The following is a 72,089-nucleotide window of genomic DNA, read 5'->3' as shown; positions in this document are numbered from 1 at the left end:
TGCACCACAGATAAGCAGATTTATTATTGTCACCTCTTCCTAGTGTTTCTGTGACTATTATAATTATTTTTCTGCTGTCAGAAATTCACAAACTGCAAAAAACAGCTTAAAACATCGAGGTTTCCAGCACAGAATGAACCTGTTTGGCCTTTGTGGCTGGTCCAGCTTTTTGCTAGAGCAATCCAAAATTAATCCCACTGCCCTGTCTCCCACACCCCCCAACACCCATCAACATCCCTTCGCCTGCTTCAAGTATTTATCCACTTTTTCCTTAAAAGATGCAATGGTCTCTGTCTCAACCGTTCCCTGTGGCAAAACATTCCTTGCTCCAACAACCCTCTGTACAAAGGAATTTTCACAAATCTCTTTCCTCACTCTCTCAGTGACACTTTTAAATTGATGACCCCTCGTCACTGACCCCCTGACCAGAGGAAGTGGGCTTCCCCTATTTATTTTTTGTTATTCATTCTCTGGATGTGGGCTTTGCTGACAAGCTGGCATTTAGTGCCCAATCCCAGTTGCCCTGGGATATAACTGAGTAGCTTGCTAGGCAAGTTCAGAGGGCAGTTAAGACTCAACCACGTCGGTGAGGGACTGGAGTCACATATAGGCCCAGACCGGGTAAGGACGGCAGGTTTCCTTCCCCAAAGGACTTTAGTGAACCAGTTGGATTTTTACGACAATCCGACTGCTTCACAGTCACTTTTACTGATTCCAGTTTTTTTATTTCTGGATTTTTAAAATTGAATTCAAATTCTTCACCCTGTCAAAATCCGTCATAGTTTTAAATGCTTCGATTAAATCTCCTCTTAGCCTTCTCTACACTAGTGCAAACAGTCCCAATATCTCAAGTCTCTCGTCCTCCTCGGTATCACCACACTGAAAACTCTCTTTGGTTTTAATGACCTTTCTATAATGAGGTGCCCAAAACTGCACACCGTACTTTAACCACTGCAATGTACAAATTCATCAATACCTCTTTACTCTACATCTCTATTTATAAAACCCAAAATGCTATTGGACTTTATTTTATAGCTTTATTTATCTGTACACGCACTTACAGGGAATGATTCAAACATCTTAGTACGTGTTTCAAATGTGTTAGTATGTGTTTCAAACATGTTAGTATGTTTTAAACATGTTTATGTGTTATTTAAACATGTTAGTATGTGATTTAAATGTGTTGGTATGCATTTTAAGTATCTTAGTATGCATTTTAAGCACGTTAGTTTGCGTTTTAAGTGTGTTAGCACATGTTTTAAACATGTTGGTACATGTTTTAAAATGTGTTAATATGTGTTCATATGCATTTAAACATGTTAGGTGTTTAAACATGTTAGTAGGTGTTTAAAACATGTTAGTATGTGTTTTAAACATGTTAGTTTGTGTTTTAAACATGTTAATATGTGATTTAAGGATGTTAGTATGTGTTTTAAACATACATACTGTAAGAGTTTTGATTTGAAACATCATCATAAACAAAGAAGTCCACAGTATGATTAAGCCAAATGACTGTAAATAATCCGTTTAATGCTATTTGTGAAATATCATTCGACGACGGGAGAACTGTAAGTTATTTGCCACGATGAGGAAGGTCACAGCCCATATTGTCCGTATTTAATGTGTTTTGGAAGCTGGCAATGGAACAAATGTAATGACACGTCCTGTCCTGGAAATGAGGCAATTTTTAGAAAATGCAAAGACTCATTATCTCTCTCAAGTCAAGGGATTAAATCAATTTATCACCTCTACGTTGGTGTATTAAGCGATGACACTCAGCACAGTCTGCTATTGGACTGTACCCATCAATTTCACACAATAGCTGTCTGTACCGATCTGTGACCTTGATTGTGGAGAACACTCTATTAACAAATCAAATAATGATTTTTTTTAAACACCCGTTTTGCTACATGTTGAAGGGTCCTCCAATTCCTTTTGTCACTGCTTGTCTCCTCAAATACTACCGACATTACAACACAATTAATCATTGATGCCAGCCTTGCATCTGTACTAGGGCCTGACATGAGCTTGTGGGATCTAGGCTGCTATTCTACTGCCTTAATGACAACAGTGACTCCAATACCAACAAAAACAAGTTAATTGCTCATTCATCTAATTGCTGCTGCAGAATCGCTGTTGTTTCTACCTTCAAAAGAACAGTCTTTTGTAGGACCCTCCGAGATCTCTGCGCTCCTCCAATTCTAGCCTCTTGTGCATCCCTGATTTCCTTCGTTCCACCATTGGCGGCAGTGCCTTCAGCTGCCTAGGCCCTAAGCTCTGGAATTCCCTCCCTAAACCTCTCCGCCTCTCTACCTCTCTCTCTCCTCCTTTAAGACTCTCGTGAATACCTGCCTCTTTGACCAAGTTTTTGGTCACCTGTCCTTATGTGGCTCGGTGGCAAATTTTGTTTGATAATCGGTCCTGTGAAGCGCCTTGGGACGTTTTCATACATTGAAGGCGCTATATAAATGCATGTTGTTGTTGTGAAGCCATGTCACCAGGCCCATCGCCAGCTGCAAACACTCCTGAGATGTTTCCCTCGGCATTTTATTGGTCTCTACTTTTGATTGAAAATAATTTGAATTTTTACCATGTAATCCCAGATAAGTCTGTAGGAAATGTGAATAACAAATCTTAAACAATCTGACAATATGCAAGAAATGTTGAATTAGACAAGTGGCTGTTATGTAGGAATTCACATTCCAAGTATACGACCTATATTAGTTGAGGGATATAAGGCATTTTTCTGCCTTCCACCAACATCTATATTGGAAAATTAGATTTATTGCTAGGGATACATGTATAATCCCTAACTGTGCTCACTAGGGACCATTCTACTTAACCCAGTCTGAAAAATCTTTGATTTTTTTTATTAAGTCAAGTTTTTCAAGAGCAGGAAACAGTCGAATTTAACTGTTATTTACCAGCGGCATCAAGGACTCAACTGGACCCAGAGTCGACTGGAAACAGGAGCGCAGAGATCTCGGAGTGTCCTGCGGCATCAAGGGCTCAGCTGGACCCAGAGTCACATCACTAACACCATTTTGTTTAACTTTTTAAAAAAAATTCATTCTTGGGATGTGGGCATCGCTGGCAAGGCCGGCATTTATTGCCCATCTCTAGTTGCCCCTTGAGAAGGTGGTGGTGGGTCTCCTTCTTGCACCACCGCAGTCCGTGTGGTGAAGCTGCTCCCACAGTGCTGTCAGGTCGGGAGTTCCAGAATGTCTGACTCAGCTTCCATTATACAACGGTTCGAAGTTCCAGAAGGCTGAGTGTCGGCAAGTCCAGGAAAAGTAACCGATACTTAACATAAATCAAGAGTCTGAATCATTATAAGAGAAAATACTTGCATTTATATAATGTCCGCGGGACATTCCAAGCAGCTTCACAGTCAATGAGTTACTTCTGAAACGCAGTCGCTCTTGTGTGAGCAAACATCGCGGCCAATATGCGCACAGCAAGGTCCCACAAACAGCAAATGAGGTGAATCAGCAGTTGATATTTTTGGTGGTGTTGGTTTGTTTGGATGGATATTGTTGACCAGGACACTGGGGAGAACTCCCCTGCTCTTATTGTAAGTATCGCAATATCTCATTCTCAAATGGCCAAAGTTCCCTCTGGGCTTTGATCATAATTTCTGTACATCATCTACAGTCGATGATCAGCAATCATTTCATTGCCTTCCTTGAAAATCAAAAGTAATAAAATGCAACCAATGGAATGATTTCCCATTCCCAGACATTTGGTTGCACAACTATTTGATTAAATCTGAACTTACGAGATTTCAAACTAGGGATACACACACGCAGATACACACAAGATACAAGCTGACACACGACACATACAGGATACACGCGGACACACGTGACACATACAGGACACACGCAGACACGCAGATGCACACAAACATAGGAGACACGCAGACACACAGCCATACGCAGACATACACGCGCACAGGATACACGCAGACACGATACACACAGACGCAAACATGACACACAGACGCATGCAGACACAAACAGAAGCACACAGGACACATACGCAGACACGCACACAGGCATACACAGACACACACGCGCATTGACACGTACACAGATGCACGCAGACACACACAGATACATTTCACACAGACACACGCAGACATACACAGGACACACAGTTGCATGCAGACACACACAGGACACATGCAGACACACATGGGACACATGCAGACACAAACAGGATCCACACAAATGCACAGACACACACACATACACGGACACACGCGGCCACACACAGACATACGCAGACACACTCCACGCAGACACACACGCACAGACACACACAGATGCACAAAAAAAAGTACAATAAAATGAAAAGCTGATTCCAGAGCTTTCCAGCTCTGTTTATAGATTTCCAACAAAACAAAACATACAAAGGCAGCAGATGGTGCCTCATGGTCCCTTCTCACATTTAGAAGCGCTGTCTAATTTATCAGTGACGGCACCTCTGAACTCCATCACTTCACCTGCTGACTTGTTGGTTCATGAGAAACGAGCGGGTCACTGGGCTGACAGGCAGGACACTAGACGACATCAGGGGGCAGCCGGTGTCGAGGGACCGGACTGTCCCCACGGACAGTCATAAAATGGCAGACGGCATCTGCAGAGAAGATTGCAGCTGAAGTGGTTTCCATCCGAGCCCCGTGATTGGATCCCCTCGATGGCCCCATCAACCACGCAAATCTTGAACACTTGCAAAAAGGGGAAGAACAGCTTTCAAGAAAAAGCTGAAAACTCAAAAAGAAATAATAACCAAACACCTCTAAACACCTCTGAATGTCCAGGGTTATTGTTGTACAGTGACTGAAAATTCCATTTTTATCATCTAGGACTCCACGATTTTTACCAATGTTCATAGAATCTTACAGCACAGAAGGTGGCCGTTCGGCCCATTGTGCCTGTGCCGGCTCTTTGTAAGAGCTATCCAATTAGTCCCACTCCCCCTGCTCTTTCCCCATAGCCCTGCAAATTTTTCCCCTTCAAGTATTTATCAAATTTCCTTTTGAAAGTTACTATTGAATCTGCTTCCACCGCCCTTTCAGGCAGAACATTCCAGATCGTAACAACTCGCTGCATAAAAAAAATTCTCCTCATCACCCCCCTGGTTCTTCTGCCAATTATCTTAAATCTGTGTCCTCTGGTTATCGACCCCCCTGCCACTGGAAACGGTTTCTCCTTCTTTACCCTATTAAAACCCCTTCATAATTTTGAACACCTCTTTTAATTCTCCCCTTACCCTTCTCTGCTCTTAGGAGAACAATCCCAATGTGTTTTGGTGAACACATTCCCTGAGAAAACCAAAGCCCGGTAATCTTGCCTGTAACATTTGAAAAGAAATAGCAAAGAAAGAACGGACTTTCATGTTATAAAAAAAGGCTGTAGAGGCATTGGAGAAGGTGCAAAAAAAGATTCACAAGGATGATACCAGAACTGAGGGGATTTCCTTATCAGGAAAGGCTGAACAGGCTGGGGCTCTTTTCTCTAGAAAAGAGAAGGCTGAGGGGTGACCTGATAGGGGTCTTTAAGATTATGAAAGGGTTTGATAGGGTAGACGTAGAGAAAATGTTTCCACTTGTGGGGGAGACCAGAACTAGGGGTCATAAATATAAGATAGTCACCAATAAATCCAATAGGGAATTCAGGAGAAACTTCTTTACCCAGAGAGTGGTTAGAATGTGGAACTCGCTACCACAAGGAGTAGTTGAGGCGAATAGCATAGATACATTTAAGGAGAAGCCAGATAAACACATGAGGGAGAAAGGAATAGAAGGATATGGTGATAGGGTGAGATGAAGAGGGGAGGGAGGAGGCTCGTGTGGAGCACAAACACCATTTTTTTAAATGTCCCTATGATTTTTCTCCGGGGGTGTTTGCCGGCAGCAGTGTCTTGGAGGTTAACGTCTAATTCCTGAAGACTCCAGGCCAATCCTGGAGGGTTGGCAACCCTAATGGAAAATGATATAATAATACAAATAATAATGGGCTGTAGGCTTACTTATAATAAAATTATGAGAAAGATGTGTAAATAATATGAGTTCTTAATGCAAACAACTTATTGATGTAAAGAAATTACAAACGTGCATTTCTTAGCCAGTTGTCTCATTTGCCCTACAGATCTTGGAGCTGAACTGTGCAACCCAAATTTGGTTTGAATGCAAAAAGCTTTCAGCTTCTACACAAGGCACTAGGTCAAAAGCCTTGAAAAAAAATCGATGATAGGAGTTTCCCATGGGCATTACATCATCAATCTCAAATAACAATCACAAACAACCTGCCCGGCTCATTTCTCGTGGTTCTTTTCCTGAACGCTACGCGAGACTCTACTAAGCTGGGACCTCCATTTGGTGACTGGAGATCACATGTACTCTGGAATACCAAGGGTACCTTGTGCGCCTTAAACAGAATCCCATTCACCTGCTTCAGAAGAGGCAGCTCCAAGACCATTACTGTTCTTGCACAGAGCATGGATTGTTGACAATCACTATGTGTGGTATTAATAATTAATCTGTTCTGACTCAGTCTGAATTCTTATTGAACCTGAGGTATATTTCTGCCCCATAAAGGACCTGAAGGTCTAATCTTTTTTTCGGTAGTGTGACCACAGCTTGTGTTTGGCCGATGTCAATAAGGGGCAATTGTCATCAAACCTTTAATGGACTAGATTTGAACTTGGCAGACCAGAGTCCTTTTAGCTGAAAATGGAAGGTAGTTTATTCTGTATTTCATGATTATTGGGGAAATAACTGAATGGGGATTAGACAATAGCATCTCCATGAAGAAATTCATCGCAAAGTTTCTGTACCTGCATTTAGAACCTGAACTGGGGATATCTTTTCATCATTTACAGCCTGGATACTAGATAATGTAGACCATGACAAGCTACTTCACCTTGTCCAGAACAACAGGACCAGAGAACACGTCCTGCGCTTGAAGGGGGGGGGGGGGGGGGGGGGAGGGGAGGGATAAATTCAAAATTAATCTGCGGAAACAGTGAGCGAGTGATCAATCTCTGGAACAGGCTCCCTGGGGAGACGGTGGGAGCAGTTAGTACCGGTTCATTCCAATTAGATAGATTTCTTCCAGAAAATAATATTTTGGGATACAGTATATGAATGATTTGGGACATGGCAATGTGGTGAGTGTAACTTGCTTGGGAGGAACAGGTGACTTTGGACCTATGGTTCCCAAATCTCTCCCCCACTGGGGGTTTTCCTCACCTCATGTCTGGGTCTGTTATAGATTAATCGATCGAGATTGATTGCTCTGAACAGTCAACAACTCCATTATCGTCGTATCATGTGACTACCGGGATGGTAGAAGGCGAACTAGATTGACCTTGGTCATTTTTTGTCTAGCGATCCCTATGTTTCGATGCCTGTCAGTTGTACGTTGATGTACGATGAGCTTCAGCGTGTAAAGCAGCGTGATACGGGTTTACCGGCCGTGAACACGGGCCTGTGCGGGACAAGTGGCTACAAAAGAAGTTTCTAATGTCGACTCAGAGGAGTGGCCTGGCAGTGTGGGAACTTTAAATGCCGCACTGATCCTTGTCAGCATGAAACGCAAATGAACGCTATGTTTGTACCATTTACTTAATACACAAGGCAGCTTTTTATAAAGCTGCTGTGGGAGCCGGTGTCTTTGATGCAAAGCTGTCTGCCGTTGGGTTGAATCAGCAAGACAAAGAGTATTGTCCAACCTTCTGATGTTCTTGGTTCCTGTGAGAGGACATGCTGAAATCACCAGTTGCTACTCCGTGAAAGGAGGGAGCCTTTGGCTTAGTATTAGCTCTCCTGTCTCTGAGGCGGGAGGTTGAGGGGTGCGAGCCCAGGTCTAGGCAGCCCCAGTGAGTGGAGGCTGGAATCTGGTCTCTAAACACTAGCTTGACATCCAGCGAGGGGCTCGCTGCCTGGACGGAGTGATCACTGGCTCAGGGGTAGTATTCCCGCCTCCGAGTCAGAATGGGCTGGGTTCGGGCCCCACTCCAGTCAGCCCCAGTGAGCAGAGACCAGCTCTAAATACAGGATTGACGTCCAGAGGGGGGACTGTTGACCGATGAGGTGGGTTGGTGCTGGTTTGCCTCGATTGCAGGCCACCTAGGAGAAGGTACTCTGGAGATAAAAACCGTGAGGAAGGCAATGGGAGACCACCTCAGCTACTCTTCCCTAGTAAGTGGCTCAAGAATCTCATGTATGAGCCTTGATCATAGGAACAGGAGGAGGCCATTCAGCCCCACGAGCCTGTTCCACCATTCAATTAGATCATGGCTGATTTGTATCTTAACTCCATCTACCCACCTTGGTTCTGTAACCCTTAATACCCTCGCCTAACAAAAATCTATCAACCTCAGTTTTGAAATTTTCATTTGATCCCTGGCCTCAACAGCTTTTTGGGGGAAGAGTTTTCCAGATTTCCACTCCCCTCTGTGTTAGGACCTGCCCCTAGGGGCAGAACACAATGGGCGGACTCCATGGACATTCAGCACCTGATTCATATTTAGAAAGGGATCAGCAGCAGGGTTTGGACTAACAGTGCAAGAAAAAATACTGTTGGATGACTTGCAGCAAAACTAAAGTTAATAGAAGGCCAGAATCATCTGCGGGTGAGACCTAATGAGCTCTGAATTTTAAATTAAATGTGTCTCAACCAGTTTTACACACAAGCCGTTCACGAGAGCAATCAGGAAAATAATGGAAGTGCAATAATTGTTTGTCAGCCCCAGTTTAATGAATTCCTGCTGCAGCTTCACACTTCAACAATAGTGTCAGTTCTGCATGAGGGCTAATAGACTCGTACGTTTAAGATCCTCTCAGGCTACGAGTTCATAAAATTCAATCATCAGTAATGCTGTGAAATAACACGCCACCATTTTAATTGAGTGTTCTATTAACTTTCAGTTTGAGGAGAATCCCACTGACTTGCCAGCAGGATCTTTCCCCCCTTGCTCCTTACAACACGATCAGAACGAGGCACCTTTTCTTTTCTTTCAGTACATTCTCGGATCAGGCCGTGCACAGCATGGGCCCACTCTCTCTCTCAGATCTCTGCGCCATTCCCCTGCTCTTTCCCCATAGCCCTGCAAATTGTTCCTCTTCGAGTATTTATCCAATTGCCTTTTGCAAGTTATTATTGAATCTGCTTCCACCGCCCTTTCAGGCAGTGTGTTCCAGATCATAACAGTTGCGTAAAATAATTTCTTCTCATCCCCCCCTGGTTCTTTTGCCAATTACCTTAAATCTGTTAGCGACCCTCCTGCCAGTGGAAACAAGTTTACTCTATCAAAACCCCTCATAATTTTTGAACACCTCTATTAAATCTCCCCTTAACCTTCTCTGCTCTAGGGGGAAAAAACATCCAAATTCCTTTCATGTTAACAGGAAAGAACTTCCATTTATCACATCTCTCGTCATGTCCCAAAACACTGCACAATGAGTTATTTTGAAGCGTAGCCAGGGAGTGTTACTGTGTAGGTGAACACAGGAGCCATACTGCACACAGCAAATTCTGCTACCTGTATCCTAACTCATACTAAGTCACATTCACCCATCATCCCTGTGCTCAGTGACCTACATTGGCTCTCGGTCTGACAATGACTCGATTTTAAAATTCTCATCCTTGTTTTCAAATCCCTCCGCAGCCTCTCCCCTCCCTATCTCTGTAACCTCCTCCAACCCTACAACCCTCCGAGATCCCTGCGCTCCTCCAATTCTGGCCTCTTGCACATCCCCAATTTTAATCGCTCCACCATTGGCAGCCGTGCCTTCAGCTGTCTAGGCCCTAAGCTCTGGAATTCCCTCCCTAAACCTCTCCGCCTCTCTCTCCACCTTTAAGACCCTCCTTAAAATCCACCTCTTTGACGAAGCTTTTGGTCACCTGTCCTAATATCCCCTTATGTGGCTCGGTGTCAAATTTTGTCTGATTACGCTCCTGTGAAGCGCCTTGGGACATTTTACTACGTTAAAGGCACTATATAAATGCAAATTGTTGTCCCACAAACAGCAACGAGAACAACCAGTTAGTATATTTCTGAAGGTGTTAGTTAAGGGAAAAATGTTGGTCACGACACTTCCCTGCTCTTTGAATATTTTAATATCTTCAGTTTAACACACACCCCTGGAAGTGTAGCACTCCCCCAATAGTATATTGATGCATCTATTGGCCTACATTATTTGCTCAAGTTCTTTTGTGGGGTTTGAACCCACATCCTTTATGACTCAGAGACCAGAGTGCTCATAACTAAGCCAAGCTGCCAATTAAGCAATTCACATTTTCCACGCACTCGTCAGATAGAGAGAAACGTGTCAGAGAGCTTCACAAGGTGGAAGACATAGGAGGGGGAAGCAAAAGCAAAGGGTACGGTAATGTAGTGGGTATGTTACTGGACTAATAATCCAGAGAACGTGAGTTCAAATCCCAGCAGTTGAACAATTTGAATTCAGTTTAAAAAAGCAATTGAGACAAAAAGCTGGTATCAGTAAAAGTGACCATGAAGCTCCCAGATGGTCATTAAAACCCAACTGGTCCTTTAGAGAAGGGAACTTGCTGTCCTTACCTGGTCTGGGCCTATATGTGACTCCAGTCCCACACCAATGTGGTTGACTCTTAACTGCCCTTTGAAGTGGTTGAGCAAACCACTCAGTTGAATCAAACATGGGCAACCAGAGATGGGCAATAAATGCCGGCCTTGCCAGTGACACCCATGAATGAGAACAAGTATGTTTTTTTTTTAAAAAGAGGCCAATGAAGGCAGAGGGATCTAAGGAGGGAGTTCTAGAGAGCAGGAAGCAGAGTTGTCAGTCCTGGATCTGAACCTGAAGTGAAAGGAGAATCTTAAACCTTCAACTCATCATAAATACGTCAACACTAACACAGGCTGGAAGCTTGAGGCACTCATTTTTATCCAGTGTACCATGTTTGACCCTGCCAGTGGTTGACTGATGTAATGCTTGGCTGAGGTTTATATTAATATGAATGGTGCACAAATACAGCATCGTTTGTAAAAGGTTTCAGACATTCTGCCAGTTTTGATTGACCCATAATTGCAACTGGATATGATCGACCCAATTTTTTCGCTGTACTGAATCCTAATTAAACCGCCACTATCGCAATCTTCACTCTGTTGTGCGGCCTTTTAAAAATATTTTACAATGCTACAGTCCAGATGCCGGGGATTAAAATATGTATTGCAGTTTCTCACCCCTTCGGTGCCCAATGATACTCAGCTCGTTGAGACAGCCTGGTTCAGCTCTGGCACCTCATAAATTACTAACAAGAATGTCATGCGATGAAACAGGCAGTCATAGTACCAGTAAATCAGGAAAGACTGCACCGCAGGTTCCTTCAGATAATGAAATGTCAGGCAATGCTCCAACCTCTCCTTAAAATTATGAATATTTAACAAGGTTGAAGCAGTAAATGTGAACTTAACAGTTAAAATAACAATCGAAAAGCCGCCTCTGCCTTGAATCCAGGTGGCTGGTCCTTGTATCAGTGGGTAAACAGGGAAAGGCTATTTCCTCTGGTTGGGGAGTTCTCATTAATTTAAAATTGTCACTAACTGAGCAAGGAGAAAGGTGAGAAGGTTTTGCACTCGGAGGGTTGTTGGAGCATGGAATCCTTTGCCACGGGGAATGGTTGGGGCAGATAGCGTTGCATCTTTTAAGGGAAAGTTGTAATAAATACTTGAAGCAGAGGAAGATTCGGGGTTAAGGGGAGAGGGCGGGTAGTTTCGATTAATTTTGGATTGCTCCAGCAAAGAGCCGGCACAGGCAGGACGGGTCGAATGGCCTCCTTCTGTGCTGTAAACTTCTATGGAAAAGCTTGTTCACTCTACTACCCACAGCAGAGGTTTCTGTGGCAGTTCGTGATCATTTATGTAAAGAATGACGTCCTTCATTGTATAACCACTATAAATCCGTTTGGATTTCTACAAGCAGCAGAAAGATCACATTATTCTCGAATTTATCATTTCACAACACAATTAATTGAGACCATCACAAGCACTGTGAACACAAAGCTCATGAACAGAAACTGCCAGCATCAAATTGAGAGAAACTAAATAAACTCCCACTCAATATAGACTGATTTCAAGAACATAATCAAATCTCAGGCTCAGATAGTTAGAAACTGCCTTCATTGTTTAAGATATCATCTGAACAGCTCAATTAGATTACAGTCTGTAATCACTCCCTGATGCCCAATATTCTATTCAAAAATAGACAGGTAGCAGTGACTGTAATGGAGTTAGGAAATTGTTATGTTACTACACTAAATACATCATGCCTTTATAACCTTTAAAAAAAAATTTGCATGTATATAGCGCCTTTTATGTCCTCAGGACGTCCTAAAGCATTGCATAGACAATGAGGAGTTACATTTGTATTCATTGTTGTTATGTAGACAAACACAGCAGCCAATTTGCACACAGCAACGTCCTGCAAACAGCAATGAGATAAATAACCAGTTATAGTGTTTTGGTGATGTTGACTGAGGGATAAATGTTGGCCAGGACAACAAGAGAACTCCCAAATAGTGTCATGGGATCTATCACATCCATCTGAACAGACAGAACGGGGCCTCAGTTTAATGCCCCTTTTGAAAGACAGCACCTCCGACAGTGCAGCACTCCCTCAGTATTGCAATGGGAGCGCTTATGCTCTGGAGTGGGGTTGGAACCCACGACATGACTTTCTGTCTCAGAGGTGAGTGTGTAACTACTAAGCCAAGCTAACACTTAAAATCCAAAGATAGACCTCTCCTCACCAAGCAGATATTTTTACAATCACAGAATTATTTTTTAATACTATTGATATTACAGAAAGATATTGCAGGCGGGATTTAACTCACTAGAAATATCTGCACCGTCTAAATGGCAATGTTAAATATATTTAAATGAATAGTGGATGGCTCATAAATTACCAAAACCAGCTCGGAGCCATTACTCTGTTGCCTAAGTGTGCATGGAATTCAAAAACATAAAAACTTTAACGACAATTATACTTGTTATCCATTTAGTGAACCGAAAGTGAATGAAGAAATAATGATTTTAAAAACGCTGCATTAATTAAAGAATCTTGGGACTTTACATCGATGCAAAGAGGGATTGCAGATGGGGTGGGGGGGAGACAGGGGAGAAAAAAAATGCTCTTAAATTGTACTTGGAATTAAAATTCACCCAATTGAAGAATTACATGTGTAGCAGGCACCTCCCCAGTAATAAGACAATTTGAAATTCTAATTACACAGTCATCAATTAAGATGCAGCAATTTACAATGTTTAAAGTCTCCCATTCTCACAGCCCCATTGGTTAATGGCTGCTGGTTAATTCAGTGAGCTAGCGAATCAAACATCTGTGGAACAGCCACCAAGTTGCAATCACCATGGAGATACAATCCCAAGAGAACCTAAATTTAAATTTTAATAACTGTGATAACCCTAAGAGAGAGCGGCAAACACTCTCAAAAAGTGACTTTTTATTTTGCTTGAGTTAGAAGTTGTCACTTTAAGATCAGAGATTGAAATTTACCAAGGAACTGTGTAAGAGGCAGTGATATATAGTAACAGCAGGTCATTGTTAAATTAGACACTGTACCTCAGTGTCAGCCATGTCTGTTACAGACCTGCATTTCTACAGCACCTTTCACAACCTCAGGACGTCCAAAAGTGCTTTACAGCCAATGAAGTACTTTTTGAAGTGGAGTCACTGTTGTAATGTGGGAAACGCAGCAGCCAATTTGCGCACAGCAAGGTGCCACAAACAGCAATATGATAATGACCAGATGTTTTATAGTGACTGTTCGTTGAGAGATAAACATTGGCCAGGAGATCTCCCCTGCTCTCCTTCAAATAGTGGCTGTGGGATCTTTTCCATCCACCCGAGATGGCAGATGGGGCCTCAGTTTAACGTCTCATCCGAAAAGCGGCACCTCCGACAGTGCAGCACTCCCTCAATACTTCACTGCAGTGTCAGCCTGGAGTTTGTGCTTAAGAGAGTGAGTATTTGAGTGTGAGGATCTCCCAACGTTCTCATCAGAGGTCCATACTCCTGGACTTTTGAGCAGGAGCACTGCACAGGCCTGGCAAAGGGTCTCTGCCATCTGAAATCCCACCCGCTGCGAGTTTGAGAGGAGCACTGGTGCTTGGAGCACAAAGGAAGAACCGGCATGGGGAGTGAGATAAACGGAGCTGAGGTGCGTCCTCGGAGGGAAGGAAGCCACAGCTGTTCTGGGAGAGTCGAGGCGAATGAACCAGCTGATGGGGATACAGAGGAGAGAGAGTGAACACTGACAGAGAGCTCCATTCTCCAGCAGTGCCATCAACATCTGGAGAACAAATTTTGAAAATAAACGCCTCGTATTTGCAGTTGAAATGGCATATAGAATCATACAGCACAGAAGAAGGCCATTCCGCCCATTGTGCCTGTGCTGGCTCTCTGAAAGAGCTATCCAATTAGTCCTGCTCCCACTGCTCTTTCCCCATAGCCCTGCAAATCTTTCCTTTTCAAGTATTTATCCAATTCCCTTTTAAAAGTTACAGTTGAATCTGCTTCCACCACCCTTTAAATTACTTTTGTAACTTTTTTTTTTGATTTCTGAGGAATCGTTTTCATAAAATCATAGAAAGGTTACAGCCCGGAAGGAGGCCATTCGGCCCATCGAGTCCGTGCCAGCTCTATGCAAGAGCAATCCGGCTAGTCCCACTCCCTGTCCTTTCCCTGTAGCCCTGCAAATTTTTTCCTTTCAAAAACACTAACAAAAACACTTTCCTTTCTAAAACACTAAAAAAAAATTCCAGAAACATGACAGGCTTTTGAAAAACATTTCACTTGTAACCAATCATTATTACAAGAGCCATTTCTCCACTGTGTCTTTATTCACCTACATTTTTGCCAAGTTCTAGGAGAACTGCTATCGTGAAATGGTTGTTAATGGTCACATCACTGAAAGCATCTGGGATTTAATGACCAGCTATTAACATCCCAGTCTCAATGCAATGCCAGAATATTGTGTGGTATCAATCTGCTCTCACTCGATGTCTTAAAATGTCATTTACTGAAAGCATCACAGTCGATAAATTAGTACCATAATATTTTTATGGGAAAAATTAAACAAAAAGCAGAACAATCACATCCCTCAACACGAGGTCCAAATCCGCACATAGATTCTTACAGCACAGGAGGCCAATCGACACATCGTGCCTGTGCCGGCTGTCTGAATCAGCTATCCAATTAGTCCCACTCCCCCTGCTCTTTCCTCACAGTCCTGCAAATCTTTCCTTATCAAATTCCCTTTTGAAAGTTACTATTGAATCTGCTTCTACCGTCCTTTCAGGCAGCACATTCCAGATCGTAACAGCTCGCTGCATAAAACAAATCCTCATCTCCTCTCTGGTTCTTTTGCCAATTATCTTAAATCTGTGTCCTCTGGTTACCGACCCTCCTGCCTGTGGAAATAGTTTCTCCTACTCTACGAAAACCCCTCATGATTTTGAACACCTCTATTAAATCTCCCCTTAACCTTCTCTGCTCTAAGAACAATCCCAGCTTCTCTAGTCTCTCCACATAACTGTATGTATGAGTACGTGTTTGGAACAACTCTTTTGCCTGTTAAATGCAGAATACATGTAGGGCAATGGCTGGAGACGGCACCAACAGCAAGCAGGGCAGGGTAGGGCTTATATACAAGACATTCTGGCACGCTCCGTGCCAGTTTTGATGTCAATTATTTTATTCCTTTTCCCTAAAATGTGTTTCTCCCTTAACAAAAAAAAAGTTTGGAGGAGTTTGTGAATCAAGTCACACACACAGCGCTGTTAAATATTTTATCTAAACTTCAAGTGAAAATGAAGATAACTGTGGGGTTTGTAAGTGGAACCCGAGAAATCACGCGTTCTGTCTCTGAAGCTGAACTTGTGGGAGGGGGAAAGTGAGCTAAGCACATCTAAAGAGACGTGAGAAAAGAAATCAGAAAGCGGGCCCCGCACGCTCTGATTTTTGCTGCTTACATTACATTTACCTACAAAACAGACAGCCTGGTGACAAAATAAAACTGGTGACAACCAAAGCACACAGTCTGGCTCTCTGTAATTTAAGGTTCAAATTTGCAATTTTTAAGAAAATAAATATATGCAGTTTTTTCCCAGGATCCAGGGCAACTCATGAACAATCCTTGACAAAACCTCTTAACAGAATAAGGATACCAGTGATCGATACGACAGATTGAAATCAAACTACTTTTTGATTTGCTCGGCAGTTTATTATGTTTAACAGGATCACTTAACCCAAACTCTTTTGTGCATTTAGCGTCACCCGCCTACTTAAAGACATCGCACAGTGACAGCTGCGTGTGACAACACGCAGCAACATGGTCGTCAAGTTGGCACTTGAAGCATGGGCCGGTAACGTGACAATAAAGCTCTTGGGCTGCAGTTCAGAATTTCATTAGTTCAGTTCGTTAACTCTGCCCGTTGCTGAAGGCAGGCCAGCTCAGCTGAAGCTGCTGCTCTTCATATAGGAACGCACTCGAGCAAGCAGCTATGTTATGCAGTCCGTAAAATGGTCATTTAACCAAAAGAAGCGAAGGCCACCGGATTCCACAGGTTGAGATCTATGCTTGAAGTTTCTTACAACCAAACTTGTTTTAAGGTGGGAAGGGGAGGGGGGGAAATCACATGAACAGGTCATCGTATCCCGGAGGAGGAAGATGGTCTGGATCGGGGCTGAAAAAGAGAAACATTTTGTAACCACTGAGAAATCCAAACGTTAAGCACACAACACCCGCCCCCTACCCCAGTAGTGCATAGGGTCGCCAGCCCTCCAGGACTGTCCCAGAGTCTCCAGGAATTAAAGATTAATCTCCTGGAAACCGCTACATGCAAACCGTAAGAAAAATAGGGGGCACTTAAAAACTGTATCTTTGAACGCTTCTGTTTATTAGCTAAAAAATATTGGAGATGGGGAAAAACAGCCGTTTGACTGGGTGGGACGGATGGCCGTGTGATGAAACATCCAGGAATACGGTCAATCGAGTGGTGCAGCTAACAGAGTTCGACCCTACGTGGAAAACTAATCCATCCGAGCTGGACAGCCAACAACAGGTCTCACCGGGAGCAACACCAACGGCAGCTGAAAGGGCAAAGCTTTCTGTTTCTGGCACTTCCGCCACAGCAACTGACACCATCATTGGAGCAGGTGGCACAGGGGGAACAGCGGGGGGTGGGGGCGAAAGAGCTACACCAGCGTCTTGATTCTGCCGGTAGACGGTAATGGAGGCCAGGAATCACCGGGCCCCAGGTGAAAGAGCGGGTCGTGCGCAATCCCTGCAAATATTTCCACTTGGACTCCCGCAGATTGTGCAAAGTGAGAGCTGCCAGATTAGGGGACGCTACTGGTTACACAGAATCAGAGAATGGTTACAGCACGGAAGGAGGCCTTTTGGCCCATCGAGTCCGTGCCGGCTCTATGCAAGAGCGATCCAGCTAGTCCCACTCCCCCGCCCTATACCTGTAGCCCTGCAATTTTTTTTCCTTTTAAGTACTTATCCAGTTCCCTTTTACACAGTGAGTGGTTAGGATCTGGAATGCACTGCATTCCAGATCCTAACCACTCACTGTGTAAAAAGTTTTTCCTCATGTCACTTTGGTTCTTTTGCCAATCACCGAAATCTATATCCTCTGGTTCTCGACCCTTCTGCCAATGGGAACAGTTTCTCTCTATCTACTCTGTCCAGACCCTTCATGATTTTGAATACCTATCAAATCTCCTCGTAACCTTCACTGTTCCAAGACGAACAACCCCAGCTTCTCCAGTCTATCCACGTAACTAAAGTCCCTCATCCCTGCAATCATTCTAGTAAATCTTTTCTGCACCCTCTCTAAGGCCTTCACATTTTTCCTGAAGTGCGGTGCCCAGAACTGGACACAATACTCCAGTTGTGGCCGAACCAGTGATTTATAAAGGTTCATCATGACTTCCATACTTTTGTACTCTATGCCTCTATTTATAAAGCCCAGGATCCTGTATGCTTTTTTAACCACTTTCTCAACCTGCCCTGCCACCTTCAATGATTTGTGCCCATATACCCCCAGGTCTCCCTGTTCCTGTACCCCTTTTAGAGTTGTGCCCTCTTGTTTATATTGCCTCTCCTCGTTCTTCCTACTGAAATGTATCACTTCGCATTTCTCTGTGTTGAATTTCATCTGCCACGTGTCCGCCCATGCCACCAGCCCTGTCTATATGTTCTTGAAGTCTATCACTATCCTCCTCACTGTTTACTACCCTTCCAAGTTTTGTGTCATCTGCAAATTTTGAAATTGTGCCCTGTACACCCAAGTCCAAGTCATTAATATATATCAAGAAAAGCAGCGGTCCCAGCACCGACCCCAGGGGAACACCACTGTACCCCTCCCTCCAGTCCGAAAAACAACCGTTCACCACTGCTCTCTGTTTCCTGACACTGAGCCAATTCTGTATCCGTGTTGCCATTGCCCCCTTTATTCCATGGGCCACATTCTTGATGATAAGCCTACCATGCGGCACTTTATCAAATGCCTTTTGACAGTCCATATACATCAGATCAACTGCATTGCCCTCATCTACCCTCTCCATCACTTAATTATGTCTCTATCTCTCCTTCAATTCATTGTCTCTCCATCTCTCCTTCAATTCATTGTCTCTCCATCTCTCCTTCAATTCATTGTCTCTCCATCTCTCCTTCAATTCATTGTCTCTCCATCTCTCCTTCAATTCATTGTCTCTCCATCTCTCCTTCAATTCATTGTCTCTCCATCTCTCCTTCAATTCATTGTCTCTCCATCTCTCCTTCAATTCATTGTCTCTCCATCTCTCCTTCAATTCATTGTCTCTCCATCTCTCCTTCAATTCATTGTCTCTCCATCTCTCCTTCAATTCATTGTCTCTCCATCTCTCCTTCAATTCATTGTCTCTCCATCTCTCCTTCAATTCATTGTCTCTCCATCTCTCCTTCAATTCATTGTCTCTCCATCTCTCCTTCAATTCATTGTCTCTCCATCTCTCCTTCAATTCATTGTCTCTCCATCTCTCCTTCAATTCATTGTCTCTCCATCTCTCCTTCAATTCATTGTCTCTCCATCTCTCCTTCAATTCATTGTCTCTCCATCTCTCTTTCACTCTGTCCAAACGGGCCCACGCCTGACTTTAACCAGGTTTGCGGTAAATCTTCCTGCTATGTCCACCTGCGCTGTGGAAGCACTCAACAGTACAATTATAGATTACGCTCTTCCAAACTCTGGCTGTAGCTGGAAAGAAGATTTTGGGCTGTGCATGCTAATAGCGGTGGGAGCAATTTGGAGTTGTGAATCAAGAAGTATGTGGCATCACACTGAAGCATACTGTTAGAAGTGATTGCTTCTACACTGTCTGGACGCAAGGAGTCAATAAACAACATGCAAACATTGCATTTATTAAGCTTTCTGCACATTTCGATCAATAAAAACAGTTCACACATACCCAGAACGACCTGGTGCAACTGGTCCGAATGGGTCAAATCTGGCTCCAGGTGGGACAGACCCGGGTGGAAGCTGTCCTGGTATCCCCGATGATGGGTCAAAACCAGACTTTGGTAATCCTGACCTTAAAGGATCTACTATCATTCCACCTCTTCGATCACTGGTGGACAAAACAAATAGAGAAACACATTAAGTGCACTGCATAAAACCCAAGGAACCATCCTCAGATTCACCAGGGACTCCACGCAACTGGGATTGGAATTAAACCTGTTCAAGGCCAATTCTCTTCAGTCCGGGAGTGGAGACTCATCCAGTCATTCAGGGCTAGATTTCAACTCAAATCTCGGAGGTGAAACTTGCAGTCTTTCAGTCCAGTCCTCTCACTTGTACCTCTCAGAATGAATGCGAACACACAACAACAAATGCATTTAGAGAGGCTGACACTCCAGTTGCAGTACCGAGGGAGTGCTGCACTGTCGGAGGTGCCATCTTTCGGATGAGACCGTAAACCGAGGCCCCGTCTACCCTCTCAGGTGGATGTAAAAGATCCCACGGCACAATTTCAAAGAAGAGCACGGGGGGGAGTTCTCTCCGGTGTCCTGACCAATATTTATCCCTCAACGAACACCTAAAAACAGATTATCTGATTATTTATCTCATTGCTGTTTGTGGGAGCTTGCTGTGAGCAAATCGGCTGCTGCATTTCTTACATTAAAACAGTGACTACACTTTAAAAAAAAAAGTACTTCATTGGCTGTAAAGCACTTTGGGATGTCCCAAGGTCGTGAAAGGCGTGATATAAATGATGTGGGCTATCACACTTTTAGCCTTCCCTCCCCAGGAACTAACAGTGCAGTCTGAGACCCGGTGTATCCAGGTCCTGGCTTATTTCTGGCCTTTCTGCTACAATCCCAATGGAATTACAGTGGGTATGCATGGATTTCTGGGGTTTCTCAGAGTACCAGTCTGGAGCAGAAGCATGTAATATCACTGAATCTAAGACTGCAAAATCCACTGAACGTTACCAGCATCTTCACAGGTTTGCAAGAAACCAAATGTTAGACTCAACATCACTTAGATTTGCCTGGCAGGACCAGGACTATTTTAAAGCAAATGCAATTTAATTCAGCAGCACAGAGAACTAGTCCACTTAAAAACCTGTAAATTGAAGCCAGAGGGGGCTTATAATTAGGAAATTTAGCAGCACAGACAGACTCAATCACATTGCTTTAATTAGAAAACAGATTAAAGCTACCGGAGGCAATTATTAATTCATCTGTTTGTTAACCAATCAACTGGTGCTATAACTGGAAAAGTGAGGATAAGTTTATAACGAGTTTTGTTCAGAAACTCTGGCAAAAATAAAACAGGGAAGAACACTGTTTGAGGAGAGCACTGAGCATTGACGTCCCTCACACTGCAGGCACAACACATTACAAGAACTGGTTAGGGTCGCTGGTTGCTTTACATAACTTGAAACGGCTTCTGTTTTCACTTTCCCCCAATCCATTTTAGTTCCCAGTTTCAACGACCCCACCCAGCTGCCTTTTCGCCCGCAGAGCGCGACGCGGTCTGGGTCGGCAATCTCGAAACACGTGGACAGAGCCCGCTGGCACAGCATCAACTCAACCATCGGCTGTGCTGGGTAGTGAGCTGGTCTCCATCCCATGGAGCTTGCCAGCGAAAAGTGGAGCTCAAAAGTCAATCAGTGCTGGGATTTGTAACCATAGCGACAAAGGCAAGTCAGAGAAAAGTATTCAACATTAACACGGTTGTGTCAGTCGGGGCTCAGTGGATAGCAGTCTCCTCTCGGAGTCAGAAGGTTGTGGGTTCAAATCCAGAGACTTGTGCACATAATTCAGGCTGACTCTTCAGTGCAGTACTAAAGGAGTGCTGCATTGCCAAAAATGCGCACAGCAAGCTCCCACAACCAGTAGTGAGATAGTTACCAGATAATCTGTTTTAGTTGAGGGATAAATATAATGGCCAGGGCACCGGGGAGAACTCCCCCGCTCTTCTTCGAAGTAGTGCCATGGGATCTTTTACGTCCACCTGAAAGGGCAGGCGGGCCCTCGGTTTAACGTCTCATTGGAAGGACGGCACCTCGACAGTGCAGCACTCCCTCTGTACTGCATTAGGAGTGGGGTTAAAGTGGTGAGGCACAGGGAGGAGAGTCACCCTTTCAAACAGAATGGAGGTTCAGTTAAGCGGTGACCTAATCTGTGTTTGGTCTCCACCATGAGCAGCGAAAACTAGACTGGAGGAAGCACGAGTAAATTTCTGTTTCACACTGAAGGAATACTTAGGCCCTTAACAATGATGGAAAAGGAGGTGAATGAACAGGCACTGCACCCACTGTAGTTGAAGGGGAAGGCAACAGCAAGAAGGGCAGCTGGAAGTTACGGTGAATGGAAGATTCAACAAGAGTATCCCGGAGAGAACGGCTCCCTCTAGACAGCGGGGGAGGGAGGGGGAGAGGTCCTCGGTGGTGGGATCATGTTGTAGGTGGCAGCAATGTCAGCAGGCGATCTGGTAAGTGCAGGGGCTGGGGTGGAAGGCAGCATGGATGCGAGAGGAGGTGGGGGAAGGGAGCGAGAGCAGAGGGGCAGAGCGCAGTCCACAGAGAACAGAACAGCCTCGGTAGCAATTGCCACTAATACAATCGCACAGACGTGGCACTTCGTGGCTTTGCAGCAGAGTCTGAATGTAGCAACAAAATACTCCACCTCTTAACGTGAATATTTGGATCAAATAATTAAAAGGCAATAAAATCAGTGGCAAGGAGTCCTTTCGCTTTGAAGAACTCCCCATTCCCACAGAGCTTATAAAACATGAGTTTGGTTATTATTACACTGGGACAAAACTTCACTCTCACCAGTTGGGGTTACACTTCTCTCTCTAACCTCCCCCCACTGCGGTTTGGGTCAGGAGGGAAGCCTTCTCCTCCTGCAGTGATCTCCTCCATAACTGAACAAAAAATGTAAAGACAGAAGCATCTAATTAAGTGTTGCTGTTGGAAGGCAATTCAGGATTGGATGGAGCCATTCAGACCCAGTTCCTGTGACGAGTGTGTGACAACATAGCTTCACTGTACTTCACATCAGTTATCCACATGTGTAAAGTGCTTTGAGATGTTTGAGTATGAAAAGCACTGTAATAAATGCAAGTATTATTATTCCGAGCAAATGTTTCACATGGCATAGCCTTGATAAACAGAAAGAATCGGTAACTTCAGGAAGCTTAAAGAACTGACTGCTTCGAATTACGGTAAAAATCATGGATTGAGATTTCAAACAGCGAGCACAGGTCAAACTGGCATATGCTCGTACAAAAATTGCACACAGTTAATACAGGGCATCAAACGCATTATCGTGACTGCTAAAACTTAATAAACCTACTTAACCCAAATGGAAAAATTGTTCTGCAGACTACACTTGAAGAATCCAGCCGCTATTGGTTTGATTAAAAAAGGGAGAAGTGATTTACTGCTATTGACCTTCATAAATTACGGAATAATAATGGACGCTCGGGAGTATGCTAGGCTGTACTGTAATATAACGCAGATTGACTGATAGAGGGGAGTCAGATCGAATGGTTCCATCGTGCAGCATGTCCTCATTTTAAAAACCGCTGTTCTAAGCACAAGCTGGTCACTGATATTTAATTACTGTTTGATCAGGGAACATTTGAATCCAGAAATGAACATTGTAAAACACGGAGAACTCTTTTAAAATTTGATATGAGATGGAGCACTGCCAAGGATGGAGGAAGGGCTGGGGCTCGGCGATCTTAAATTCCGTTAAGTTAATGAAATGCTGTCGGAAGGGAAGGTCGGTTCTGGGAAGAGCCTGTGTCCTGTTATCATCAAAACAGATAATATTGCACTGATCCGTACCGGGGTCGTTTCATTTCATATTTGAACCAGTTGCTCTGTGTCCGGCACTGCTTAATTAAACAAGCCCGTGAACCGACTGATGTGTGAATCCCTACTGCTCAGTCAAATCCACAGTTACAGGTTTTACAAGCTGCAGTTTTTAAGCAGAAAAATGTCCAGCGATTGTCTCTTTAAAAATAGATTCATCTTAGTTAAATAAAAGATGAGGCAGTGTGGAGATAGGGTTGAAAAAGTTTTCATTACAGAAAGCAATTAAAACAGAAATAGGAACATAGCAACAGGAGTAGGCCATTCAATGAGATGAGATCATGGCTGATCTGAATCCTAACTCCATTTACCCACCTTGGCTCCATATCCCTTAATATCCTGGCAAAAGTCTATCAATCTCAGATTTAAAATTATTAATTGAGCATCTACTGCTTTTTGTGGGAGAGAGTTCCACACTTCTACCACCCTTTGTGTGAAGAAGTATTTCCTAATTTCTCTCCTGAGTGGCCTGGCTCTGATTTTAAGGTTATGTCCCCTTGTCCTAGACTCCCCCACTAGCAAAAAAAGTTTCTCTCTATTTACCCTATCAATTCTTTTCAAAATCCTAAAAATCTCAATCTTAACCTTCTATATGAAGAGGAAGAAACCTGTTTGGTGGAAATGCTGCTTCATTGGAAAAGTTTTTTTTTAAATGCAAAAAAATAAAAATAATTCTCCATAATACCATTTGTTCGGACAGGATTTAAGGAATCACAGCACTAGTTGATCCCAGAAGTAAATGGTTTGTGTATTTAATTATTGCACTGGTCTTTCTTTGCTCTTTCGTTTTCAGTAGGTGGGGTGGGGGAATGCTCCTGAGACTGACCTCCATATAATTCTGAATAGACAACAACAACATGTATTTATATAGCGCCTCTAGCGTAGTAAGACGTCCCAAGGAGCTTCACAGGAGCGGAAACAGACAAAATTTGACACCGAGCCACGTAAGGAGATATTAGGACAAAAAGTGTGGTCCAAGAGGAAGGTTTTAAGGAGCGTCTTAAAGAAGGAGAGAGAGGCGAGGAGGTTTGGGGAGGAATTCCAGCGTTTAAGGCCTAGGCAGATGAAGGCACGGCTGCCAATATATTTAAACTAAATGGGACATGAAAGCATTGCAAAAGATCAAAACAAGACTAGACCTACCCGAACCCTTGAAAAGATGATAACACAGCTTCTATGAGGCAATGCAGTTTGAGAGTTATGTACACAAACTTTCAAATATTTTATTGCAGACCAATAAATTGCATGTGGGATCATCAACATGTGAAGACGATGCAGTGGAACAGAACAGAACATGCTCTCTGATAATAGGACTCAGACTGGTTAAGCTCAGTTGTTTCTGGGGCCTACAGCAGAGACTGTACTCAGACCCAGGATCAAAGGGCGTTATCTCACTATATCACCCAGAGAAATAAATTAAATGTACTTTAATGAAACAACGGTTTTCATCAACTGATCTTGAAAAGCTGGATTAGTTCCAACCGGTGATTCAATTTCAACAAGCGCTGCCCTAAGTTGAGGGAGACACAATTGAGGAAGTGTGCACGTGAGATCCACACAGGCTGAGGAAGTGTGCACGGGAGATCCACACAGGATGAGGAAGTGTGCACGGGAGATCCACACAGGATGAGGAAGTGTGCACGGGAGATCCACACAGGCTGAGGAAGTGTGCACGTGAGATCCACACAGGCTGAGGAAGTGTGCACGTGAGATCCACACAGGCTGAGGAAGTGTGCACGTGAGATCCACACAGGCTGAGGAAGTGTGCACGTGAGATCCACACAGGCTGAGGAAGTGTGCACGTGAGATCCACACAGGCTGAGGAAGTGTGCACGTGAGATCCACACAGGCTGAGGAAGTGTGCACGTGAGATCCACACAGGCTGAGGAAGTGTGCACGGGAGATCCACACAGGATGAGGAAGTGTGCACGGGAGATCCACACAGGATGAGGAAGTGTGCACGGGAGATCCACACAGGATGAGGAAGTGTGCACGGGAGATCCACACAGGATGAGGAAGTGTGCACGGGAGATCCACACAGGCTGAGGAAGTGTGCACGTGAGATCCACACAGGCTGAGGAAGTGTGCACGTGAGATCCACACAGGATGAGGAAGTGTGCACGGGAGATCCACACAGGCTGAGGAAGTGTGCACGTGAGATCCACACAGGATGAGGAAGTGTGCACGTGAGATCCACACAGGCTGAGGAAGTGTGCACGTGAGATCCACACAGGCTGAGGAAGTGTGCACGGGAGATCCACACAGGCTGAGGAAGTGTGCACGGGAGATCCACACAGGCTGAGGAAGTGTGCACGGGAGATCCACACAGGCTGAGGAAGTGTGCACGGGAGATCCACACAGGATGAGGAAGTGTGCACGGGAGATCCACACAGGATGAGGAAGTGTGCACGGGAGATCCACACAGGATGAGGAAGTGTGCACGTGAGATCCACACAGGCTGAGGAAGTGTGCACGTGAGATCCACACAGGATGAGGAAGTGTGCACGGGAGATCCACACAGGCTGAGGAAGTGTGCACGTGAGATCCACACAGGATGAGGAAGTGTGCACGTGAGATCCACACAGGCTGAGGAAGTGTGCACGTGAGATCCACACAGGCTGAGGAAGTGTGCACGGGAGATCCACACAGGCTGAGGAAGTGTGCACGGGAGATCCACACAGGCTGAGGAAGTGTGCACGGGAGATCCACACAGGATGAGGAAGTGTGCACGGGAGATCCACACAGGATGAGGAAGTGTGCACGGGAGATCCACACAGGATGAGGAAGTGTGCACGGGAGATCCACACAGGACGAGGAAGTGTGCACGGGAGATCCACACAGGACGAGGAAGTGTGCACGGGAGATCCACACAGGATGAGGAAGTGTGCACGGGAGATCCACACAGGATGAGGAAGTGTGCACGGGAGATCCACACAGGATGAGGAAGTGTGCACGGGAGATCCACACAGGATGAGGAAGTGTGCACGGGAGATCCACACAGGCTGAGGAAGTGTGCACGTGAGATCCACACAGGCTGAGGAAGTGTGCACGTGAGATCCACACAGGCTGAGGAAGTGTGCACGTGAGATCCACACAGGATGAGGAAGTGTGCACGTGAGATCCACACAGGCTGAGGAAGTGTGCACGTGAGATCCACACAGGCTGAGGAAGTGTGCACGGGAGATCCACACAGGCTGAGGAAGTGTGCACGGGAGATCCACACAGGCTGAGGAAGTGTGCACGGGAGATCCACACAGGATGAGGAAGTGTGCACGGGAGATCCACACAGGATGAGGAAGTGTGCACGGGAGATCCACACAGGACGAGGAAGTGTGCACGGGAGATCCACACAGGACGAGGAAGTGTGCACGGGAGATCCACACAGGACGAGGAAGTGTGCACGGGAGATCCACACAGGATGAGGCAGTGTGCACGGGAGATCCACACAGGACGAGGAAGTGTGCACGGGAGATCCACACAGGATGAGGAAGTGTGCACGGGAGATCCACACAGGATGAGGAAGTGTGCACGGGAGATCCACACAGGATGAGGAAGTGTGCACGGGAGATCCACACAGGATGAGGAAGTGTGCACGGGAGATCCACACAGGACGAGGAAGTGTGCACGGGAGATCCACACAGGACGAGGAAGTGTGCACGGGAGATCCACACAGGACGAGGCAGTGTGCACGGGAGATCCACACAGGATGAGGAAGTGTGCACGGGAGATCCACACAGGATGAGGAAGTGTGCACGGGAGATCCACACAGGATGAGGCAGTGTGCACGGGAGATCCACACAGGATGAGGCAGTGTGCACGGGAGATCCACACAGGATGAGGAAGTGTGCACGGGAGATCCACACAGGATGAGGAAGTGTGCACGTGAGATCCACACAGGATGAGGCAGCGTGCACGTGGGTTTGTACAAGGCCAGCTATCTCGCATAAAGAGGCAGTGGAACAAATAACTGGTGAGAGATTAAAGGGGTGTTGTTCCTGTAGGGTCTGTGGAGGCTGCTGTATAGCCCCCAGCACCCTACAGATCTCTGTATGACCCTCAGTGTTACAGTGAGCACCCTACAGATCACTGTATGACCCTCAGTGTTACAGTAAGCACCCTACAGATCTCTGTATGACCCTCAGTGTTACAGTGAGCACCCTACAGATCTCTGTATGACCCTCAGTGTTACAGTGAGCACCCTACAGATCTCTGTATGACCCTCAGTGTTACAGTGAGCACCCTACAGATCTCTGTATGACCCTCAGTGTTACAGATTTATCAAACTGAAATTAACACCACCACAAGTTCAAAATTGAAGTCTGTATTCTTGCTTTAACAAAGGTCCACTTAAATTTTCATAGAATTACATAGAATGTACAGCACAGAAACAGGCCATCTGGCCCAACAGGTCGATGCCGATGTTTATGCTCCGCATGAGCCTCCTCCTTCCCTTTTTTAATCTCACCCTATCAGCATATCCTTTCATTCCTTTCTCCCTCATATGTTTATCTAGCTTCCCCTTCAATACATCTATGCTATTCGCCTCAACCACTCCTTGTGGCACCGAGTTCCACATTCTCACCATTCTCTGGGTAAAGAAGTTTCTCCTGAATTCCCTATTGGATTTAATAGTGACTATCTTATATTCATGGCTCCTAGTTCTGGTCTCCCCCGCAAGTGGAAACATCATCTCTACATCTACCCTATCAAACCCGTAATCTCATGATCTTAAAGACCTCTATCAGGTTACCCCTCAGTCTTCTCTTTTCTAGAAAGAAGAGCCCCAGCCAGTTCCACCTTTCCTGGTATCATCCCAGTAAATCTTTTATGGCACTTCTCCAGTGCCTCTATATCTTTTTTATAATATGGAAACCAGAACTGTGCACAATACTCCAAGTGCAGTCTAACCAAGGTCCTATACAAGTTTAACATAACTTCTCTGCTTTTCAATTCTATCCCTCTAGAAATGAACCCTTTTTTTTGGTCTTATTAACCTGCGTTGCTACTTTTAGTGATTTGTGTATCTGTACCCCCACATCCCTCTGCTGATCTACCCCATTTAGACTTATTATCCAAGCAGTATGTGGCCCCTTATTCTTCCTACCAAAATGTAATACCTCACACTTATCTATATTGAAATTCATTTGCCAATTACACGCCCATTCTGCAAGTTTATTAATGTCTTCCTGTATTTTGTTGCAGTCCTCCTTGGTATTAATTATACCCCCCAATTTGGTGTTGTTCGCAAATTTTGAAATTGTACTTCCAATTCCCGAAATCAAATCATTGATGTAAATGGTGAACAACAGTGGTCTCAGCACCGATCCTTGTGGAACACCACTTCCCACCTTTTGCCAATCTGAGTAGCTATCTTTAACCCGTACTCTCTGCTTTGTTTTGTAGCCAGCTTGTTATCCATTCTGCTACTTGTCCCGACTTCACATGCTCTGACCTTAGTGACGAGTCTACAATGCAGCACCTTATCGAAGGCCGTTTGAAAATCCAAATATATTACATCTACTGCATTACCCTTGTCTACCCTTTCTGTTACTTCTTCAAAGAATTCAATAAGGTTGGTCAAGCATGAACTTCCCTTTTGAAATCCGTGCTGACTATTCTTTATTATATTTTAGGTTTCTAGATGTTTTTCTATTACATCTTTGAGTAAAGATCTTTCCTACCACCGACAGTAAGCTAATTGGTCTATAGTTCCCTGAACTTGTTCTATCTCCCTTTTTAAATATAGGAATCACATTAGTTGTCTGCCAGTCCTCTGCTAATATTCCCTTTTCTAATAAATATTTATATATATGTATTAGTATCTCTGCTATCTCTTCCCTAACTTCTTATAATATTTGCGGATGTAATCCATCCGGACCAGGGATTTTATCCTCTCTAAATCTGATTAGTTTATCAATTATCTCCCCCTTTCTATCTTAAATGTGTTTATATCTTTTAAAATCTCTTCTTCTAATGTCATGCCCACCATGTTCGTCTCCCTGGTAAATACTGAGGCAAAGTAATTATTTATTATTTCTGCCATTTCGCTGTCATTACCTGTGAGTTTATCGTGTGTATCCCGTGGCCCTATCCCTATCCTGAGTTTTCTTTTGTTATTTATGCGTCTGTAGAATACTTTACTATTTCTTTTTATATTCCTTGATAATTTAATTTTGTAGTTTCTATTTGCCTTCCTAATTTTTTTACGACTTCTTTCCTAACCTCTTCGTATTCCCCTTTGTCATCCTCTCCTTTGTTGTCTTTGTCCTTAGTTTCAATTTTGCCCTTATTTCTTTATGCATCATCCATGGTGAGTCATTACTGGCTGGTTTGTTCTTGCTTTTTAGTAGAATATATTTCTCCTGAACTCTACTGATTTTCATCTTGAATTTGTGTGAAGAGAACCCTGGTGCGGAAAATGTGCAAACACTGAACAAGTGTTCCAAAGACCCCTGAAATTGGCAACATTGTGTTTTAAAGTTCAAGACTGGGCAATGGTCATAAATGTATTTTTAAATGCAATTGAATAAACGTTTTCATACCTAAACGGGTCAAGGTCATCTCCTCCTGTTGCGAACGGCGCCATAGGGTCAGACCTGGAGTGGGGGGGGGGGGTAGAAAAGTGCGTTTGTTAGCTGTGCTATAATCAATATAACAGAAGGCGTCAAACATTCCAAGCAGTGTTGTGTCAGCAATGGTACATTTCTTGAAATAATTGAGCCGCGCAATATAAAAAATACATGTACTGGCTTCCTGCAGCAACCTTTAAAAAATGCATCCAATCAAAGGTTTACAGGCGATCGTTCAAACGACTCTGCCCTCCACACACTCTGGGAATCTATAATCCACCAGCAGAAGCGATTAACGGAAGCTTGGCCTCTGTGCAAACTCTGCCAAGCTGCAGATTTAATACCGTGACGACGCAGATATCCACTGTGCCATGTACCCTGCTCTCTGGTGTTCTGCCAGCTCTGAACACAAGCCCTAAAGTGCAGACAAGGAGTCCCACTAATAAAACCTACAGAATTCACACCGCAGGTTAACGGTTGCTGGGTATTCACTTGCAGTTCCTCTTGCTTTGTATGCTTTCCTGACCAGTCTCCCATCTTCCACCTCCGTAAATTTGAGTTCATCCAAAACTCTGACGTCCGTATCCTAACTCGCACCAAGTCCCGTTCACCCATCACCCCTGTGCTCTCTGACCTACATCGGCTCCCGGTCCGGCAACGCCTCGATTTTAAAATTCTCATCCTCGTGTTCAAACCCATCTCTATCTCTGTGACCTCCTTCAGCCCGACAACCCTCCCAAGAACTCTGTGTTCCTCCAATTCTGGCCTCTTGTGTATCCCCGATTTCCTTCACCCCTCCATTGGCGGCCGTGCCTTCAGCTGCCTAGGCCCTAAGCTCTGGAATTCTCTCCCTAAACCTCTCTGCCTCTCTCTCCTCCTTTAAGACGCTCCTTAAAACCTATCTCTGACCAAGCTGTCCTAATAGCTCATGTGACCCAGTGTCAAATTTTTGACTGATAACGTTCCTGTAAGGTGCCTTGGGACATTTTACTATGTTAAAGGCACTATATAAATGCAAGTTACTGTTGTATGACAGTTTCTGTTGGGTAAAAATATAGGAACCAGAAAACACTGATTTTCCTTTACAATGACCTCAATGGAACAGAATATTGAGCAGGGTGTGTAGCGTGCGGCCGATCCACCACTGCCTGTTTTCTGCCCCTGCCAAAGATGAATTTAAACCCACCATGTTTAAACCAAGTAAAATAACTCACTAAGGTAGGGAAGTGTGGAGTTTTCTTTATTTTGTATCATTACACAGACATAAATTGTACTAAGTAAATTAAGCGAATCTGAACATAACCGCTGTTCTGTATGTTCACTCACTGTGAAATAAAGCAGATTAACAAACCGCGTCAAGCCTCACCCCATCATGTGCTTTCTTGATCTGCCTTCGGATTGAGAAGTACATGTGCAAAAGACACAAATATCCAGTTCAGGTCACGAGGGCATTATTGTTGCATCCCATGGTTACGCTATCATACAAATGGATATTGGGCAGTGTGAGCCTCCTTCCATAAAAAGTATGTTATTCGGACCTCAGACGGGAGCAAATAATGCCACTAAATCCAAGCAGGTATCTACGATCCACTTGAATTTATAACAGCACTGAAAAGTCTGCAATACTGCAAACGTATTAAATGTTACAGTACTGAATTAAGAAATCTGAGAGAAATTCCTGCATTTTTAGCAATCACAAGATGCCTTTTGGGTGACACTAATGAACTACTTAACAGCAGTTATTGGGGGGTAAAGGCATAACAAAGTTATAATGAATTCTTTGTAGAATGCAATTTCCAATGGGACCATACGTAAAATGGTGAATGAATACAAACTAAACATAGTAGTAATACTATCAATTCAGAGGAAAACTCATATTGATATTGGTAGATAGTTGGGATATTATGAACAAACTTATAGCATCTCCATTCAGACTTTTTCATGTACATATACTCAGAGTGGGGGGAGGAGGGTGCATTCAGCTACGGAGCCATGTGACCCAGGCCCAGTATGTACACAGCCCGTGCCCAGGTACAATATGCGAGCAGTAGCTCCGGAGACCCAAATACAAGGTCCAGGCACTACACGTACACAGTGATGACTGAGGAGGTCGGGAGCATCACTGACTATAGGCAGGTGCAGTCCTGTGGGACAAGCGAGGATTCATGGATTAGTGCTACCTCTCTAAAGTGTTCATAGTATCAGAGTAGGTACAGCACAGAAGGCGGCCATTCGGCCCATTGTGCCTGTGCCGGCTCTTTGAAAGAGCTATCCAATTAGTCCCATTTCCCTGCTCTTTCCTCATAGCCCTGTAAATTTTTTCCCTTCAAGTATTTATCCAATTCCCTTTTGAAAGTTACAATTGTTGTAACAGTAGATTTAAACTCTGGGGTTCTTCAGTGCAGTTGAAGATCCCAGGCAGAGAGCTCACAGCTGGAGCTCGTGATCTGGCCCTCACTGCCCTGAAATACTTCCTGATTTTTCAAAGAAGTGCCTTCTTTTAAAAAATAAAAAAGAACTAGCATTTGTCCAGCACCTTTCACAACCTCAGGACACCCCAAAGCGTTTTACAGCCAATGTAGTACTTTATGAAGTGTAGTCACTGTTCTAATGTAGGAAATGTGGCAGCCAATTTGCGCACAGCAAGGTCCCACAAACAGCAATGAGATAATGACAAGATAATTTGGTTGAGGGTTAAACATTGTACAGGACAACGGGGAGAACTTTCCTGCTCTTATTCGAATAGTGCCATGGAATCATTTACGTCCACCTTAGAGGGCAGATAGGGCCTCAGTTTAACGTCTCATTTGAAAGACGACACCTCTGACAGTGCAGCACTCCCTCAGTACAGCGATGAAATGTCATGAAATGTGCTCAAATCCTGCAGTGGGACTTGAGCCTGTAACCTTCTGACTCTGAGGCGAGCGTGCTACCCACTGAGCCACAGCTGGTACTGGACTAAAACGGAGACCTGGGTGATGTACCAGAGAGCTGCTCATTAAACTGTACCCAGTAAGAGTCAACAACTTCATGAGGAAAAGGAGCTTAAATTTCTCAACTGAGAAACTTTCTATCTGCTTGATCCCCGGCCCCAACATCTGCCGTAGCTCAATTCCCTGGTTATTCAGCAGCAGCCTAACCTGTGTCTGGGTTCAGTTAACCTGCTACTGGTAGTTTAGTGCCAGTGTATAACTCTGTTATGGGCAGTATTGTATTGTTTTGCTCAGTGTTTAAATCAAATCTACTCAGATTAAATAAACCAGTTTTCAATTTTATCAGGATTGATGTGATTTAAATTCCACAGACAGTGCCTCATTGAATTGATTTCTTTTTAATGGGCTTCTATAACATTTCTATGGCAATGCAGCCTCTGCTAATAAAGGTAAGTTTATATACAGCTCTGATTAATTAGATTCATTGAGTAAGCTCCGATGTGTTTAGTGCTTGGCCTTTTCTGTGATGGATTGTGCACACTGCTGCCCTTGGGCTGTGTGGTGAAAATTATCATTAGCCCCTTATTTAAATTTATTTTGCTGTGGAGAATTGAAGAAGCACATTCTTGAACTGCTCCAGTGCCTCCTTTTCAGTTCAATGTTACGATTTATACTCGAAGCTATTTCCAAAGGTCCCTTCTGTGCAAGCTCCAAAACCGTCTCCAGGAGCTCAAGGGCAAGACGACTGCTGAGGTGTCAGCTGTGACTGAGTGAGTAGCACTCTCGTCTCCGAGTCAGAAGGTCGTGGGTTAGTCCCACTCCACAGTCTTGAGCGCATAATCCAGGCTGACACTGAGGGAGTGCTGCACTGTCGGAGGTGCCGTCTTTCGGATGACACGTTAAACCGAGGGCCCGGTCTGCCCTCTCAGGTGGACGTAAAAGATCCCATGGCACTATTTCGAAGAAGGGCAGAGGAGTTCTCCCCGGCGGCCTGGCTAATATTTATCCCTCAACCAACATCACTAAAAATCAGATTATCTGGTCATAATCTCGTTGGGTGTTTGTGGGACCTTGCTGTGCACAAAATTGGCAGTGTTTTCCTATATTACAACAGTGACTACACTTCAAAGGTACTTCAATGGCAGAAAAACGATTTGGGGCATCCTGAGGTCGTGAAAGGTGCTATATGAATGCAAGTTTGTTCTTTCGTCTAACTGTAATTCATGAAAGGACTCTGTTTGTCTGATATCCCAGGTACGATTTTGAAGTTGTTCGCTCTGTTTGGCTGTAGTTATGGACACTCCAATTACCGGTCTCTCGGAGCTATACTTCCCCACCCGGAAACACACAAGTTAAGCTGCTCCTGTCACCACTATTCACCGCCAATAAATTACTTTAGAGAAAACTCAGTGCTGTTGGGTAGACAAACACAGCAGCCATTTTGCTCACAGCAAGACCCCACAAACAACAGATGAGATAAATAACCAGACCATTTGTTTTGGTTTGGGGGAATGAATGTTCCCCCAGGAGACTGGAGGGGAACGACTGGCTCTTTGAATAGTGCCATATTCACCTGAGGAGGAACTGATTGAACAACTCATCTGAAAGACGGCACCTCCGACAGTACAGTACTCCCTCAAAGCTGCACTGAAATGTCAACCTAAATTATGTGCTCAAGAACTGGAGCTGGGCTCGAACCCACCACATTCTGGCTCAGTGCTATCCCTGACAAGTTCACACTGCTTGTTCACCAGTGAATACAGAAGCAGTGTATTATTTTTGTTGTAGGATTGTTGTTTTTCTACGTTCCCTGCCCACAGCAGTGTGACTGAGTGTTTGTTTTGCAGAGAGGTACTTATTTCCTTGGGTGAATTGATGTTCCGTGGAAGCTGGATTTAGTAAGTGTATAATTGGTTTGAGGTGTCACCGCTAACAGTTGGACTGTTTATCATTTTAATAGTGTGTGTTCTGGAGATTATAGCTGATGTATTTATTGGCATCAGTCCTGTGTCTAATTGTATATCTGTGTGCTTATGTGTGAATGCATGCACATACACACAAACAGACACATACACACAGGGCACCGGGAAAACTCTCCTGTTCTTCTATGAATAGTGCCATGGGCTCTATTGCATCCACCTGAGAGGGCAGATGATTTAATGGCTCATTTGAAAGACGACATCTCCAACAGTGCAGTGTTCCCTCAGTACTGCACTGGGAATGTCAGCCTAGATTATAAGCTCAAGACTCTGGAGTGGGACTTGAACCCGTGACCTTCTGATTCTGAGGCGAGAGTGCTACCCACTGAGCCACGGCTGACATACTGAATGGAGGGAGATAACATCCACTGTCTCTCCCCTGTCTACTAGGTTTGTCATCTCCTCCAAGAAATCCCATAAATTACTCAAGCATGACTTGGCATTCTAAAACTATGCTAACTTCAAAAAGTAGTTAATTGAAGTACTTTGGTATGGAGGTACAATACGTATGCAAGTTCTTTCTTTAGACAGTGATTGTTAACAAGCTATTTAATTTTGTGTGTGTGTGTGTGTGTGTGTGTACGTGTGTGCGCGCGTGCGTGTACGTGTGTGCGCGCGCACGTCCCCACGCCTCACATTCACTTTTGCACAGGATTCACGAGATAGTGATCAGGAGCAGGAACCCTGGCTTCTCCTTATTTACTCTATCATAACCCTTCATAAATTTTAACACCTCTATTAAATCTCCTCGTTACCTTTTCTGCTCTAAGGAGAACAATAACAGCTTCTCTGGTCTCTCATCCCTGGTATCATTCTGTTCGAACATCTGCAGCTAAATGCCAGTGAGTACAATAAGTACCGAACTATACTTCGCACTTGGCTTCCCAAGTGAATTTCAGTCTTCTCTCTGCATGAAGCTAAGAAACAACGATGGCTTGCCTATAAAGTGCTTTCAAATGCTTGGTGCAGAGGCAAGCTGGCTATCTGGATCAGACTGTGAACACAACATTGGAGCGTACAGGCAAAAGATTTAGTTTCAGCTGTGGCTCATTGGTAGCACTCTCACCTCTGAGTCAGAAGGTTGTGGGTTCAAATCCTACTCCAGAGATTTGAGCACAGAATCTAGGTTTGACACTCCAGTGCAGTACCGAGGGAGTGCTGCACTGTCGGAGGTGTCGTCTTTCCGACGAGATGTTAAACCGAGGTCCTGTCTGCCCTCTCAGGTGGCACTATTTCGAAGAAGAGCAGAGGAGTTCAATATTTTCCCTCAACCTACATCACTAAAACAGATAATCTGGTCATTATCTCATTGCTGTCTGTGGGACCATGCTGTGTGCAAATTTGCTGCCACGCTTCCTACATTAGTGACTACACTTCAAAAGTACTTCATTGGCAGTAAAGTGCTTTGGGACGTCTTGGGGTCATGAAAGGCGCTATATAAATGCAAGTTCTTTCTTTTCAGTAAAAAATATTCTAGTAAAGGTACATTTTCGTGCTTTTTCAGGATAGGCCACACCACTATGTCCAGCTATCCTGGAAATAAAATCGAATGTTTTTAGCAGCCAAATCTAAAGCCAAGTGAAGAGTGGTCCCCTCGCAGCTGGCTCCGTTAAAAGCGGTGAGACCGCTTTGAGGTACAGGCATTGGGTGAGCCCTTGATTCCTGAATCTGGAAGTCTTCCCCAGCCCAATGCAGCGAGCGCTGCATCACCAGCCGATACTGCACGGGGCCACTCCCCGCGTCACGGGGCCACTCCCCGCGTCACGGGGGCTGCTGTGCGATTTCGGTTTACTTGCCCCCTTGCTTTTGGCACGGAGGAATTAAATTTGGGGTTTGTTCCTATCCTTGAATAGGAACGCATCCGGAAGTGATTTAAGAAAGCTCCGTTAGATATCAGAAAAGAGTGATTAATGCAGAGATACAAGGAGGTGCGTGATGTTGAGCAGGAAGCGAGGCGAGATTACAGCAAGGCAAGATAGAAAGAGAAAATAACTAAAGGGTGCAAATGTGAAATGAAAACAGAAAATGCTGGAAATACACAGAAGACCCATCAGCTCTGAAAGAGCAGACTAGTGAATGATTCAGGTACAACCTGGAAGTAAAGGGAATTAGGGGTTACGGGGAGCGGGCAGGAAATTGGACATGAATTTAGATTTGAGGTTAGGATCAGATCAGCCATGATCTTATTGAATGGCGGAGCAGGCTCGAGGGGCCGATTGGCCTACTCCTGCTCCTATTTCTTATGTTCTTATGTTCTTTCAGCAGAACTGTTTATTCTTTCCCTGCACTTTCACCATACAGTAGAAGGTAGAATGGATGCAAAAGCTTCTTTGTGACATTCTCTGCTTCAAAGCGTTATTGGATCAGATTCCTAAAATGGCTGACTTTGAGGGAGCAACATATGAGAACGTTTAAATAAAGAGCTCGTTCTCAAAAACTTTGCGTAGAGCAGTGAATCCCTCACCCTAGTGCTGCCTATTAAAGACACTTCCAATCACATCTGGTATTTTCTAATTTTCATCATGCTCGAATGCCTAGGTGAAGGAAACACATACCAGGGGGACAGAAGTTACACACCATTCAAACATTCACACTTGCCCACAGTTTGCAAAAACTGCCAATTAATTTTAAAATAACAGGCAGCAAGGGCTCTCTTTATTTAGGTGTCAGCCTTGGCTCAGTGGGCAGCACTCTCGCCTCTGAGTCAGAAGATTGTGAGTTCAAGCCCCACTCCAGAGACTTGAACCCATAATCTAGGCCGACGCTCCCGGTGCCAGTACCGAGGGAGTGCTGCACTGTCAGAGGTGTCGTCTTTTGGCTAAGATGTTGAACTGAGGCCCCGTCTGCCCCCTCAGGTGGACGTAAAAGATTCCCATGGCACCATTTCGAAGAAGAGCAGGGGAGCTCTCCCTAGTGTCCTAGTCAATGTTTAGCTCTCAACCAACATCTCTAAAGAAACAGATTATCTGGCCATTATCATATTGCTATTTGTGGGATCTTGCTGTGCGCAAATTGGCTGCCGCGTTTCCTACTTATAACAGTGATTACACTTCAGAAAGTACTTCATTGGCTGTAAAGCGCTTTGGGACGACCTGTGGTTGTTAAAGACGCTATATAAATGCAAGTCTTTCTTTCTGGTGCAACCTGGAGACATGGCACCGATTTAGTTTCTGTTTTTTATTACAGCCTATGTTTCTCCGTCTCTTTACAAGAGATATAAATGAAAATAGTCCCTCCTCCCAGTCCACAGTTTACGACCCACCGTGAGCAGCTCCGCCTTGTGGCAGAAACAGGACATGACTCCACTACTGCAATTGTAAACAATTTTACAACACCAAGTTATAGTCCAGCAATTTTATTTTAAATTCACAAGCTTTCGGAGGCTACCTCCTTCCTCAGGTGAACGATGATTTCCACATCGTTCACCTGAGGAAGGAGGTAGCCTCCGAAAGGTTGTGAATTTAAAATAAAATTGCTGGACTATAACTTGGTGTTGTAAAATTGTTTACAATTGTCAACCCCAGTCCATCACCGGCATCTCCACATCACCACTACTGCAGGCATTGCAGGCTACAGTGGCTGGACCAGAACAAACGGCACCCGTCAGGAGGTGACATTCGATCTATCTCCAGGGGAGGAGGAGGAGGAGGGGGAGGAGGAAGCAGAAAGAGATGGTTAAATGAATTATTATACAACCATGGTTGTTAACAGCATCAAAAGCACTGGAAGTGCAGCTGGCATTCGAACTGGAGAACTGGGGAAATGGCTGTGATTTAAGGCACTCTCATCTGGGTCAGCAAGTTTAAAACATATTACAAGTTATTTCTGTTTAGGATGTCTGCCACTTAAAGGCCAGCTATTTCTAGCCTGTTTGAAAAAAATTAGAAAAAACATATCAGCGATAGATAAAATTTAATATAGAAATAAAATTTAATATAGAAATTTTGGCACATGGGGAGGTCTTTCTTGCCTGTGCTAAATTAAAACCCCTCTCAGGGGCTGATTTTACACTGAACCATTTCCTGCTTTCTTCCCATACAACAACAGCTTGCATTTAAAATGTAGTTAATGCGGCAGCCAATTTGCGCACAGCAAACTCCCACAAACAGCAATGAGATAATCACCACATAATCTGTTTTTAGTGATGTTGGTTGAGGGATAAATATTGGCCAGGACACCGGGGAGAACTCCCCTGCTCTTCTTCAAAACAGTGTCCATGGGATCTTTTACGTCCACCTGAGGGCAGATGGGGCCTCGGTTTAACATCTATTCAGAAAGACGGCACCTCCGGCAGTGCAGTACTCCCTCAGTACTGCACTGGAGTGTCAGCCTAGATTTTGGATTAACCGGCACCTGCCACTTATCTGCCCATTGTCCCATCCTGATTATGTCCTCCTGTATTCTAACTGGCAGTCTGCTATTCCTCTCCACTTGGTAGTATCAGAAAAACTTTGATATCCACCCTTTACATCTGAGTCCAGGGTTTTTAATCTCCTCTACCATTCCTGATAGTTCATTCCCTGTGATCATCACTCTTTTGGTGAAGAGTTCACTCTTTCCAGATATGTTTCAACTTGTGTCTCCTTATCCCTACTTTCATGGTTTTGTCTGATGTAGTGTTCCATACCATTTACTACCATATGTACCCTTAAAGAGTCAGTCAGTGGGTAGCAGTCTAGCCTCTGAGTCAGAAGGTCGTGGGTTCAATTCCCATTCCATGGATTTTAGCACAAAATCTAGGCTGACAGTCCCAGTGCAGTATTGAGGGAGTGCTGCACTGTCGGAGGTGCCGTCTTTCAGATGAGACATTAAACCAAGGCCCCGTTTGCCCTCTCAGGTGGATGTAAAATATATCATGCCATAAAAGAGCTGGGGAGTTCTCCTGGTGTCTTGGCCAATAATTATCCCTCAACTAACATTAATAAAGAAAACAGATTATCTTGTCATGTACCTCATTGCTGTTTGTGGGACCTTGCTGTCCACTATTCTTTCCTCAACAATCAAAAATAGAGCAGCGAGTCATTCAGGTCTTTGCTTTTTGTGGAATTTGCTGGTTCAGAATGGCTGTAGCCTTTTCCTACATAACTTCAAGGTAATTCACTGAATGTCAAGCATGTCAAGGCAATTCTGAGCAATGAACATGAACATTTTTTTACGCAGTGAGTTGTAATGATCTGGCATGCACAGCCTGAAAGGGCGGTGGAAGCAGATTCAATAGTAACTTTCAAAAGGGAATTAGATAAATACGTGAAGGGAAAACATTTTCAGGGCTATGGGGAAAGAGCAGGGGAGTGAGACTAATTGGATAGCTCTTTCAAAGAGCTGGCACAGGCTAGATGGGCTGAATGGCCTCCTCCTGTGCTGTACCTACTATGATATTATGTGATAAGACGGTGTATAAATGCAGGTATTTTCTTTTTGAATATAATATTAAATGAATCTCTCGTGCAAAACTAATTGAATTGGGTCTACAAACATAGGAATAACAGTCATTTTTTTAAACCAGCAAAACTGCAGTAAAATATATTCAGGAGCTCTGCCAAGGACCCTCACGCTTACTGTACACTGTCAACATTCCAATGTGTATGATACCAGAAAAGGCCATTTGCCCATCAAAACACTCCTTCTACAGTGTATCCACAACCATGTCTATCACAGATTCTTCCTCTTCCCCCCGCCACCCCCGCCCCCATCCCAAGACATACACTTCCTACCTCGCATGTGAATCAAACAGAGCTGTTAACATCTCTACAACCTGCAACCCATTTCCTCAGCAGGTATTGATTCAGATCCTTTGTAAAGGCATCAAACTCACCCAAAATTGACGACTTGTGCTGGCACTCTGCGTTACAGCCTCTTATCTGGTCACTTCTCATTTTGAATTGTGCTCGAGGCTTTGACAGTTTTGTCACTGATGTCCTTTGGATTTTATGCTAATTCACCTGCTTATCCTGACCTTTATCTTTATTTTTCATTGTTCGGAAGAACAGTATCACATCTCCTGCCTGTCTTTTCTTTCCCTGCAGTAATTGCGATCTACACTACTGAGACTCCTCTGCCGCTGTTTTGTCTCATTAGTGTCACTACACACAAACACGTTGACCAAAATTGCCACTTCTGTTGACTGGCGATGAACCCAACAAGATGTAATGAAACATTTGCTGGTAGAAGTGTACGTGTGCAGCATGGAAATACACACATCAGGCCCATGGGGCTCAAATCAAGAGCATAATCTGCCCTAATGTCAAAAACTGAACGATTTAGCTCTTTCAAAGAGCCACCACTGACACAATGGGCCGAACGACCTCCTTCTGTGCTGTAAGATTCTATCATTTAAATTGTGATTACTTTTTTTTTCCGTTGGAGATATTGCCGTAGCAAGTGCCACAGATTTGGAGAAACAAGATTACAGGCTGACACGCTGCTTGCACTTGTTTGTCGTATTTTCATTAGACAGGGTGCAGGGCAGGGGGGGTCCCAGAGGGGAGCAGCACCTCCTTCATGAAAGTTTAAAGGGACATCCTGAAGACGTAGAAGGCGCTTTATGAATGCACGTTCTTTATTTATCTAACAGTGGTCGCCGTGGCTCAGTTGGTAGCGCTCTCGCCTCTGAGTCAGAAAATTGAGGCAGACACTCCCAGTGTAGTACCAAGGGAGTGCTGCACTCTCGGAGGTGCCGTCTTTCGGGTGAGACGTTAAAACGAGGCTCCGCCTGCCCTCTCAGGTGGGCACTAGTTCGAAGAAGAGCAACGGAGTTCTCCTGTTGTGGGATCTTGCTGTGCGCAAATTGGCTGCGCTTTTTCCTACAATACATCAGTGGTTACACTTCAAAAGTACTTCATTGGCTGTAAAGCGCTTTGGGATGTCCTGAGTTCGTGAAAAGCGCTATGTAAATGCAAGTTCTTTCTTTTTTAAGCACTCACCAAAATTTACAGAGGCCTCGTCTCCTGACCCACTTTACATTGTGCTCAAAGGGTAAGTCAAAGGCTGCCCCACAGCACCCACCGAGCCATCTTTTTAAAGAGTAATGAGCTTCCTTACTCACCAGGGGGACTGCCTCTGTGGCACACTGGCCGGAACGAAGAGCGGGTTGGTGTCTTTGTGTGGTTGACGACCTGGACCAGATGAAATCGGCTTCTTTCCTTTCTGTGCCCCTTCTCTGGCCCTCTGCTTTGTGCCAACTAGAGGAGAAACTATTACCGATTCAATACAACTTCGCAGCTCCTCTTCCTTCTTGAAGACTCTGTGGGGGATGGGGGAGAAAGACATATGCATTAGAGCGACAGAAAAAAGGGTTCCGGATAAATCAGGAAAATGACAACTGAGGGGCAGGGGGATTATTGTAACCCTACTGGTGAGAGTGACAAGAATGTCCTGAAAAGTGAGACAGTCGAATTTTTGACCGTAATCCTGGCTGCAAGTATGAAAGTCTCAAAGAGTCGGTAACCAGAGGACACAGATTTAAGGTAATTGGCAAAACAACCAGAGGGGAGATGAGGAGAATTTTTTTTTTAAATACAGTGAATTGATATGATTTGGATCCCACTGCCTGAAAGGGTGGTGGGAATTCAATAGTGACTTTTTAAAGGGAATTGGTTCTATATTTGAAAAGGAAAAAATTGCAGGGCTACGGGGAAAGCGGGGGGGGGAAGAGAAGAGCGGGAATGATTGGATAGCTCTTTCAAAAAGCCGGCACAGACTCGATGGGACGAATGGCTCCTTCTGTGAAACTGCTGTCACTAAGAAAGACATACACAGCGATTCCTCCGACTGCACGCTGACCATAAATCGGAATTACTCCTAGCCGGTGGGTCAATTCCACAGCATTAGTTCACAACTCTGGGTGTGCAGGAGCCTCCCGAGCTCGCTTACAGGTTAAATTAAGTCCAAACGTTCCACACCCACAGACAGGCCCATTACCCTGCATGATGAAACAAGAGCACTCCGAAACTGCCAGGGAAACACTAAAAGGTGCAGTGCAAAAAAAAACTATCTGCGGAGCTCATGGCCCCGATACATTTGAAGAGCTCTGGGGAATAGTCATATTACTCAATTCCTCAAATTGGAGAATTCTTTCTGAGCACTCTGGAAGACAGGATCGATTTCTTGTCTGTGTTGAAAAAACAGAGAAGCTCCTTTTTCTATAATTTCTTTTAACTTTTCAATGTCCTTTCCCCCCCCCCTCATCTGTTTATTCCACTTGTCATTTATTGAGTTTTGACCAGTGGAACATTTTTTTTCTCTGCTACTGTGGAGGCAAGACTACAGTCAACACCAGCAAACAACAACTTGCATTTATATAGCACCTTTAATTTAGTAAAGGCGGCCCAAAGTGCTTCACAGGAGTGTAACCAAACAAAAGAAACTGACACCGAGCCAAAGAAGGAGACATTAGGACAGGTGAACAAAAGCTTGGACAAAGAGGTAGGTTTTAATAAGAATGTAAGAAATAGGAGCAGGAGTAGGCCATACGGCCCCTCGAGCCTGCTCCGCCATTCGATAGGATCATGGCTGATCTTCGACCTCAACTCCACTTTTTCGCCCTATCCCCATATCCCTTGATTCCCTTAGTGTCCAAAAATCCATCGATCTCAGTATTAAGAACGAAACATCATAAGAACGTCTTAAAGGAGGAGAGAGGAGTGGAGAGGTTTAGGGAAGGAATTCCAGATCTTGGGGCCTAGGTGGCTGAAGGCACGGTTGCAATGGTGAGATGGAGAAAGTGGGGGATGCAGAAGAGGTCAGAGTTGGTTCCTGTTTATTTGGGGAACTAGGTCCCCTTTGACAGACTACGAGTTCCCCATTAGAACTGTATTTCACGTTTCCTTCATGTGTGTATTCATCCAGGGATATTAGAAAACAGTGTTGTGACACATGAAATGCACAGTTCCAGAGCAGAGTGTATAAAGACACAGCTTGGTATTAACCGAGAAGATGGTTACATATTCAAATCTTTGAAGGCGGTAGGACAAATCGATAAGGCTGTTAATAAAGCGTATGGGATCCTGGGCTTTATTGATGGAGGCATAGAGTACAAAAGCAAGGAAGTTATGCTAAACTTTATAAATCACTGATTAGACCTCAGCTAGAATATTGTGTCCAATTCTGGGCACCACATTTTATAAAGGATGTCAACGTGTTGGAGAGGGTACAGAGGAGAATGGTACCAGGGATGAGGGACTTCAGTTATGTGGAGAGAATGGAGAAGCTGGGAGTGTTCTCCTTAGAGCAGAGAAGGTTAAGGGGGGGATTTAATAGTGGTGTTCAAAATTATGAGGGGTTTTGATAGCGTAGACAGGGGGAAACTGTTTCCACTGGCAGGAGGGTTGGTAACCAGAGGACACAGATTTAATATAATTGACAAAAGAACCAGAGGAGAGATGAGGAGGATTTTTTTTATGCAGTGAGTTGTTATGATCTGGATTGCACTGCCTGAAAGGGTGGTGGAAGCAGATTTAATAGTAACTTTCAAAAAGGAATTGGATACATATTTAAAAAGGAAATATTGCAGGGCTATGGGGAAAGAGCAGGAGAGTGGGACTAATTGGATAGCTCTTTCAACAAGCAGACACAGGTATGATGGGCTGAATGGCCTCCTTTTGCGCTGTAAGATTCTATGAAGATCTCACTTTCTATTCCTGGTCTGTGCTGATCTAAGCCGGATGGGTGGTACTGGCATCACGACTGGCTTCGGTGCCCATGGGCTACGGGGAGGTGGGGAGAATCAGTTTGGGTTCCTGTCGCACCTGCCAGAAAGTGAAGGCGAATGCATGACAGGCGAGGATAGGATCGGGCTTCAACGTGATGCCCTCGCAAGTCAAAAAGCCAGCTGATGCTCACTCTCTGGGCTCGCAGCTCACGAGGGGCGTCTTGGGTGAGGCACCAGGTGGTGCATGGGGCTCGTGCAACTGCCCCTCAGTGCCGTCGTGGACACGGTACTTAGCATCCTTTTAAAGAAGAAGCACACAATTTGAAAACAATGCTACAAAGGTGTCAGTGTGGCTCAGTGGGTAGCACTCTCGCCTTGGAATCAGAAGGTCGTGGGTTCAAGCCCCACACCAGTGACTTGAGCACATAATCCAGGCTGACACTCCAGTGCAGTACTGAGGGAGTGCTGCACTGTCGGAGGTGCTGTCTCTCGGATGAGACGTTAAACTGAGGTCCCCACTGCCCGCTCAGGTAGATGTAAAAGATCCCATGGCACTATTTGAAGAAGAGCAGGAGAGATCTCTCCCCGGTGTCCTGGCCAATATTTATCCCTCAACCATACATCACTAAAACAGATGACCTGATCATTATCCCATTACTGTTTGTGGGAGTTTGCTGTGCACAAATTGGCTGCTGTGTTTCCTACACTTCAAAAGCACTTAATTGGCTGTGAAGCGCTTTGGGACGTCCTGAGGTCGTGAAAGGCACTATATAAATGCGAGTTCTTTCTTTTTACAATTGTTCTAGTGCAGTTTAATGACGTGCACTCTTGTTCTCAGGTCCTGATCCAGGGCAAGTCAAACCATAGTGCTGGATTACTGGACCTCTGCCTGTGTCAGCCTAATATGGATCCCTTCTGCAGAATGCAGCATTCTGGGCCGGTCGAGTGACCTGAACTGTTAAGATCAGAGCTGCTGCAGGCTGCACCGGGAGTGGAATTATTCTGTCGTGCAGCAGTACCATTCGCTGTCTGATGAGCACAACACATCAGGAAATGAAGAATTGAAACATTACAGTTACGCACACGAGGAGCGCAGTGATGCTGTGTTTCTGAGGGCACTGGTTTGGCTTCCAACCTGTCTTCCTCACAAGCGACTGGGGTCCTTTCAGTCCCAGCTTGCCAGCTCAGACTATCAGACCACTTCCTTCCTGCTGGATTTTAGTGACTCCTCGTGATCCAAAGGGAATAAACAAGATGTTAAAAGGCTCGTTTCCTTTGGACTTCAACTAAAGTGCACTGAATGTCAAAAATTGCTACTGTATCCAGGCAACCTCAGAGGACGCAGCAAAACCGTTTAAAAATGGGAGTTGGGCGCATGTGGGAAGAGCCAGGAAAGCGCCTCCCTGTCTCCAGAATAAGAGGCCATAATTGTAAAGTTATAGCCAGGCCATTTAGGAGTGAAATCAGGAAGCACTTTTTCCACACAAAGGATAGTGGGAATCTGGAACTCTCTTCCCCAAAAGGCTGTGGATGCTGGAGGGGGGTGGGTCAATTGAAATTTTCAAGACCGAAATCGATAGATTTTTTACAGCACAGAAACAGGCCATTCGGCCCAACTGGTCTATGCTGGTGTTTATGCTCCACACGAGCCTCCTCCCTCCCTACTTCATCTCAGCCTATCAACATATCCTTCTATTCCTTTCTCCCTCATGTGTTTATCTAGCTTCCCCTTAAATATTCGCCTCAACTACTCCTTGTAGTGGCAAATTTCACATTATAACCACTCTCTGGGTAAAGAAGTTTCTCCTGAATTACTTATTGGATTTATTAGTGACTATTTTATATTTAGTGAAAACTACAAGTGAAAACATCTTCTCTATGTCTACCTTGTTGAACCCCTTCATAATTTTGAAGACCTCTATCAGGTCACCTCTCAGTCTTCTGACTTTTCTTTTTGTTAGGTAAGGGTATTGAGGGATTATAGAGAAAATGGAGTGGAGGTACAGATCAGTGATAATCTAATAGAAAGGCAGGGCTCAGTGGCCTCCTCCTGTTCCTGTGTACTCTTTACCAGCAGGACCAGTTTGGCAGCTCCCTTTCCCAATTTACTTCTGGCCGCTCTAAAAGCTGCTTGCTGGGGTATGTTTCCAGTACCTCATGGATAAGCACAGGCTATGTCAGCAAGCTATTCAACCAGGAGGGGAACATCACAGCTTAGCCTGATCCTGATTTCACTGAACATCCGATCAGTAACAGCTTTTCTGGGGGGAGGGGGGTGGGGAGAGGGGCGCAGCGACCAGGAATGGGAACTCTGGCTGAGTTCAGACCCCCGTCTAATCCAGGGAGACCGACTGCATCACCTCTACCACCACCCCCGGCTGAGATCAGCTAACGCAGCACAGACTGGGTATCGAACCGGGGACCTACCCGCTCTGCAAGGATCAGCACCACGCCAGGCTGTGCATTTACCAACTGGGCCTCTGGAGGGTTATTAGATCCAGGCTAGAGTTTTTATTTTAATTAAAAAGGTTTCCCTCAGGGGATGTTTTATAGTGGGAAAAGCATGGGCTGGTATCACTGGCGGGGGGGGAACCTGAAGACACTGCATGACTATGGGCTGGGTGAGATTTGATGGTAAACACGGGCTATACCATGTCTGAATGGGACACGCTTGAAGGACCAGCCAGTTTTGATTTTAGAAGCCTATAGACTGGAGGAGGAAGGGAACACTGAAGGAGCCAAGGAGTTCTGCCGTTTGAGGTCCGAGGAAAGAACAAATTAGGGTGGGAAATGGTGCAACGAGTCCTGATTTCAACACGGTAAAGATAAGGAAAGCAAGAGATCCATGCAGGACATATCCAATCGCAAGTAAATGGGTCACCATTCAGAAAGTCTAGGCCCATATTTGCAGCTTGGGAGAGAGAAGTGTGGAAAGTTAAGAGAAGCAATGGCCACAGCAGTAAAAATAAAGACCCCAATATTCCTTGCTATTACCACCCACCATTATTCTAATTGCTAAACTTGATGCACTGTGCAGCAACAGCAGCAGAAACAAGCTATTCTTGTATATTTACCTGTCATATTGCTGCAGATGATCTGCGCTGATGTGGTCATCTAAATTTACTGTCAAATCTACAACCTGTTCAGACTGGCAATTCTGCAAAAAAAGCAAAAAGAATGAACAGATCACAAGATAGAGAAATATGGAAAAGATCGACCATCTCAATTCATCCATCCAGCTTCCCATCACATCTAATTTTTTTTAAAACAATTCCAGGGTTTTTTGCCTTCATTACCCTGCCTGATCTCCATGTCAAGCATTCATCACTGTGTGTGAAGTAGAACTTCCTGACATAGGAACAGGAGTAGGACATTTAGCCCCTTGAGCTTATTCCGCCATTCAATGAGATCATGGCTGATCTGTGAACTAACTCCATATACCTGCCTTAGCTCCATATCCCTTAATATCTTTGGTTAACAAAAATCTATCAATCTCAGATTGAAAATTAACAATTGAGCTAGCATCAACTGCCATTTGCGGAAGAGAGTTCCAAACTTCTAACACCCTTTGCGTGTAGAAGTGCTTCCTAACTTCACTCCTCATAGTCCTGGCTCTAATTTTTAGGCTATGTCCCCTAGTCCTAGACTCCCCAACCAGCGGAAATAGCTTCTAAATTTGCCTTTTGCTACTTTGAAACCTGTGCTCCCTTTTCCTACTGTCCCAATTTATGCTTCAGTAGTTTTTGGACTTACCTCTTCGATACCCACTCAATTTTAAATACCTCAATTAGGTCCCACCTTGTCCCCTCCTTTCATGGATGAAAAACTCCCGTCTCTCTAGTCTTTCCTCATAACTTGGTCCTTTGGCATTAGGGTTTAGCCTCATGCTCTTCTCTGTACGATCTACAGGATCTGAATGTCTCCCTTACGTCTCCAAGACCAAAACTACACTCAGTACTCAAGGAGTGGTCTCACATTTCTGGCATGACTTCCTCCAACTTGTACTCCACTGCAAAATCCTGTTTGCTTTGTTGATTGTTGCTCTGCAGGGACCGAGTCTACTATTGTATTTCCTACATTACAACAGTGTCTACACTTTAAGAGTACTTCATTGGCTGTAAAGTGCTTTGGGACATCCTGAGGTCGTGAAAGGCGCTATATAAATGCAAGTTCTTTTTTTCTTTACTAATAGCCCTGGATTGCTTTCAACTTCGCTGTTGGCTTTTTCAATGTCACTTGTAGAGTATGCACTTCAGACATTCTTTTTCATTTTATATCTACACTGAATTCCATTTGCCCACTCGCTTTCTAGGTCTTTGCCTATTCAGATTGAACCCCTCCTTACCCCCACCGCTAATTTAATATCATTTGTGAATCTGAGTAGATTAATTATACACTTACCATAACATTAATGATCAGACTGGCATCCACGGTGATTGCCTTTAACAGAAGTTCTTTCTGATCATTCTCTGAGCGATAACGTAGCGTGTACAGCTCCTGATTAACATTCCAGCCCGCAGGCAACAGCTCCTTCTTCCTCTCGTCAGTGGAGGCCTGCAACGGGGTGGCAAACACAATTTCTCTCAAACCGACAACGTCTCAATGTGAAATATGCCCCCGTTAAGGGTGAAAGTTTAATTTCACTCACCCATATCCCCAATTATTTTTTAAATTGCTTTCAATGCTGCATTTACACTACATTCACCCTGATGCATTTAAGGGGAAGCCAGACAAGTACATGAGGAAGAAATGAATAGAAGGATATGTAGATAAGGTTAGATGGGGTAAGGTGATAGGAGGCTCCTGTGGAACATTGACCTGTCTGTGCTGAAACATTCGATGTAAAGTTTGATGGTGTCAAGCAGTTTCGGCTAAACCCATTGAATTACAGACTCTACAGCACAGGATCAGATCTATGCCAGTGTGTATACTCCACATCAGCCTCCTCCCACACTAATTACCACTTCCCACCTTGCCCTCATATCCCTCCAGTCCCTTCTCCCTCATGTAAGCATCAATCTTCCTTTTACATGAATCAGTGCTAGCTGCTTCAACAACTCCATGTGGCAACACATTCCACATTCTCACCACTCTCTGTGGAGAGAACTTCCTCCTAAACTCTATTTGATATGATAATGGCTGCCTTATATTTATGTCCCTTTGTTCTGGACTCACCCATGAGTGGAAATTATTTCTCCACATCCACCCTAACGACTCCCTTCACAATTTTAAAGGCCTCTATTGGTTCTCCTCTTCTCTTTTCCAGGGAAAAGAGCCCCAGCCTGCTCAATCTTTCTTGATAGTTGCATTAGCACCTGATTTACACAACTTGGAAATCAGGAGCTACAGCACAAACTCACTCCAGATCAAAGCAAAGTCTGCAGTAGTCTAGGGTGCTATTCACAGCCTGTCTTATTGTTGGGGCCTGTCACTGGGAAATGGAATTCTTCCCACTTAACTCCAGGTAACCCTGTTACCTAATGGGAAGTTGAGTGGTCCTTCCTGGACAAGCAGCAGAAAGATTACCAGTTCTCTGTGCTGCTTGGTTCTAACTGATTAAATTCCAGCAGTACCCCTGTGCACACTTCAGTGTCCCATAGCCTTGGCTGTGCCTAAGCTTTCTGGACTTAGGTAAGTGGGGTGTACATAAGTGTCAGTCTTGGCTCAGTGGGTAGCCCTCTCACATAGTGAGCCAGCAAGTAATGGGTTCAAACCTCACTCCAGAGATTTCAGCACAAAATCCAGACCGACACTCCAGTGCAATACTGAGGGAGTGCTACTTCGGATGAGAAGTTAAGTCGAGGGCCCATTTGTCCTCTCAGGTGGATGCAAATGATCCCATGGATTATTTCGAAGAAGGGACGAGGAGTTTTCCCCGGTGTCCTGGACAATATTTATCTCTCAACAAACATCACTAAAAAGGATTATCTGGTCATTTATCTCATTGCCGTTTGTGGGATCTTGCTGTGTGCAAATTGGCTGCCGCACTTCCATTATAACTGCGACTATACTTCAAAAGTCCTTCATTGGCTGTAAAGCGCTTTGAGACATCCTGAGGTCATGAGAGGCGCTATATAAATGCAAGTCTTTATTTCTTTAAAGGGAGATAACGTGCAATCTGTAATTGGCAAACACAAACCCCTCCACCTCCCTCTCCTCCTTTAAGACCCTCTTTGACCTGGCTTTTGGTCATCCTTCCCAATCTCTCCTTTGGCGTCCATTTTCCACTATGCCTTGGTACGGTTGCCAACTCTGGTTGGACCGTATTCCTAGATGTTTCATCACACAACCTCCCACCTCCAGCCGCCCCGCCCAGTCAAAGCCTTTTTTTTAACCCCGTCTACAGCATTTTTATAACTAATAAATTAAAATGTTCAATGAAAAAAAACATTTAAAAAAAAAGTGCCCCATATGATTTTACTCTCTGGGTTACTCGTAGCAGTGTTCAGGAGATTAATCTTTAATTCCTGGAGACTCCAGGACAATCCTGGAGGGTTGACCAGAAAGAAAGACTTGCATTTATATAGCGCCTGTCACGACCTCAGAACATTGTTAAGTGTAGTCACTGTTGTAATGTAGGAAACGCGACAGCCAATTTTGCGCACAGCAAGCTCCCACAAACAGCAATGAGATAAATGACCAGATAATCTGTTTTTTAGTGACGTTGGGGGATCTCATTTCCTATGTTAAAGGCGCTCTATAAACACAAGCTGCTCCGCTCGAAGACTCTTCAGCAGGAGGGGGTGGAGACAGGTGTCCGTGGGACTGGAATACCTGCCCAGGCAGATCGCCACCCTCCGCACCTGCAGGTTCGAGGCGATTCCCTCAGGAGGATCGCCACCCTCCGCACCCGCAGGTTCGAGGCGATTCCCTCAGGACGATCGCCACCCTCCGCACCCGCAGGTTCGAGGCGATTCCCTCAGGAGGACCGCCACCCTCCGCACCGGTGGGTTCGAGGCGGTTCCCTCAGGAGGACCGCCACCCTCCGCGCCTGCGGGTTCGAGGCAGTTCCCTCAGGAGGACCGCCACCCTCCGCGCCTGCGGGTTCGAGGCAGTTCCCTCAGGAGGACCGCCACCCTCCGCACCTGCGGGTTCGAGGCGGTTCCCTCAGGAGGACCGCCACCCTCCGCAGCTGCGGGTTCGAGGCGGTTCCCTCAGGACGATCGCCACCCTCCGCACCCGCAGGTTCGAGGCGGTTCCCTCAGGAGGACCGCCACCCTCCGCACCCGCGGGTTCGAGGCAGTTGCCTCAGGAGGACCGCCACCCTCCGCACCCGCAGGTTCGAGGCGGTTCCCTCAGGAGGACCGCCACCCTCCGCACCCGCGGGTTCGAGGCGGTTCCCTCAGGAGGACCGCCACCCTCCGCACCGGTGGGTTCGAGGCGGTTCCCTCAGGAGGACCGCCACCCTCCGCGCCTGCGGGTTCGAGGCGGTTCCCTCAGGAGGACCGCCACCCTCCGCGCCCGCGGGTTCGAGGCGGTTCCCTCAGGAGGATCGCCACCCTCCGCACCCGCGGGTTCGAGGCGATTCCCTCAGAAGCAGTGGAGAGGAGGGGGGAATCTTACATTCCCCATCCCTCAGCAAACAGGGCTTTTACAATCAGTGTGACTGGGGCTGCCCAACTACCTGAGGCTGGTGCACCTGTCCAGCTCAGGTGAGGCCCAATCGCCTGTGAAGGGGGGGGGGGGGGGGGTGAAGGGTGGTGGGAGCAGGCCCAGGCCCCACTCCAGGAGCAGTTTCAAAGCCCACTCCCACAGGTAGGCGAGCCGGGGAGGGCGGAGAGACGCGGGTCCCGGGGCCCGAGGCCCGCTCCACCACCATGTCGCACTTTCGGTTCCTCCTCCCCCATCCTGGGCGACCTCGGGGCTCGGGCCTGGTCCTCCGAGCCCCGGGCCTGGTCCTCCGAGCCCCGGGCCTTTCCCCCTCACCTGGTCCCCGGTCCCCAGGCACTTGAAGCCGGCCCTGACGAGCTCCCAGTGGATGAAGCAGATCAACGCGTCCTGGGCAGAGACCACATCGCGGGCCACCGAGTGGTACAGCAGCTCCAAGCCCGCCATGCTGCGGGGGCGCGCGGGACTCGGGCGCGCGTCTGAGATGCGGGAGCGCGCGGGGGCGGGGCGGGGGCGGGAGCGCGCGCCGAGCCAAGAGCCAAGTCACTGGGGCTCCCACAGCAGCCAATGGCCCCAAAAAGTTGGTAAACAAAAAAAAAATTATAACCGAAAATAACTTGTGTGTTGTTAATAATAATAATAATAATAATCATCGAAATACTTGCATTTTACACCCAGAACCCTCGACAGAGCAAGAACCCAGGGGTCCCCACCGAGCGCGAGTTGGGGAAAGAGTTGGGATTGGGGGGGTTGCCAACCCTCCAGGATCGCCCGGGTGTCTCCACCAGTTACATCGAGTCGACAGCACAGAAACAGGCCATTCGGTCCATGCCGGTGTTTGTGCTCCACACGAGCCTCCTCCCTCCCGACTTCATCTCACCCCATCAGCATATCCTTCTATTCCTTTCTCCCTCATGTGTTTATCCGGCTTCCCCTTAAATGCATCTACACTATTCGCCTCAACTACTCCTTGTGGCAGTGAGTTCCACATTCTAGAACGTAAGAACATAAGAAATAGGAGCAGGAGTAGGCCAATCGGCCCCTCGAGCCTGCTCCGCCATTCAATAAGATCATGGCTAACCACTCTCTGGGCAAAGAGGTTTCTCCTGATTTCCCTATTGGATTTATTAGATCTTATATTTATGATCTCTAGTTTTGGAATTAAAGATTAATCTCCACGACACTGCTACCTGCAACACCTCGGGAGAAAAAAGACCTTAGAGGGTAATTTTAAAAATTGCGTGTGTTTTTTTAATTCATTTTGAAATAGATAGCTTTGGTGACCGACTAGATGTGGGATCTAGATGCTCATCTCATGGTCAAGGAGAGGGGGATAGAAATGGGGCTAAGGTATGGAGTTTCTGGTGAGGTTGGACCAGATGGCCTCAGTCTTGCTGATATCCAAAACTTTGCTGCCCATATCCTAACTCGCCCTAATTCCCGTTCACACATCACCTCTGTGCTCGCTGACCTACATTGGCTCCCAATCTGGCAACGCCTCGATTTTAAAATTCTCATTCTTGTTTTCAAATCCCTCTGTGACCTCGCCCCTCCCTATCTCTGTAACCTCTTCCAGCCCTACAACCCTCCGAGATCTCTGCACTACTCCATTTCTGGCCTCTGGCACATCCCCGATTTTAATCGCTCCACTAATTGGCCATAAGCCAGGAATTCCAAGCCTAGGCCATAAGCTCTGGAAATTCCCTCCCTAAACCTCTCCGCCTCTCTACCTCTCTCTCCTCCTTTAAGACACTCCTTAAAACCTACCTCTTTGACCAAGCTTTTGGTTATCTGCCCTAATATCTCCTTATGTAACTCAGTGTCAAATTTTGTTTGATAATCGCTCCTGTGAAGCGCCTTGGGACATTTTACTACGTTAAAAGTGCTATATAAATGCAAGTTGTTGTTGACCTTTAAATTTTTTTTTGCAAAAATATTTTACAATTATATATTTTATAGTGTTAAGTATATTATTGTGAGCAGTTTCATTGGTCAACGATCTTTCAGATCTGTCATTTTCTAGCACTTTCCTTTGCTGCAGCTAATCATGTGACCAACTGTGGTGTTTCACATTTGATTGACCGGCTCCTGGACCATTGTTATTAAACGGGGATTCAGCAGATTTCTGTTCCCTGGCTTCTGGTCACCATGTGACTGTGACCAGGAATAACATCAGAATGACTAAGTGATATCATGTTCCAACTTATTCTTCCTGGGTGGTAAGAAAAAAATTCTTTTCAAAAGTATTTTGCCAGGGCCGTAAGTGGAATACTAATTAGGAGGGAAGCATGTATCAATATTTTTTCCTATTTAGTATAAAATTAATGGAGATTTATCATAAAGTGAAATGAGATATATGTGTAGTACAGGCTGACGAGCAAGGGATTAGGAAAAAGCATACAAATATACTGTTAGATATTGTGCAGAGTTCTAGTCCAGGGCCTGGAGTTCCATTTCCATAATGCAACAAATTTACTGAAGCTCTGGAATTACCGTCTTAAACTCTCTGCCTCTCTCTCCTCCTTTTAAGACACACCTTAAAACCCACCTGTCCCAATATCTCCTTATGTGGCTTGGTGTCAAATTTTGTTTGGTAATCGCTCCTATGAACGTTTTGCTACATTAAAGGCGCTGTATAAATGCAAGTGGTTGTTGTAATTATTATTCATTCTCGGGATGTGGGCATCGCTGGCAAGACTGGTATTTATTAGCCATCCATAGTTGCCCTGTTGTAGCAATTCAGTACAACTGAGTGGCTTGCTAGGCTACTTCGGAGGGTAGTTAATAGTCGACCATGTTGGTGTAGGACTGGCCAGACCGGGTAAGGACGGCAGGTTTCCTTCCCTTAAGGACATTAATGAACCAGTTGGGTTTTTACGACAATCCGACAGCTTCATGCTCACTTTTTATAAGCTTTTTATTTACAGTTTTTTAAAAAAAAACTGAACTAAGATTCTCAAGTTGCCATGGTGGAATTTGAACTCACGTTCTCTGGATTATTATTCCAGTAACATAACCACTGCACCACCGTATATCGTATCACTGACTCACTGTAAAAATATGACACACTTTACTGAGTTCTGAACCCCCATATGCACTGTGACAGAAAGAAAGAAAGCAAAACAATCATGATCTATCAAAGACAAAAATGCTTCACTTCTGTCACGATATACGATCGTTTTTTGCTTTCGCAGGCCGCACGCGCTCACTCAGACCCGATAGTGACCAGGGTCTTCATTTTGCTTTTTGAGCAGTGCAACTTTGCGCAAGTCCGAAAATGAATGGGATATATCATACATCGTAGGTGAGTGAGAGTGGGTGTAACATCGACCACCACCGCACTAAACACAATCCAACAACAGAGGGCAGACTTTATGCACAAAATTGTCCCACTGTTCTTACCAACCCCAGTGAATCTGCAGCTGACTAACTCTCTAAAGTTCATACACTGAAAGAAAAATATTCAAGATTCTGTACAGGTTTAATTGTTAGCTGCATACTCTAGTTAAGGTCTTCCTGATGTAATCGAGGTGTTTAAAATGGCGAAGGGATTCGATAGGGTAGATATGGAGAAACTATTTCCTCTAATGAGGGAATTCAGAACAAGGGGAAATTTTAACCTGCAGTTCGGTCAAAATGCTTAGCGACTTACGTCGGTGGGTAGGTATTTGCCTGCTCCGCCTGTGCATTACGCATCGCCTGGCTAGAGAGGAAAATCTGGAGGGGACAATTGCACATTCCTAACATTAAATTAATGGAAGGAAAATCAGGCATGTTCTGTAGCAGACAGGTCCCCTCCCCCTGCCTAATTTTTCACTCTGTGCTCCGACCAGGTGAAGCTTAATGCCCAGGAGGTAAAGACAAAACTCAACACCCAGATGGTAGGAACAGGAGGAGGCCATTCAGCCCCTCAAGCCTGTTCCGCCAATGTATTAGATCATGACTGATCTGCGCCTCACCTCCATTTACCCGCCTTCGTTCCCTATCCCTCGATACCCTTACCCAACAAAAACCTATTGATCTCAGAACTGAACATTTCAATTGACCCCCAGCATCCACAGCCTTTTGCGGGAGAGAATTCCAGATTTCCACTACCATTTGTGTGAAAAATGTTTCCTAATTTCACTTCCAAATGGTCTAGCTCTAATTTTAAGATTGTGCCCTCTTGTCCTGGATTCTCCCACCTGAGGAAATAATTTCTCCGTATCTGCCGAATTGAATCCTTTAATCATTTAAAACCCCGCGATAAGGTCACTCCTACACCTTCTCGTGGCTCCCTTTTGGTGAGACCATTTTAAGTTGGTCTAAAAAAACCTGTTGATATCCAACAATAGGGATCGGAGCTGGATTTTCTCATGTGCCACCAACTTTAGCAATCAGATCCCCTGATACTTCTTAATCACAGTACACTCGAGTGCATTTGTACTGCTCAGTATCTCTTTACTTCTGCATAAAGCTTCTTACAAAACAAACCAACTGAAATACTGTGACTGTAGAACTGGTTCAAGCCAACTCAGGTATTTAACTTAAAGTGCCCTACTTTAACTCCAACACCTACAACATTATATAATGCTCCCCACGTAGTTTTGCCTTCTGCGAATGACACCAATATTGTTCCATTGATGAGGAAAACCCACGAAAAGCTTTTGCACGTGACTTAGGTATCAGCCTTAGCTCAGTTGCTGGCACTCTTGCCTCTGAATCAGAAGGTTGTGGCCAGGAGACTTGAGCATGTAATCTAGACTGACACTCCCAGTGCAGTACTGAGGGAGTGCTGCACTGTCAGAGATGCCGTCTTTCGGATGAGACGTTAAACCGTCTGCCCTCTCTGGTGGATGTAAAAGATCCCACGGCACTATTTCGAAGAAGAGCAGGGGAGTTCTCCCCGGTGTCCTGGCCAATATTTTTTATCCCTCAACTAACATCACTAAAACAGATGATTTGGTCATTTGGCGTTTGTGGGACCTTACTGTGTGCAAATTAGCTGCTGTATTTCCTACATTACAACAGTGACTGCACTTCAAAAGTACGTCATTGGCTGTGAAGCGCTTTGGGACGTCCTGAGGTCGGAAAGGCGCTATATAAATGCAAGATGGGAGGAGGGTTCTGGTCGCAATAACAAAAGCTTAAAGATAAAAGAAACCAGTGATGAGTGTAAAAGGTCAGACCAGAGTAAGGAATGAAGATAATGTAAATGGTCAAGGAACAAATGCAGAGTAAAAAAGTACAAAAGGACTGTTAAAAAATAAAGCAAAAGGAACAACTATTAAAGATGAATTAAACTGCCTGTACAGTAATGTGAACAGTGTCCAAAATAAAACGGGGGAACTGGAGGCAATAATCCATAGTGAGGAACCAGCTGTAGTAGGAATAACTGAAACATGGCTACATAAAGGACAGGACTGGCAACTAAATATTGCAGGCTATAACATAATCAGAAAGGATAGGGAAGGAAGAAGTGGGGTGGAGTGGTTGTACTAATTAGAGATAATATAAAGGCAGTAGAAAAAAAGGACATAGCTAACAGAAGGATAGAAACAGAATCCACATGGATTGAGATAAAAGATAAGGGATAGATCACACTAATAGGGATATACTACAGACCACCTAATGGTGGAAAGGAGGGTGGAGGAAGAAATATGTAAACAAATATGTGAAATGAGTAAATGACATAGAATAATAATCATGGGAGATTTTAACTATCGCCAAATGAACTGGCAAGAAGAAGTAGGTATTGAGGTACAGGGAATGGAGTTTTTACAATGTGTGCAGGACCCCTTTCTTACCCAGTATGTAAGAAGCCCAACAAGAGAGGAAGTGCTGCTGGATCTAGTAATGGGACATGAACCAGAACAGATAAGACAAGTAAGTGTAGGGTAACATCTAGGCAATAGTGATCTCAACATAATAAAGTTTAAGATAAAGATTGAGAAGGACATAAGTAAGATAAAGACCATTGTAATAAATTGGAAAAAGCTGATTTTCAGGAGATGAGAATGGAATTAGGGAAAATAAACTGGAAAAATTTACTGATAAACAAAGAAATAAAATAGCATTGCATAATATTTAAAACGGTGATCAATAGAGTCCAGGAGAAATATATCCCATTAAAAAGCAAGAACAAACTAGCCAGTAATAACACACCATGGATGAATAAAGAAATAAAGGCAAAATTGAAACTATAGAAAAAGGCAAACACTAAGTACATAGACAACAAAGGATGACAAAAGGGAATACGAAGAGGTTTGGAAAGAAGTCGAAAAAACAATTAGGGAAGCAAAGAGAAACCACAAAATTAAATTATCAAGGAATATAAAAAGAAATAGTAAAGTATTCTATAGACACATAAATATCAAAAGAAAAATCAGGATAGGGATAGGGCCACTAAAGGATACACAAGATAAACTCACAGGTAATGGCAGCGAAATGGCAGAAATATTAAATAATTGCTTTGCCTCAGTATTTACCAGAGAGACAAACATGGGGTGGGTATGACATTAGAAGAAGAGATTAAAAAAAGATATAAAGACATTTAAGATAGAAAGGGGGAGATAATTGATAAACTAATCACCTTAGAGAGGATAAGACCCCTGGTCCGGATGGATTGCTTCCACGCATATTAACAGAAGTTAGGGAAGAGATAGCAGAGGCACTATTATATATAAATACAAATTTATTAGAAAAGCGAATAGTGCCAGAGGAGTGGCGGACAGTTAATGTGATTCCTATATTTAAAAAGGGAGATAGAATCAGTCCAGGGAATTATGGACCAATTAGCTTAACGTCAGTGATAGGAAAGAAAATGGAATCCTTACTCAAAGATGTAATAGCAAAACATCTAGAAACCGAAAATATAATAAAGAACTATCAGCACGGATTTCAAAAGGGAAGTTCATGCTTGAACAACCTTCTGAATTCTTTGAAGAAGCAACAGAGAGGGTAGACAAGGGTAGAGTAGTAGATGTAATTTATTTGGATTTTCAAAAGTCCTTCGATAAGGTACCGCACAGTAGACTCACGACTAAGGTCAGATCATGTGGAGTCAGGAGACAAGTAGCAGAATGGGTAGAAAGCTCTTAAAAATTGTTATGTTCTTAAAGCCCGCACACACTATTTCCAATGGGCTTCACTGGATAGAAATCGAGAGCAGGAACCCTGACTGATTTTCCCCTCCTTAGCTTAGAGGGATTGTAGACCTCCAACTGGTGCCAAGATCATCCAAAGGTTATTCAGCGGAGATTAAATGATTTCTCAGCACAAAGCTATTAATTATCTCTCTCCATACAAGGCCATGATCCAATGCAATGGAGGACTCTGCATCTCCCACACCAAGGGCATTCTTAGACTTTGTCTCCATCCAGCACATATGGGTGCAATTCATAAAACTGTTCCGAATTCAGAATTACCCCTTCGTGCCGTCCGTGCTTTGGTACTGATGGTTGATTTTGGGTTATTGGCCCAACAGAAACCAAATTAAAACTACGTCAAAATCATTTCACAGAGGGTCCTTCCAATTGACAGACAGGAGAGAAACTATTTTACACAGTGAGTTGTTATGATCTGGAATTCACTGCCTAAAAGGCGGTGGAAGCAGATTCAATAATAACATTCAAAAGGGAATTGGATAAATACTTGAAAAGGAAACGTTTACAGGACTATGGGGAAAGAGCAGGGGGTGTGGGACTAATTGTATAGCTCTATCCGATAGGCTCTGTGGGTAACGCTGTCACCTCTGAGTCAGAAGGTTATGGGTTCAAGTCCTACTGAGGGAGTGCTGCACTGTCGGAGGTGCCGTCTTTCGGATGAGACGTTAAACCGAGGCCCCGTCTGCCCTCTCAGGTGGACGTAAAAGATCCCATGGCAGTATGTGAAGAAGAGCAGGTGAGTTCTCCCCGGTGTCCTGGCCAATATTTATCCCTGACTCAAAATCGCTAAAACAGATTATCTGGTCATTATCACATTGCAGTTTGTGGGATCTTGCTGTGTGCAAATTGGCTGCCGCGTTTCCGTCATTACAACAGTGACTACAGTTCAAAAGTACTTCATTGGCTGTAAAGCAATTTGGGGCGACTTGAGGTCGTTAAAGGCACTATATAAATGCAAGTCTTTCTTTCAAAGAGCCGGCACAGGCACGATGGGCCGAATGGCCTCCTTCTGTGCTGTAAGATTCTACAAGAAGGAAAACAAACCTACCCATGAATCAGGCTGATGGTGAAAGCCCTTGAGATGCCTACCAACACCAGCTGGGCACCTGGGCTCTGTGAGTCCTCCCGGGGAATTCAGAGAGGAGAGGATGAAAAACTCCAAAAGAAATCTTGCTTTTTATTCTCCCCCTCCCCAATGAACGAAGTCGATGTCTGCAGACAAGGACATGGGATGGGCCCGGGAGCACAGCTGGAAGAGATTAGTCAGCATCTGGAGAATAATCATGCTCTTTTGAGTTGAGGAGAGGATCACAGGAGTGAGGTTTGCAAGCGCTGGCACGTAAACCTCCATGTGTTTTTGTTTCTAGTAGTTTTTGTGACAACACGTGAAGATTCCCAGTGAAGTAACGAGTTCACTTTCCTGATGAGGCCCCTGCTCATCTCACATTCCCTCACACAACCTTTGCACTCGATGGCTCCCCCCCCACCCCGCCACCTGCCCCCTCTCCTTACTCGCAGAATGCCACCAGGTACAAAAGGCGACCGAGGATTCTCTTCAACAGATCGTTCCTCCTTTACTGACCTGTAATATTACCGCACTGCTGAAGAATGAAGCTAAAACCCGCTGTGAATTCAGAGTTCATACAAACATAGGGGCCAATTTTCACTTGAGGAAAATTGGGGTTAACGGGAGAGGCATGGGGGCTAAGGGCCTAAAAATGGGGTCAGTAGCCTCACCATCCCGTTAACCCCCGACGATCGTCCTGAAACAAGTGGTCAGCCTCTTTCTCCGTGCGTATCGGGGTCCTAATGATGTAGTTAGGACCCTGATTGCAATTTTAAGAGACACGTGGGTGAAGCTTACGACGTGAAAAGTTGATTTGTTTTTTTTTTGTGTGGAGCCGGAAGGAGCTTAAGTGCCCCATCCCCTGGCTCCACAAAAAGTTATCGCATGAGGCCCATTGTCCCCATTCCGAGCACCTACCCGTGGGGCCTCTGCCGACTGACATTCCTGAGGCCTAAGAGTGGTGAGCTGGACCAGGACACTCGCTGTTTGGCGTTCGCTGCCAAATTCAAAACCAGGCCTGGGCCTCAAAATGGCGGCCGCTGGAACGGGCGAACGGTCAAAATCGACTCCATAGAATAACGGAATTTTCCAATACAGAAGGAGGCCAATCAGCCCATCGCACCTGTGCCATCTCTCTGAAAGATCTATCCATTCAGTTCCATTCCCATGTCCTTTCTCCAGACCCTGTTAAGTTTTTATATTCGAATATTTATCCACTTCCCTTTTATAAGCTTCATGGATTCTGCTTCCCTCTCTGTTTCCAGTTGGGGCGATCCACGTCGTAATAACTCCCTGTGTTAAAAAATATTCTCCTGATCTAGCCTTTGTTCTTTTGGTGAACCATTTTAAATCGATACCCTTTTGTTAAACCGACTCACTGACCAGTGGAAATAGGCTTTTCCCCAATTTATCTTATCAAATCCCCTCATCATTTTGAATTTAACGAGCCGTTCCGGTGCAGAGGGGCAGCTCAGAGTCAAAGAAAGAAACATTTTTCTCAAATGCTGATCAAGTAGTACGGGAAGAAAGTACAGAGATATCGGGGTGGGAGGGGATGGAGATTGTCAATTGACGGCTGACCGTTTCTCCCCTTGCAAAACGGGCGGTCAGCAGTTGAAAATGGTAGGGAGTGCGCAATGCACGCTCTGCCCGTTTATACCAGGCTTTGAAAGGTCTAACCGACGCCCTGGGCCCCCTCAAAAATTCTCCGGCCCACTGCCTGCTCATTCGAGGCCCCATTGGTATGGCGTCCCACCACTCTCCCCTCCCAACGCCACCCCCCCCCGACCTGATCGGTCAGCTGGTTCAGCCTGAGAGCCAGACATTTGTCCGTCCTCCCACAACCAGTGAGCTGCAGCAGAGGAAACTCCGACAACCCCTCTGCCAGGCACCAGACAACCATCGCCCTCTTTTTGTGTGCAGCAGCCTTTTCGTTGTGGCAAGAGTTGTTGTCTCTGCCCCTGCCTCAGCTCATCTGCTGCTGAAACCCTCATCCAGACCTCCAGACCCCACTATTCCAAAGCTCTCCTGGCCGGCCTCCAATCTTCCACCCACCATAAACTTGAGCTCATCCAAAACTCTGCTGCCCAATATCTTAACTCACACCATGTCCCTTCACCCATCACACCTGTGCTGACCGACATTGGCTCCCGGTCCGGGAATGCCTCGATTTTAATATTCTCATCCTTGTCTTCAAATCCCTCCAGGGCCTCGCCCCTCCCTATCTCTGAAACCTCCTCCAGCCCTGCAACCCTCCAAGATCTCTGCGCTCCTCCAATTCTGGCCTCTTGCGCATCACCAATTTTAATCGCTCCACCATTGGCGACCGTGCCTTCAGCTGCCTAGGCCCCAAGCTCTCGAATTCCCTCCCTAAACCTCTCCGCCACTGTACCTCTCCCTCCTCCTTTAAAACGCTCCTTAAAACCTACCTCTTTGACCAAGTTTTTGGTCACCTGTCCTAATATCCCCTTATGTGGCTCGGTGTCAAATTTTATTTGATAACACTCCTGTGAAGCACCTTGGGACGTTTTTACTACGTTAAAGGCACTATATAAATGCAAGTTGTTGTTGAGTTGGATGGCACACTTTTCTTGTAGACGGTTGGCGGCAGTTAACCGATGCTGAGGTGAGACTCGGCGGTCTCCCCATTAGACTAGCCGCTGGCACCAGGCCAGAACGGCGCAGGCTGCTACTAATAATTACGCAAATGAGCCAACCCCGCATAATTACAGGAAGTGAGCTCAGCATGCCTTTGGCTGGCTGTGCACTTGTGCGTTCAAACTACACTTAATCTGGGCCCCTTATGTTCCCCTGTTTTGGCTGTCAGCTGGTGCCAGCGGCTAGTCTAATGGGGAGGCCGCTGAGTCGCAAGTTAAAATCGGCCCCCAACTCTCTGAAGCAGGACTTGAACCCACGACCTTCTGACTCAGAGGTGAGAGCACTTCCCACAGAGCCACAGGCTGATACCGAGGGTGCCATTTTAACCTAACCCGCCTGGCGATCGACTTCAATGGAGAGTAAAATCGGGGAGGGTTGTAAGACGGGCGGCCGATCCGATCTCGTCGGTTTCCCATCGGGCGGGTTAGGTTAAAATTACCCCCAAAGAGTCAAAAGCAGCTGCTGCACAGGGCGGAGGTGGGCGGAGGCAGTTATCGTCCATGGATTCAACTTCCTGCCTTATTTGTTGAGGGCATCAAGACTCCCAGAGACCCATTTTAAACAAGTGGAAAGAGAGTATAAAATCCATTTTGAGGTTTGTAAACAATTTTACAACACCAAGTTATAGTCCAGCAATTTTATTTTAAATTCACAAGCTTTCGGAGGCTTCCTCCTTCGTCAGGTAAATTTTGAGGTTGATAAACCTTCCAGAGGAAAAAGGAAGACTTGGTTTAATGTCTCATCTGAAAGACGGCACCTCCGACAGTGTGGCACTCCCTCAGTTCTGGCACTGGGAGCGTCAGCCTGGATCATGTGTCAGGCCTCTGGAGTGGGGCTCGAAACTTTGTGACTCAGAGGCAAGAGTGCCTCCCACTGAACCACAGGCTGACACCTAAAACAAGAAGATGACAGCAGCAAGGGGCTTAAAAGAGGAGCTGAGAAGTGGGGGAATAACGTACAGTGAATCAAGCCTTTCAGAAGATAAGAGAGTTATGAGAGTAGGACCGGAGATAGCATCTAAAACAAGGTTCCATGCTCTTTCAGATGAGACGTTAAACCGAGGCCCCGTCTGCCCCCTCAGGCAAACCGTAAAAGATCCCATGGCACTATTCGAAGAAGAGCAGGGGAGTTCTCCCCGGTGTCCTGGCCAATACTTATCCCTCAACCAACATCAATATGAAACTGGTCATTTATCTCATTGGTGTCTGTGGGATCTTGCTGTGCGAAAATTTAGTAAATATGCTAAAAGCAGCTGAAATGATATAAGCCAATGGCCTGATATGGCAGGGGCTGATGAGTGGACTAATTAAATAGGACCCTCAATGCTTCATATGATTGGGTAACGCACTCCACGACCAGTTGATAAGCAGTCTGCAAAATAGCAGCAGTTGGGCATCTGGAGTTAAGGGGAAGGTGCAGAATGGGAGATGGCTAAAACGAGGAGACCCTCCAATGCAGGCTTTTTTTTTATTTGTTCACGGGATGTGGGCGTCGCTGGCGAGGCCGGCATTTATTGCCCATCCCTAATTGCCCTTGAGAAGGTGGTGGTGAGCCGCCTTCTTGAACCGCTGCAGTCTGTGTGGTGAAGGTTCTCCCACAGTGCTGTTAGGAAGGGAGTTCCAGGATTTTGACCCAGCGACAATGAAGGAACGGCGATATATTTCCAAGTCGGGATGGTGTGTGACTTGGAGGGGAACGTGCAGGTGGTGTTGTTCCCATGTGCCTGCTGCTCTTGTCCTTCTAGGTGGTAGAGGTCGCGGGTTTGGGAGGTGCTGTCGAAGAAGCCTTGGCGAGTTGCTGCAGTGCATCCTGTGGATGGTACACACTGCAGCCACTGTGCGCCGGTGGTGAAGGGAGTGAATGTTTAGGGTGGTGGATGGGGTGCCAATCAAGCGGGCTGCTTTATCTTTGATGGTGTCGAGCTTCTTGAGTGTTGTTGGAGCTGCACTCATCCAAGCATGTGGAGAGTATTCCATCACACTCCTGACTTGTGCCTTGTAGATGGTGGAAAGACTTTGGGGAGTCAGGAGGTGAGTCACTCGCCGCAGAATACCCAGCCTCTGACCTGCTCTCGTAGCCACAGTATTTATATGGCTGGTCCAGTTAGGTTTCTGGTCAATGGTGACCCCCAGGATGTTGATGGTGGGGGATTCGGCGATGGTAATGTCGTTGAATATCATGGGCAGGTGGTTAGATTCTCTCTTGTTGGAGATGGTCATTGCCTGGCACTTATCTGGCGCCAATGTTACTTGCCACTTATGAGCCCAAGCCTGGATGTTGTCCAGGTCTTGCTGCATGCGGGCTCAGACTGCTTCATTATTTGAGGGGTTGCAAATGGAACTGAGCACTGTGCAGTCATCAGCGAACATCCCCATTTCTGACCTTTTGATGGAGGGAAGGTCATTGATGAAGCAGCTGAAGATGGTTGGGCCTAGGACACTGCCCTGAGGAACTCCTGCAGCAATGTCCTGGGGCTGAGATGATTGGCCTCCAACAACCACTACCATCTTCCTTTGTGCTAGGTATGACTCCAGACACTGGAGAGTTTTCCCCCTGATTCCCATTGACTTCAATTTTACTAGGGCTCCTTGGTGCCACACTCGGTCAAATGCTGCCTTGATGTCAAGGGCAGTTACTCTCACCTCACCTCTGGAATTCAGCTCTTTTGTCCATGTTTGGACCAAGGCTGTAATGAGGTCTGGAGCCGAGTGGTCCTGGCGGAACCCAAACTGAGCATTGGTGAGCAGGTTATTGGTGAGTAAGTGCCGCTTGATAGCACTGTCGACAACACGTTCCATCACTTTGCTGATGATTGAGAGTAGACTGATGGGGCGGTAATTGGCCGGATTCGATTTGTCCTGCTTTTTGTGGAAAGGACATACCTGGGCAATTTTCCACATTGTCGGATAGATGCCAGTGTTGTAGCTGTACTGGAACAGCTTGGCTAAAGGCGCAGCTAGTTCTGGAGCACAAGTGTTCAGCACTACAGCCGGGATGTTGTCAGGGCCCATAGCCTTTGCTGTATCCAGTGCACTCAGCCGTTTCTTGATATCACGTGGAGTGAATCGAATTGGCTGAAGACTGGCTTCCGTGATGGTGGGGATATCGGGAGGCAGCCGAGATGGATCATCCACTCGGCACTTCTGGCTGAGGATGGTTGCAAACACTTCAGCCTTGTCTTTTGCACTCACGTGCTGGACTCCGCCATCATTGAGGATGGGGATGTTTGCAGAGCCTTCTCCTCCCGTTAGTTGTTTAATTGTCCACCACCATTCACGACTGGATGTGGCAGGACTGCAGAGCTTTGATCTGATCCGTTGGTTGTGGAATCGCTTAGCTCTGTCTATAGCATGTTGCTTCCGCTGTTTAGCATGCATGTAGTCCTGAGTTGTAGCTTCACCAGGTTGGCACCTCATTTTTAGGTACGCCTGGTGCTGCTCCTGGCATGCTCTTCTACACTCCTCATTGAACCAGGGTTGATCCCCTGGCTTGTTGGTAATGGTAGAGTGAGGAATATGCCGGGCCATGAGGTTACAGATTGTGCTGGAATACAATTCTGCTGCTGCTTATGGCCCACAGCGCCTCATGGATGCCCAGTTTTGAGCTGCTAGATCTGTTCTGAATCTATCCCATTTAGCACGGTGGTAGTGCCACACGACACGTTGGATGGTGTCCTCAGTGCGAAGACGGGACTTCATCTCCACGAGGACTGTGCGGTGGTCACTCCTACCAATACTGTCATGGACAGGTGCATTTGCGACAGGTAGATTGGTGAGGACGAGGTCAAGTAAGTTTTTCCCTCGTGTTGGTTCGCTCACCACCTGCCGCAGGCCCAGTCTAGCAGCTATGTCCTTCAGGACTCGGCCAGCTCGGTCAGTAGTGGTGCTACCGAGCCACTCTTGGTGATGGACATTGAAGTCCCCCACCCAGAGTACATTTTGTGCCCTTGCTACTCTCAGTGCTTCCTCCAAATGGTGTTCAACATGGAGGAGGACTGATTCATCAGCTGAGGGAGGGCGGTAGGTGGTAATCAGCAGGAGGTTTCCTTGCCCATGTTTGACCTGATGCCATGAGATTTCATGGGGTCCAGAGTCAATGTTGAGGACTCCCAGGGTCACTCCCTCCTGACTGTATATCACTGTACCGCCACCTCTGGTGGGTCTGTCCTGCCGGTGGGACAGGACATACCCAGCTGGCAGTCATGTGTCACGTGGGGGGGTCTGAAAATGGCCCTGGAGCAGATCGTCTGGCTGCCCTATTGGTGTGTGGTCTAAAATTTTAAAAAGCAGGAAAGAGAGAAAATATTAATGAGATGCTGTCATTTTGGTTGCAACAGCGAAGAGGTTCCAGTCATTTGCTAATTATGCAGTGGTCCCTTTATCTTTTTGCTTATTGGAACACAGAGATCAGAGTGTGTGAGTGCCCACAAAGGGAAGGGGAGGCTTCATCTGTGGGATTTCCGACGTGAATCCCTGAGTTTTGAAGATCGCCCCATGGTAATGTAGGAGGTTAAATGGAAAGTGTGTTGCGGATACAGAACAAGCAGTTACTGTGCACACTGTTTAGGTTTCTTAATGTGAGTAATGTTTTGCTCATTTAGGAGAAATAAAGCAAAGCCAGGCTTGTAATTAAAGTATTAAACATGTGGTGGGGAAACTAGTCTGTCATTAACTCAGGACCCCTCTGGGCTGCATGGTAATTCCGTTGATAGCAAACTTTTTTTTTTGGCAAACCCAGGGAGTATATTGCACGATCAAATCAGATTTTAAACGTTGAAACGTTAGTGACTCATAGGCTTTATTGAAAGGCAGAGGATACGAAACAGGAGCTCGTGCGAGTTTGATCTTTGGAATTCACACAGGGATAAATTGAAACCTTCCTTTGCCCAGAGCTTATGTCTCAGATATCTGCATGGTGATAACCCCAATGGCGCGTCATCAACTGTTAATTTTTCCAGTTCGGCCGCCATTCAAATTCCCCGTCTGTGCGTATTTTCGAAACAACTGTCATTTTCCATCACTGCCCAACACCACGGATGTTACACACAGAGGGAGGGTGGGGGGTTGTACTAATTCATTTCAATCTCCCGCCTCAGTCCTGCAGCAGCAGGTCAGACTGGAAGGGTCCGTAGCGCCCCCTGGGAGTTGGAATCCCACCCGTGTGCTTCTCTTTGAAATCCTACATTTCCTGTTTAATCCAATTCTCATAAAATATTTCCACGAATCCGAAACTTTACTCTCTTCAACAACAAGTTGCATTTATATAGCGCCTTTAATGTGGTACAAACATCCCAAGGCGCTTCACAGGAGTGATCATCAGACAAGAATTGGACATCGAGCCACATAAGAAGCTTTTAGGGCAGGTGACCAAAAGCTTGGTCGGAGAGTTGGGTTTTAAGGAGCGACTTAAAGGAGGAGAAAGAGAGGCGGAGAGGTTCAGGGAGGGAATCCCCGATTTTCATCGCTTCACCATTGGCAGCTGAAGGCACGGCCGCCAATGGTGAAGCGATGAAAATCAGGGATGTGCAAGAGGCCAGAATTAGGAGAGCGCAGAGATCCCGGAAGGTTGTAGGGTTGGAGGAGGTTTCAGAGATAAGGAGGGCCAAGGCCATGATGGGATTTGAAAACGAGGATGAGAATTTTAAAATCGAGGCATTGCTGGACCGGGAGCCGATGTAGGTCAGTGAGCACAGGGGTGATGGGTGAACGGGACTTGGTGTGATTTAGGATACGGGCAGCAGAGTTTTGGATGAGCTCAAGTTTATGGTGGATGGAAGATGGGAGGCCAGCCAGGAATTGGAATAGTAATTCCAATTGGAATAGTCGAGTCCGGAGGTAACAAAGACACGGATGGGGGTTTCAGCAGCAGATCAGCTGAGGCAGGGGCGATGACAGGTGATGTTACGGTGGTAGAAGTAGGCGGTCTTGGTGATGGAAAGGACATGGGGTCGGAAGCTCACCTCTGGGTCAAATGGGACGCCAAGGTTGGTAACATTCTGGTTCAGCCTCAGACAGTGGCCAGGCAGAGGGATGGAGTCAATGGCTAGGGAATGGAGTTTGTGGCGGGAACTGAAGACACTGAGCCATGGCAAAGTTGTGAATGAATGATTAATAAGGGAGCAATAGTTGATGTCAATGGAAATAGTTCTGACTATGCTGTTGCAATTCATCCCAATCAGCTGAAGCTCAATGTTCTGAGCAAGGCAATTACACAGCTCTAAATCATCTTGTGGAATCTCCTGTATTGGTGGCATGCTACTAGTGTCTTCTCTCGGGCACGTGACCCTTTAGCACGTTAGTTATCTTTAGCTGATCCTCAGTTTCAACTCCATTTGCTTTTCCAGTTTTCTAGTTCCAAAGGGTAGGTTAGAAAACGGTCAATGAAGAGCATGTTCATTCCAGAAATGGTGACGAGTAAAACCAAACGCAAATACCGTGGCTGTTAGTTTTAGACACTGAAGTTAAATTCAATAAAAATAAAATAAAGACTTTCATTTATATAGCGCCTTTCACGACCTCAGGATGTCCCAAAGCGCTTTACAGCCCATGAAGTACCTTTGAAGTGTAGTCACTGTTGTAATGTACGGAACACGGTAACCAATTTGTGCACAGCAAGATCCCACAAACAACGATAAAATATTTATTTTAGTGATGTTGGCTGAGGGAAAAATATTGGGCAGGACATGAGGGAGAACTCCCCTGCTCTTCTTCGAATAGTGCGGTGGGATCTTTTATATCCCTCCGAGAGGGTAGATAGGGACTCACCGTCTCACCGGAAAGATGGCACCTCTGACAGTGCGGTGCCTAGACTTTGTGCTCAATTCTTGTTAGTGGGACTATGAACCCACGATCTTCTGACACCAGAGGCAAGAGTGCTACCCACTGAGCCAAGGCTGACACCTAATGAACATGTTAGTAATTGTACTGAAGGTTCTGTGATATGTTACATTCACTGGCTTATTTAGTTGCAGTTTAACTAGGCTATGTGTTGTGGTCAGTTAGCGTGCAGTTTTGTAAATGCTCGTGGCACTCATTGGATGCAAAAACTCATCTCATGGGTGAAAAATGTCTTAAAAGTGATGAGACCGAGCTGGCAATTGGGGCATGGTCGATCTGGTAAATCAGCTGATTTTTACCGGCTGGTTACTTTCTGAATCTTTCCTCGGTGATGGTGTATAATGCTGGGACATCCCAGTGAAAAGGAACAGTTGAAAAGTACAGCGAGTGAGCCCCAGTGAAGATTCAGGCCTGGGGTTAATGCACCGACAAGAAGCTCAGCACTGGATTTATTAACAATCAAATTGCACTGTGAATCTATCGGTCACAATGAGGAATCTCCGGGGTAGATTTTGACTCCGTGCGATAATGTAAAACGGCTGATAGCGAATCAGCAGCCAGTTTTACAACTCTCCCGATTTTTATTTCCATTGAACACCTGGAATTCACTGCCTGAAAAGGCGGAGGAAGCAGATTCAGTAGTAACTTTTGAAAGGGAATTGGATAAATACTTGAAAAGAAAAGAAATTGTAGGGCTATGGGGAAAGAGAAGGGGAGTGGGATTAATTGGATAGCTCTTTCAAAGAGCTGGCACAGGCACGATGGACCGAATGGCCTCCTTCTGCGCTCTCTGATTCTATGATTCTATGTAAAACGATTTGCTATCACCAGTTTTACACTATTGCACAAAGTCAAAATCTACCCCTTGAGTGTCTCTGTTTCTAAGGTATAGTTCATTCCCTCAGCCTGTGTAATTTAGTGTTGCGGATGTTATTGATTCTGTAATGATATTGATTAAATCTATTCTCTAAATATCAGCAATTAGGTGCTTGACTTGGCTCTCTGGCTGCTGTCCTAAAATGTTGGGTTGAGTATTTACTTATTTAATTGCCCTTGTTACTATGCTTTCTGTATCCAGTTCCAATCTGTATATCCTCAATGTTATCAGGAATCTGTCACTGAAGCAGCTGAGTGGATTCTCCTCCACAGGAGGGCAATGCGGAGCTCTCAATGTTCACTTTCTCTCTCTCTCTCTCTCTCTCTCTCACACACACACACACACACACACTCACTCACACTTATACACACACACTTATACACACATTTATATACAAACACTTATACACACGCTCACACTTATCCACACATACACACTCTTAGACACAGACACACACACTTGTAGACAGACACATACAGAAGCACCACACGCACACGTAGACACAGACACACACAGACAGATGCTGACACACACAGATAGATGCTGACAAACACAGACACAGACACAGACAGATGCTGACACACACAGACAGATGCTGACAAACACAGACACAGACAGATGCTGACACACACAGACAGATGCTGACAAACACAGACACAGACAGATGCTGACACACATTGACTTTCAACTTTGATGGGGCATAAAATGGGGTTTATCAAATCGCCCAGCTATTGGCTACAATAGAAAGGAAAACTGGCCGGTGTGTATAATGTTTTATGCGTGTTTCACAACCTCACGACACTTTACAGCCAATGAAATATTTTTGAAGTGTAGTCACTGTTGTAATGTAGGAAATGCAGCAGTCAATTTGCTCACAGCAAGATCCCACAAACAGCAATGTGATAATGGCCAGACCAAGTGTTTTTTTAGTGGTGTTGATTGAGGGATAAATATTGGCCCCAGGACACCGGGGAGAACTCCCCTGCTCTTCTTCCAGTAGTGGCCGTGGGATCTTTTACGTCCACCTCGGGCCTCGGTTTAGCTTTTCATCCGAAAGATGGCGCCTCCGACAGTGCAGCACTCCCTCATTACTGGCACTGGGAGTGTCAGCCTGGGTTATGTGCTCAAGTGGGAATCCCACAGAATCGGTGCCTAAACCGCCTGGCCCGACACTTCCATATTCAGTTCTTCAAAGGCCATCTTACGCTGAGCTCCTGCTGTATTGTACTCAAGGATAAATGCTAAGAACAATGTTCACAGAGGACAGTTCATGAGACTGTAGCTCTTACAAGTCTGGTAGAAATTGCGCTAGTGACTTCC

The 72,089-nt window shown here is 45.4% G+C and overlaps 1 protein-coding gene across 1 annotated transcript; it reads right to left on the bottom strand.

Annotated features, from left to right (window-relative positions):
• Positions 1-16,273: 16,273 nt before the first annotated feature.
• psmf1 (proteasome inhibitor subunit 1) lies at positions 16,274-52,671 on the bottom strand. Its single transcript, XM_068000207.1, has 7 exons — positions 52,506-52,671; positions 48,981-49,133; positions 47,654-47,736; positions 41,976-42,173; positions 29,992-30,045; positions 19,529-19,687; positions 16,274-16,758 (listed from the first exon to the last, which is right to left on the bottom strand). The coding sequence occupies exons 1-7, from the start codon at positions 52,632-52,634 to the stop codon at positions 16,707-16,709; spliced, it is 828 nt and encodes a 275-aa protein (XP_067856308.1). The 5' UTR covers positions 52,635-52,671; the 3' UTR covers positions 16,274-16,706.
• Between the last annotated feature and the right edge of the window lie 19,418 nt (positions 52,672-72,089).

Source organism: Heptranchias perlo, chromosome 19 (genome assembly GCF_035084215.1).
Source record: "Heptranchias perlo isolate sHepPer1 chromosome 19, sHepPer1.hap1, whole genome shotgun sequence".
NCBI lineage: Eukaryota > Metazoa > Chordata > Chondrichthyes > Hexanchiformes > Hexanchidae > Heptranchias > Heptranchias perlo.
The sequence above is the reverse complement of the archived record's forward strand: the minus strand, read 5'-3'. Positions and strand labels throughout refer to the sequence as shown.

What these genes read in the sequence shown, in the direction of transcription:
- psmf1 (XM_068000207.1), bottom strand. Translation starts at nt 52,634, where the DNA reads ATGGCGGGCTTGGAGCTGCTGTACCACTCGGTGGCCCGCGATGTGGTC. An exon ending in GCCTGGGGACCGGGGACCAG is followed by an intron (nt 49,134 to 52,505) that starts GTGAGGGGGAAA and finishes ACCCCGTTGCAG; the next exon opens with GCCTCCACTGACGAGAGGAA. An exon ending in CATCTGCAGCAATATGACAG is followed by an intron (nt 42,174 to 47,653) that starts GTAAATATACAA and finishes CATCCCCCACAG; the next exon opens with AGTCTTCAAGAAGGAAGAGG.